Here is a 66,681-nt window from a genome sequence, read left to right on the forward strand (position 1 = left end):
CTTGCTATGAACTTGTGCACTGTGGTTGCAAAAAGGGTTGCACTGGGCACTGTAGATGTAAAAAGGCAGCCTTAAAGTGCACAGCACTGTGCACATGCTCTGGTGACTGCAGCGACTAAATCAGTGTTCTGTAGTTACAATTTGTAGGCCAACATTGTAATCCCCAAAGGTCAAGGCCCTTAGAATAAATGTAGATACTATAAGTGATTTTAAAATGTTCTTTATGGAACCTGTTCAACTGTTTACACTGCATTTAGAGTTTTGATTGTAGTTCAAGTTTTTGATTAGTTAAAGTTTATAATTTCTGACAAGTTGAAGTATATTTCTGTCATGTTCATATTCATATGGAATTGTTTCTTACAATCCAAAACACATGAGATTTTTATATAGATTTATCAAAATGTGGGATGTTTCCCAACCTTGCCTGTTCTCCATGATGTTGACCTCTCAGAATATCAGTATCAAAAATGGGTTTCTCATGTACAGAATCATAGAAATACAAATTTAGTTTACATTTCTATCACATTTAGAACCTGAGGTACACCCGTTTCTAATTTTATGCATAGAAATGCATTATGCTGGAGGTCAGTGACCTCTAGCTGACCCCAGAGATGACCTGTAAGAGTAATATTAGTATCAAAAATGGGTTTCTCATGGTCAGAAACAAGGAAATACACATTAACTTCACATTTCTATCACATTTAGATCCTAAGATACACCCGTCTAGAATTTCATGCATAGAAACTTCAAATTTCAAAGGTCAATGACCTCTACCTGACCCCTGAAGTTACACCTAAGAGGAATATCAGTATTATATGTGATTTTTTCATGTCCAGGCACATGGAAAAACACATTTAATTTACATTTACATCACATTTAGATGTTAAGATACAGCCTTTTCTAATTTCATGCATAGAAATGTGATATCATGGAGGTCAATGACCTCTAGCTGACCCCAGAGGTCAAACTGAGAATGCCTCCACGTCTCAAATTAAAGCTTATGCCTTCAAGAACAAACCCTGAAAGTTTCATGCTTTTTTCATTTTGTGCACAATTGTTATGCTTAACAGGCCCACTACTTGTGAATCTCCCATAAATATCCCACACGCTCAGTGGTAACATTACATGACCTCACCTCCCCATGTAAAACTATTCCAATCCCAATAGGGCTTTTTTTCTCCTGCCATTTTGATCTCAGTTTCCCATCTGTCTGTCTCTCTTTTTATATCTTTCTGTCTCACTCTTAGTCTTCCCTGTCTCACTCCATAGTGACAGACAGGTGTGATCCTGCAGTGTGTTTGGTGTAGTCCTGTGTGGACTCTAATAAATATGTCATCCTTATAACAGCAACAATGGCCATGTGAGCAGTCAGTGGGCTGTTGCTTGTGTGTGGGTGGTGGGGGTGGGTGGTCTTAGCAGTCTCTCCTGGTCCGCACTGTCTTGCTGTGGTATTTAACAGGAAGCGCCCATCTTCTCATCAGGTAAATATCAAAAGTATACAGTGTCTCTGCCTCCAGCCCACCTACTGTTGCTGTAGTAACAGCACGGCGTGCATCAAGTTCTTGGAAGTATTTACAGAGCACACGCTGATCAGGAGGGCGGGACTCTGGTGCTAAGCAACGGTCCGTATCACTCCTATGTTCACGAGGTATCACTCGGTTTCGACCTGTCTCACTCTTCTGTTCACTACATATCACTACATCTTGATCTGTCTCACTCCTTTGTCTATCCCATACCTTTCTGCTTCGTCCTGTCTCACACCTCTGTCCACCCTGCATCACTCCGTCTCTACCTGGCTCACTCCTCTGTCTACCCCATACCACTCTGTCTCGTCCATGCATACTCCTCTGTCCACCCCATATCACTCTGTCTCTACCTGTCTCACTCTTCTGTCCACCTGTATCGCTCCTCTGTCCACCTGTCTCACTCTGCTCATCTGCTCTGCGTCTGTAGAGGCAGTACAGTCCTCGTTCCTCGGTCCCCATCCATGCGAGTGTAACAGAGTTGCAGGTGCGCAGTGTGTTAAAGCTCTTGATGTGGAGTGTGTGTGGCAGCGCCGGCGCCCCCCGACGGTGGAACGCAGACGATGCCTGCATTTTCACACACAAACTCTCTCTCTCTGCAGCATGTGTGTTTCGAGTAGAGAGTCTGAGCTGGATCAGGTAGGATGAGAACCCCTGCAGCCACATCTGGATCAGCTGATCTCCCACTTCCTGTGATGTCAGCTCATGTCCTCGGGCCGAGACTGAAACAGAGAGTGTGTGGGTGTTGTTGCAGCTCAGCAGTGTGAGTAGGCCGTTCTTCTGCCCACCACGGGGCCGGAAACGGAAGCTCCGCCTCTGATCTGCCCCAGAGCTCAGTGTGACCCACAGCACTTGCCCCTCCCTCAGCGGGGTCACTCTGTGTGTGTATGGTTCTGCATGGGTTTGCGTTTCTGCATGTGCGTACGGTTCTGCATGTGTGCGCGCAACTGTTCCTGTATATGCTGCACTGGTGCCATTCATTCTGTCAATCACAAACACATCAAAGTAATAGAGTGTGTTTGGGAGGAGCTCAGAGACGGTACACACACTTTCCACCTCTTCACAAACACACACATGCTCGTCAGATCTGTCCAGTTTGACCACTGCTTTTTTCTTCCACTCGTCTTTCATTCCTCCTTTCCCCTCTTGTGCAGCACACATGCTCCTGTAGTTGTGTTTACGGTTTACGGTAACACAGTACTCATACGGCCGTGCATGTTTGTGTGTGTGTAGTGCTTTGATGACAGACGAACTTGGGCTCCAGGTCAGTGTCACACTGCTCATCCCGACCCCGAGCATGTGCACTCTGGGGTCTAAGGGCAACTCTGGAAACACCCCCCATGGTGCGGGTCCTTCATGGAGATAAACGTATGCATGCATGTCTTCCTGCGTTGATTTAATCCGCAGTGTGTAAACGGAGACTGGGTGAAGCACAGGACCTTCGTAGGTGTCCACAGCACTGCCTGAGTAGGTGTGAAGTGTCTTTTCACTTGCTGATTTTCTCCACCACACTTCAGGCTCGCTCTTCTTAAAGCTCCCTGAAAATCACACAGTCCTTTATAAAACTACACTCACACGCGTCATTACAACCAAACTGATGAATATTTACAGGCACATGCACTAAAGCTATCTGCTCTGTGTTCCACTTTTAACGCATCCTCCTTTTTAAGACTGCTAGTTAGCATGGTAGCTAATTACCATGCAGGCTAGTTAGAACGGCAGTTACGTATATGAAGGTTTACAGTTTCAGGGATGAGTATATGAGGTCAGGGTTAGGAAAACGCTCAACCTCAGCAGCAACAATAATTTAGTGGGAGCAATTTCACACCTAGTCAGTATGCTCATAATAATAATAATAATAATAATAATAATTTACATATTTGCGCATTCTATGCAGATTCTGATTGCTACTTGTTCTTGAAACTGGTATAGGCGGTCCTGATTGCTACTTGTTTTGGTTAAGTTAAATCCTTGAGCTTTATCTTCGCTCACACATTCTGCTCTCTGCTTAATGAAGGTTATGTTGACCAGTAATGTCTTTCTTCTTTTCATAAGACTATGATTCTGACGGGTGATGTAATGGTACATAATGTCTCTCTTCTTTCATACAGTAGTGTAGTCTAAACCAGTGATGTAATGCTTCATCACCCATTTACATTATACACAGATGACTTGGCTTCATCAATTAAATCATTATTATCCAATCACAAAGCTACAACACACTCTTGAATGTGAATATATACTCATGTTTGTCCTACAAGAAACTGAGAAACATCTCTGAGCAGTTGTGTGTGTGTCAGTGACCGTTTGCTCCCAGATTGATCCGTGAGGCAGAATCTCTTCGGTAGCAGAGGTCTACATTCCTAGATCATACTTTGTCAATTCAACCTCCTTCGGTACAGACAGATCAAAACCTAACAACATGTTCCTTCTTTAAAAATTAATGTGCAGTAAATAAACAAGCAATTTTCACTTTAAAAGCACAATGCTGTTTTTTTGGGTAATTCTTCAACTATGGTCTGGAAAATGGTTGAATATCTAACTTTATATATACACATATATAAATTGCTATGGTTTATTCCTGCACTCTGTGTAGAAACACATCCTGACAGTTACTGTAATTATATATATATATATATATATATATATATATATATATATATATATATATATATATATATATATATATTAGCATTTCATTCTAACATTAACAGCAAATCATCATTTCCATCACACCACAAAATGTGTTTTGGGGCAAAATTACTGAAATATCTTGTGTTACAAATCCATCCATTATCTGGAACCACTTATCCTCTGCAGGGTCGCGGGCAAGCTGGAGCCTATCCCAGCTGACTATGGGTGAGAGGCGGGGTACACCCTGGACAAGTTGCCAAATCATCACAGGGCTGACACATAGAGACAAACAACCATTCACACTCACATTCACACCTACAGTTAATTTAGAGTCACCAATTAACCTAACCTGCATGTCTTTGGACTGTGGGGGAAACTGGAGCACCCAGAGGAAACCCACACAGACACGGGGAGAACATGCAAACTCCGCACAGAAAGGCCCTCGTCGGCCTCTGGGCTCAAACCCAGAACCCTTTTGCTGTGAAGTGACAGTGCTAACCACTACACCACTGTGGCACTCCTGTGCTACAAATGTATTTTAATAAATCTCTCACATTTCTCAGTACAAATGTACAAATTCACTTATTTTTCAGGATTTTAAAGGTAATGCTTTTACAATGTTTACATGGAGGGAAAAATATATAAAACTGGGTCATTTTTCAGTCATTCTTTTACATTACACAAATCATGGGTTTTGGGTGGCGCAGTGGTGTAGTGGTTAGCACTGCTGCCTCACAGCACGCAGGTTCTGGGTTCAAGCCCAGTGGCCAATGGGGGCCTTTCTGTGTGGAGTTTGCATGTTCTTCCCGTGTCTGTGTGGGTTTCCTCCGGTTTCCCCCACAGTCCAAAGACATGCAAGTAAGGATAATTATTGGCTCTAAATTGACCGTGAGTGTGACTGGTTGTTTGTCTCTATGTGTCAGCCATGCGATGATCTGATGACTTATCCAGGGTGTACCCCGCCTCTCGCCCATAGTCAGGTGGGACAAGCTCCAGTTTACCTGCAATCCTGTACAGGATAAGTGGTTATGGATAATGGATGGATGGAAATCATGGGTTTTCCAATTTATATATATATATATATATATATATATATATATATATATATATATATATATATAAAATAACTGCACAATTTTTAAAATGGGGTCTTTTATTAAAAATACAATATATGAATAAATCTTACTGTATATAATGTATTTAGGGCGGCATGGTGGTGTAGTGGTGGTTAGCGCTGTCACCTCACAGCAAGAAGGTCTGGGTTCAAGCCCCACGGCCGGCGAGGGTTGGAGCATGTATTCTCCCAATTTACATAATTTGATGCCACTCTAGACTGAAATCCTACTCGTTTGGTCAGTGTGAGTTACTTTACCAGCAGTTAGCTAACTAATGTCATCAAGGACAGCAGGGGGACATGGAGGTGTTCACATATTCATCAATATTAATGAGGGTAATATTGTAGAGATGGTTGCAGGTGGGTGGCACAGTGGTGTAGTGGTTAGCGTTGTCGCCTCACAGCAAGAAGGTCTGTGTTCGACCCCCGTGGCCGGCGAGGGCCTTTCTGTGTGGAGTTTGCATGTTCTCCCTGTGTCTACGTGGGTTTCCTCCGGGTGCTCCGGTTTCCCCCATAGTCCAAAGACATGCAGGTTAGGTTAACTGGTGACTCTAAATTGACCGTAGATGTGAGTGTGAATGGTTGTCTGTGTCTATGTGTCAGCCCTGTGATGACCTGGCGACTTGTCCAGGGTGTACCCCGCCTTTCACCCGTAGTCAGCTGGGATAGGCTCCAGCTTGCCTGCGACACATTAATGTCTTATTTGTATTGGAACTTAACATTCATATTTCAGTATTAAATTCAAAATGAAGCACAAGTGGGGGCGTCGTGGATAAGGCGCCATACCATAAATCCAGGGACCCGGGTTCGATTCCGACCCGAGGTCATTTCCCGATCCCTCCCTGTCTCTCTCTCCCGCTCATTTCCTGTCTCTACACTGTCCTATCCAATAAAGGTGAAAACCCCCCAAAAAAAATCTTTAAAAAAAAATGAAGCACAAGTGAAGGTCCAGAGTTCAGCTTAGGGACAAAAGTCATAGTGTAAAAACCATACATAAAAGGCCTCTTACTATATAATAACATTAAATACTGAGCTTTTTTTTAAACCACTTTAGTGCTGTAAAAGTGTGTACTGTGACCAAAAAATAAATAAATTGTTTTTCTCGCCACAAAAATGACCATAGTTGAAGAATCACCCTTTTAGCTTTATTTATGTCCAGGAACTCTGAGAGCAAATGTTTCATTATGAAAGTGAACGATTTAAAGCAGCGGATGCAGATAAAGTGGATAAAATGATTAATGCACCACTTCATGATTTCATAATGCCGCTTCTCATGAAATTTTACTGATGCAGGATTTTAAGTGCTAAAGTGCCAAGACAATAAAAAACCAAACAGCAGCAGACTGTAAGCAGACCCTTCTAGAGCAAAAAACAACCTACTGGAAGTTAAAACATGTCTGTAAAGAATGTTATTGGGTAATTAAGAAAAGTACAACAGCCGTCTGATTATTGTGTCTGATTTCAACTTTCCTTCTCAGGCTGGTGGCTCCTTCCTCCATTACAGGATGTGATTTTCCGTAGAAGCTTTATCTCATTTAGCTGAGGAGCTGCAAGTCCTGCATGATGCACCATTTTTTTTCCAAATTTCTTTTTCTTTCTTTCTTTCTTTCTTTCTTACTCACACACACACACACACACACACACACACACACACTTACAATAACGATCCTTGGCTGGTTTGTCCTTCAGCGTGTGTGCAGTCAGACTCCACTCTACACTTCCTGAACAGGGAGAAACTGTGAGCATCAGAGCTGTCGTCTTCTTCCTCAGTGTAAAATGGAGCCTGAAATAATAACGTGAATAAAAGCATGTGAATATTTAATCAGATTCACACTTTTACTCTGAATGAACAGGAGATAAAAATCTGTGAACTGAGAGTAAAATCAATTCAACACATTAGACATCAAACTTAAATATTTAACCACAGCAGACATAAGAATGCCTGGCCAAGAGAGGTTTGTGATTCGGTCCTTTTGACTTCCGCCTTGTTTTACCATTTTTTTAATGATTCACAAATCCACACACCCAAATTGCAAAACATCTCATATATCCTGCACTGCATTCAAAACTATGTAAACATTTATCAAAATTAAACTTTGGCACCAAACGGCACAACACACACACACACACACACACACACACACACACACACACACACACACACACACACACATCATTCATATTATCACATTTCCACATTTTTGTCCAACCAACTACACACTGTTGTGCTCAATCAGAAGCACTTTCATCTTTGGTGGTCTTGTCATCATACTTCTGTATGCAGAGAATTCTGCAGAGGGAAATTGTTCAAGTTTATAGTAATATGTGCAGAAACACAAATGCTGTTGAAACAAAACCTTTTATTTTTCTCAACAACAAATCAAATCAGTCAATTAAACAAAAGCACAGTATATCCTACATTACAGCTGTAGGAATAAAAATTATGCTTGATCAAATACAGTGAGCAGAAAAGAAAACTCATCTCTCATCTCATTATCTCTAGCCACTTATCCTGTCCTACAGGGCCGCAGGCAAGCTGGAGCCTATCCCAGCTGACTACGGGCGAAAGGCGGGGTACACCCTGGACAAGCCGCCAGGTCATCACAGGGCTAGAAAAGAAAACTTGAGCGGAAAATATACAGGAAACCCCCCCCCCCCCCCCCCCCAAAAAAAAAAGAAAGAAAGAAAAATATTTAGGCTGTTTCTTGCTGCCTAGTTGGGTCTGACCACAGCACCTCAACAGTGAGGGAAGAAGCGCTGCAAGTGTTGTATCCAGCCCTGGACAGCACCCACATCAATATCATCACATGCCTGGTTAAGAGCCCTGCACACATAGGGTTGACGGTCATACACCTTCAACTGCCATGCAGAAAATAACTCTTTAATTGGATTGAGAAATAGAGAGCAGGGTGGAAGGTCCTGAACAAGAAATTGTGGGTGGTCAATAAACCAGTTTTGGACCAGGGCTGCATGATGGACGCTGATATTGTCCCGTGCTACCACATATCTGTGCTGCTCTGCATCATCCATATGGTTCACCAGTGTCACAATGTTGTGCAGTCTGTTCAAAAATGTGAGAATGTGCTCTGTGTTGTATGAACCAAGGTTGGCACAGTGGTGAAGGACACCGTTATTTGTGTTGGCAGCACACGTTGTATTGTTGCTGCCACGTTGGCCAGGAACATCTACAATGTCTCTGTGACCAGTGATGTTTCTTCCCCTTCTCCTAGTCTTTGTGAGGTTGAAGCTGATCTCACGGATGAAAATAAACTCATATGGGATCACATCAGCATCCATTTCCAGTACTCTGTGAAAACAAAGTCAGTCAATATGGTGTAGTTCAGTACACTGGGATAAAGTGCTGTACTGTATGTAGTGTGCTGTAGTCAGTCTTGTACTTACTTCCATATATTCATGTCTCAGATCTTTGATTCTTCCAGAATTCCTCTCAAAAGGCTCCCTATAAAGCTGCTTCATGTGCACTTAGTTTCATTGGAGAAAACGGGTCAAGGTGGACAAGCGGACTTGCCTGAGCTCGTTGTCTCTTATGATGTGGCTTTGAATATCACAGAGTCTTATTGCGTAATTTGCCAAAACCAAACTAATTGTTCATGCTTCTTGTACTTCACTGGACATTCAACCCCTTATCTCATTGTCTCTCAGTCCATGCCGCCTAGCTAGATTAGCTTTGTAGTTATTTTCCAGGTGGCATTATACCCAACATATGTAAAGTTTATTGCTTTTCTTTCCTTTCATATTTTCTGTATGTGCTATGAAATAAAGTATTGTACTGTATTGTATTTTAAACAAACTAAAAATATAGTCATTGGTTAATGTAGGTTAAATATTAACAAAACCCAAAAAATAAACTACTTTAGACTGACAGATAATATCCATACAAAACGTGTTTGAGCGTTCACTTGTTCATATTTGTAACTGTAGACTGTGTACAGATTTTATTTGAAAAGAAAAACAATGTCCCTGGGTGCTGACATCTCACCCTCTCCGAGGTTCAAATATTGCACTCTGAGTACAAATCGTGACGTCACCTACACGCTACATGACTTAACTGAGGCTAGTGGATCTCATGGACATGTCACTTCTAAATTGTTGTAAACAACCCTAAAGATGTCCGAGTGTCAAGCATTTGGGTGTAAAATAAGCCCGGCCATTGATCATTTTATGTGACATGCTTTTGTTTGTTTTTATTCACTAAGAAAAAGAGATATTTTTAGATGACAAGAATTGCATTGCTATGGTAACGGGATTGTTTACTAGTATCTGTGTCAGTACTGTGTATGCGTTATTTAGCCGAGTAAGATTTAAACTTCATAAAAGTGAAGTATTTTGATTTGCAGATTTTGTTGCCAGTAAAAATCACATAGTTACAGAAAATTTCTGATTAGATTTTTAGAATTATAAGCTTTTATTTGTCACATACTGTATACATTACAGCAAAGTGAAGTTCTTTCTCTATATTCAACCCATCTGAAGCAGTGAGAATGCATGCACAGAGAGAGAGAGAACAGTGGCACCTGGGGATTTTTTTTTAAGAATTAGAAGCCTTTATTTAATGGCTTTGTGTAACGAAAGCAAATGGTGTACTAGTGATCCGATTACGTCACAGGCGGATATCCGGTTTCAGTGCAAATGACTGCACCCAGGTAAGCCTATTTTTAGCAATATCATAACTTTTAAAATGGATAAATGGTTGTTATGAAGTTTTATTTTTAATTTAAACATGTGGAGGGTGGGCAGCACGGTGGTGTAGTGGTTAGCACTGTCACCTCACAGCAAGAAGGTCCTGGGTTCGAGCCCAGTGGCCAACAGAGGCCTTTCTGTGTGGAGTTTTCATGTTCTCCCTGTGTCTGTGTGGGTTTCCTCACAGTCCAAAGGCATGCAGGTTAGGCTAATTGGTAGCTCTAAATTGACCATAAGTGTGAATGGTTTATGTGTCAGCCCTGCAATGACCTGGCGACTTGTCCAGGGTGTACCCCGCCTCTTGCCCATAGTCAGCTGGGATAGGCTCCAGCTTGCCTGCAACCCTGTAGAACAGGATAAGCGGCTACAGATAATGGATGGATGTGGAGGGCACATCAGGGCGCTTGCCATGATAGACAAACGGTGTTTATTTTTGTGTTTTGTGTGACTTTAAAGATGGTTTTTCCACAGCAAATTGTGCAGGATTCTTGGACAGTTACAGAATGTATCACATGGCAACCATTCATGAAGTAAATAGGTGTCACACAACAACTGATGTACATGGTATGATTTGTGGAATCCTGACTTATGCAGAATGAATGGAATTCTGGTTATGTACCTGTGCACAAGCCTAAATGTCTGGATAACAGAGGCAACAGTAAATCTGTTCATGTTGGGCTGGACCTTTTGTTCACCTCTCTCATTGTCAACCCATGATTGATAACATGGTCAACTAACATTGCCTTGATTTAATCAGAAATCTGTGCCCTTCTTTGTCCTCATCCTCCCCCTCCAGCTCTACCCCTTCCTCTTGCTCTTCCTCCACCTTTCACTCTTTCCCTCACCCTCCCTCTCTCGACCTCTTCCTCTCGCTGCTGCTTCTACTGCTGTAAAATTGTACACATCTGTGGTCTTCATAGTTCTTACATCCTGATTGATGATTTGACATTTAAGCAATGAGGTGCTTGGCCAGGTGGCATATGCATTGGCCAATTGGTCCATGGGTGTGGCATTTTCAGTGGCAGTGTTGTGAAATGACAAACAAGTGACTTTAGTATCAGATTCCTATGTCTTGTGTAGAGATCTGTCTGCAGTGTATTGCAAAATGTATCATGTTGAATTGCAAATTGGATTCAAAGGAGAAAATCTGTTTAGAGTTTTGGAGATGTGAGCTGAGATTTTACTCTGAGTGTCAGTTTCAGTAACTGTGCCTTATGTCTCGTTTTAATGTGTTAGAAAATGAAAAAAACAACAACTGTGATTTATGTATAGTTTTCAAAACCATGTATTAGTTTAGGCACACAAAAATGTGCTTCCATCTAACAGATTCACTGAGCAGGAATGAGAATATTCACAAACTCCACTGGATTCAGGGTTCTCGTTCTGTGTAAACAGTCCTTGGATATATGCACCAAGTTGGTTTTAATTCTTCAGTGTTCTGTTGTAATAGAAATGTGGGAAAGAAAAACAATCATAGAAACAGAGAAACTGAAGAGCTACCTTGTGTGTGCAAGAAATCAGACAAAAGTAAATAATAAATAAATCAAATGAACAATGAAATTAAGATTCTGGGTGTATAATTGTGAAAAAATGTCTCCACTAATGAATCTCTATTGTTCAATTGTAGTGTGTGTGTGTGCGCGCGCGAATGCAGAGATAAGAGTGTTAATGAAGGTGAGAGGAAACAGCCTGCGTGTTCACAGATAAGGAACATTATTGATCAGATACACGGCAGTGTGTTAAAGATAAACGCTTCAGAGATTGACAATGCCATTAGTAGAACAGGAAGTGATATCACGCGTAACATAATTAGAAAAATCTCATCTCTCTCCTGCAGTGAAATGCACTAACATTCAGGCAGTATTCAGTCTTCATCACAACTTAACATATCAACATAAACGTCAGGTGACAGAGAGAGCGAGAAAGAGACAGAGAGAGGAATCTGTGTGTGTGTTTATTGAATTCTCAATAACAAACAATAAATAAAGCAAACTACAGTGACATGAAGAGTGGAATAAAGAGGAAATGTCTCTCAGGGACACGTGTCACTCAGCAGCAGCTCTTTAGTGCAGTCAGATGGCAGATGGAAGCCGAGTGGCAGATCAGCTCACACTAAAATCCTGCCTGACTGACACACAGATCAGGAATTCTACAGGAGCTGCCTTCCAGACCACTCCATGCAGAAGTGAAGGCATGAGCTGCTCATTCAACATCAGTGTTGAGAGAAGTCTGTTCTCTCTGTTCATCTTTAAATAACTCTTACGACACAGGAGCACGTGAACCCGCAAAAACTGTGGAAAAACTAAAATACTATGCATTATATTACACTACTATGATAAATAAGTAGTAAAATATGACACACTGTGCTGTATTTTTATACAAAATAATCCATGCAGCAAGATTGTCTGTCTCTGACATGAACTCCTCTTTGAGCTTTCAAAACATAAGAACCTACCCCAACTCCCTGTTACTAACCAATACCCCAATACCCTGTTTCTAACCCCAACCTCAACTCCCTGTTACTAACCCCTACCCCAACTCCCTATTACTAAACCCTACCCCAACTCCCTGTTACTAATTCCTACCCCAACTTCCTGTTACTAACCCCTACCCCAACTCCCTGTTACTAACCCCTACCCCAAACTCCGTTTCTAACCCCGACCTCAACTCCCTGTTACTAACCCCAACATCAACTCTTTGTTACTAACCCCTATCCAAACTCCCTGTTACTAATCAATACCCCAACTCCCATTACTAACCAATGTTCCAATTCCCTGTTACTAACCCCTACCCCATGTTACTAACCACAACCCCTACTACGTTATTAACCCCAACTCCCTGTTACTAACCCCTACCCCAACTCCCTGTTACTATCCCCAACATCAACTCCCTGTTACTAATTCCTACCACAACCCCTGTTACTAACCCCTACCCCAACCCCCTGTTACTAATCCATACCCCAAACTCCCTGTTTCTAACCCCAACCTCAACTCCCTGTTACTATCCTCAACATCAACTCCCTGTTACTAATTCCTACCCAACTCCCTGTTACTAACCCCTACCCCAATTCCCTGTTACTAACCCCTACCCCAAACTCAGTTTATAACCCTGACCTCAACTCCCTGTTACTAACCCCAACATCAACTCTTTGTTATTAACCCCTATCCAAACTCCCTGTTACTAACCAATACCCCAACTCCCATTACTAACCAATGTTCCAATTCCCTGTTACTAACCCCTACCCCAAGTTACTAACCCCAACCCTTACTACATGTTATTAACCCCAACTCACTGTTACTAACCCCTACCCCAACTCCCTGTTACTAACCCTGACCTCAACTCCCTGTTAGTAACCCCAACCCAAACTCCTTGTTACTAGCCACTACCCCAACTACCTGTCATTAACCCCTACCCCAACCCACAGTTACTAACCCCGACCCCATGTTACTAACCCTGACCTCAACTCCCTGTTACTAACCACAACTCCAACTCTATGCTACTAATCCCAACTCATTGCTACTAACCCCTACACCAACTCCATGTTACTAACCCCTACCCCAACTCCGTGTTACTAACCCTGACCTCAACCCCGTTACTAGCCCAACCCCAACTCCATGTTAGTAACCCTAACCCAAACTCCTTGTTACTAATGCCTACCCCAACTCAATGTTACTAATCCCAAACCAAACTCCTTGTTACTAGCCCCTACCCCAAATCCCTGTTATTAACCCCTACTCCAACTCCCTGTTACTAACTCTAACCCAGCTTACTATTGCTAACCCTAATCCTAACTCTTTACATTTTTGTGTTGCATTTTGCACAAAATGTTATGCCCTCTTCTAGCTAACTGCCTTCTTTAATGTAAATCACATTTAAATGTTTTGTGTGTGTGTGTGTGTGTGTGTGCGCGCTGTTGTTGTTGCTGTGTTACCTATGTGTGTGTCCTTTGCGCAGGTGGACAGGTGTGTTCTTGCCATCACTCAACCAGGTAGTTGTGCGCAGTGGTACCTCATTTTCAGGTGAGAGAGTGCAGAGTGTGTGTGAGACGAGCGTCACAGCCAGATACACACTCCACAACACACTCATTATTATTACATCAGTCAATCACCTGAAGGGCAGGGAAGGGGATGGGGGGAGGGGGAAGAGGGAGAGAGAAAGAGAGAGTGTTGCAGTATTAATCAGCGTACAGTATAAATGTGTTTGATTTTTGATTCTACAGGTTCTTAACGTGTTTTTAACTCTAACCTGTCTGTCTGAATTATGATTATAGGACTGCGAATTGTGCTCATCTGCTGTTTGTCGCTTGAACAATATTATTGGCTTGGTAATTTGAGCCAGATTTTAAATGGAATTTGACGTGAATTTGTTTTATAATTGTGTAGAATGCCCTGCAGGCTTTCTCTCTCAGCTCATTCACTGCCAGATTTAAATTTCTGGCGGAACTAATTTTCAATCCTAAATACTTGTATTCTTCACTATTTTTTATTTTGTATGCCTCTAAAGTGTGATGTGCTTCCTCTATATCCGGATCGTTTTTGAAAAAATAATTTTTGTTTTTGTCTTTTTGAGGCTGATAGTCAGGTCCCAGGTCTGACAGCAACGCTGCAGCAGGTCCAGGTTCTGCTCTAGATCCTGAACACTGGGGGACAGTCACAGAAGAACCATGTTATCTGCATACAGCAAGTTAAACTGATGCATTAAAGGCATCTTAAAAGTCAAAATCTCTCTCTCTCTCTCTGCCCTTCTGTCTCTCTCTCTCTCTGTCTCTCTCACACTCTCTGACTGTCTCTCTCTTTCCCTCTCTCTGTCTCTCACTCTTTCTCCATCTCTCACTTTTGAGAGAAATATTTCATCTGCAACACTAAAAAATGCATTTATGATTTCCTGAACATCAGTCAGAGCAATTTAACACTCCATCTGCTGTGTGTGGGGGGTGGGGGATGGGGGGACAGCAGTGGCGTAGTCAGGAATTAATTTCAGGGAGACAGGTTAAATTGATGTGTGTTGTGCTTGTGTCTGGTGTGTCATTTAATTATTTATGATATGATATATAGCCTCATCCAGTGGCGGCTGCTGGTTTTTAAAACAGGGGAAGCCCATTTTACGCATTCATCGTAAAACCTGTAGGCCGGATATCAAAGCATAGAAAGGTGTGCCCCATTAGCATAGTGAACTAGACAACCCTACCTAGTGGCAGAAAGTATTTTTGCTTGTACATTTCATGTTATAGTCTGGCTTGCCAGGCTAGTGCCTCATATCCTTAATCAAAAATATCAAACATCCAAATATCACTGGCTATTCAACGAAGAGCCTTGAACATCATACCCTGATATGCAACACAGAGTCTTTAACACAACACTCAGCTGTGCAACACATCCTTGAACATCTTCTGCAACACAGTCTGGATATTCATAACCAGGTAGGCTATGCAACACACAGAACCTTGAATATTATACCCAGGTATAACCTATAAGACAGAGCCCACCATTCTCTTAACATTACTGAACAATATACACACTTCAGATTCATGAACATTATATGATGCACACTATTTATACACAAATTCTGCCCTCCGCTCCTTTTCCAGAAAACGGTCTGTGACCCTGTCATACCAGCTGGTTGTGCTTTCCAGAGACTTCACCAATTTCTGTTAGCAGCTAGCACTGCAGATCCCAATAAGGCTCAAGCTAGCCTACAACCAGATTGAACTACAAATGAAATAAACGAGTGAATTCACAAATGATCAAACTGATAGAATGGATGAAAGTTAACGGAGCACAACGAGTAATATTTACATTTATTTACAGAGTAATGTACAGAGACAGCAATGAGGAGAAACGTTTATATGAAAAGAAAGTCGGACAGCACTTTGGCACACGACTACACTTTCTCGACATCCGCTGGGGACTGACTGATCATACTTCCGTGTTCCTCGCCGACGCCGAAGTACAGAGCCCGCCCTCCTCATGTCTTTCAAACACTACCTCCAATAATCCTTCATCAGCCCAGCTTCTTGTCCCTCCCACTGTCTCGTTTAGTCCCAGAGAATCCCGGCTTCCCTGGAAGTGACGATTTTGTCGATTTTAACCAATAACAACTAGCCAAAATTGGCTGTTCAGAGCCGTCTCATAGACTGCAATGGATACCCGGCTGCCAGCCATAGAGCCCATTGAAATAAGAAAGGTTACAGCCTGTGTTGCCAGATTGGGTGGTTTTAAGTGCATTTTGGTGGGTTTTGAACATATTTTGGCTGGAAAACGTCAGCAGTATCTGGCAACGCTGGTTACAGCCTGGCAGCAAAGGTGATTCTTGTAGCGAACTGCAAGTTCGTCAGACATCACTCAAATAAGTTACAGGATAGTTATGAACGTAAATACAATCTTGGGCATATATTATGTTATGCAAGTTATTGTTTTAATGAGAATTCAACGTCGTAGATGCCGCAGTTTGGGGAGAGAATTTTAGGGGAAGCTCGGCTTCCCTTGTTGTCTCTGAGAAATCGCCCCTGGCCTCATCCAATCCTGCGTTACAGAATCCTCTCATCTCATCTCATTATCTCTAGCCGCTTTATCCTTCTACAGGGTCGCAGGCAAGCTGGAGCCTATCCCAGCTGACTACGGGCGAAAGGCGGGGTACACCCTGGACAAGTCGCCAGGTCATCACAGGGCTGACACATAGACACAGACAACCATTCACACTCACATTCACACCTACGGTCAATTTAGAGTCACCAGTTAACCTAACCTGCATGTCTTTGGACTGTGGGGGAAACCGGAGCACCCGGAGGAAACCCACGCGGACACGGGGAGAACATGCAAACTCCACACAGAAAGGCCCTCGCCGGCCCCGGGGCTCGAACCCAGGACCTTCTTGCTGTGAGGCGACAGCGCTAACCACTACACCACCGTGCCGCCCGTTACAGAATCCTAAAATGAATATTTCAGAAGTTTCAATACCAGGAATATTGTGCTTTAACTAGTCTTTATGGAACGTTTTGCCATACAATCACGACAAATCAGTAGAATATAAAAACAATTTAACGTGATTTTTAAAACATATTTTCATTAAGCAGCATATTATGACTTTTCTTATACAATGAGAAAAGACACACAGAGTTTTGGGAGACAGATATATTCCTTTTGGTCTGTTACACCTCTACATGTTTTCATTAAAAAAGCTTACTATGCAATGAGAGACATATATACAGGAAGATTTAAGATGTAAACTTTCTGAGGGCATTTTTTCCTTTTTTTCTGCTGGATTTTTTTTAAAAAGTAGGGTGTATTTAATGAAGCTGAACAATATGAGCAGCATTTTTCTGTGCCCTTCGGCACATTTACACATGACGTCACAGAGTCGGGGATTCCCTAGTGGCGGCCATCTTGTGGGTCAAGCTTACCATACGGGTCACTGAGCACACATTGTAACGCGCGAGTACAAAGTCTTCAAAAGAACCCAAGCAGGCTATTTAAAGCTAGCAATGGTGCACACCTGTTGTATTCACGGCTGTCGTAATAGGTCAGATGATGACGTCAAGCGGAGCTTTTATGGAATTCCCACTGTACGGGAGCACGAAGGCGAGCAAACAAAGAAACTCCGCATACAAAGGAGAAATCTATGGCTTGCGAGAATCAACCGCAAGGATTATCAGCCTTCCAAACACAGCAAAGTCTGCTCCGATCATTTTATAAGCGGTAAGTTGTTTAAATAAACAATCAATTGTGTTTAAGTTTGTTTTTGGAAACCAAAACATCGTGTAAACAATCTCTGGAGAATGCCTAACTGGAACCGCTGAGTGTACGTTTACATTGTAATGTACACTTAATATTGCTCGTTTGTCACGTTTCTATTTGACACTTGTCACTTCACTCACGCAAGGGTCATTTTTGAAAAACATTTTAGGTCTATTCTGTATGATTTGATTTGTGTTTAATCAACTTATTACGGTTGCATAACATTCAACAGTCTATTTGATGCTAGAATATATAAAGTTGTATATATCAGACAGCCTTTAAAGTTTGATGAAGTCAGTTTCAGGCTTTGGAGCAGGCTTTGGCAGTTTCAGGCTTTGGCAGCCCTGCATAGTCACTTGAAAATGCATCTTTGTCCACTTCGTAGGGGTCAATTCCCCCAATCAAGGCCAGTTTGGCTGCATACCATTGTCGTGAGATGTCATCTAATGTATTTATATACTTCTGTTTGCTTGATTTTGCCGACATTGATCTTTATTTTAGAAAACTGACTATATAACTTCATAAATTCGTCCGAGATAACGTAGCCGGTAATGGCGATGGTCCATTTTGTTTGACCCACAAGATGGCGGCTGGAGGGCTTTCCCCGGAATGCCGTGACGTCAGTGAAAACTATGTATACCCCATTGTGTTTTTTAAACACTACTAAGTCTTATCATGTGATTGTATGTTTAAGTCTGAATATTGTTTTCCTGTTCAGATGTCATGGCAGGTTTTCTACAAAGTGAGGTAGTAAAAGCAGGGTTTATTTGAAATAGTATTGCATGATTTAGTGTAACAGGTCAATGCAGACTCAGTGGGTTCCATTAACGAAGTTCAGATATAAGTTACCTCTGCTAATTCAAGCTGGAATTGACCAATTGAGGAACATGCACATGATATACAGTAATTAGCCCGATTAATGTAGTGAAGATATATACAGTGGTGTCACTAGGGGGATGCAGGGGGTTCAGACTGCGGACACCATCAGAAAGGGTGACACCAAAAAGACCGTTGATAAAGTTTACAAATTTATGATGATTAGAATCGAGGAACTATATAATGAACCATGATTATTATTATTAGGCTGCATGATCTCTTCATTTCTCTTTGCTGTAATTGCATTGTTTAGATATCAGAGGGCGCATTAATGCACAATAGAGGAAATGCACTTGATGCCACCGTAGGTGGAAGTAACACAGCTCAAATGTCACGAAAACACTAGTGATGGGAAGTTTGGATCTTTTTACTGACTCAGGGCTTTCAATCTCACTCAGTAAAATGAACAAATCTTTTTTCAAATCATTCGTTCATTTCGTTCATTGGAATTAGTGTGCTGCTGTAGCCAATGCACATGGTTCTCAAAGACTAAGAACACCAAGGTTTGCTTCACTTGGTAAAGTATAATACACAAATTCACATTTGTTAAGCTCTTAAGCAATCTTCTGGACCATAGCCTATTGAATTATTCAGTTGAAATGACTGATTACTTCAAATAAAAATAGCACTCTGTTCATTGTATGATATTCACTTTAGCCTGTCTGGTCACTGAAGACCCGTACTATATGAACTCGTTCCATTGGAAAGGGAAATTAAACCTCCATTCAGTCATGACATTACACACAACCTAGCTGGTTATGGAAATGTTCTGGTTGACCAGCTAACATTAACAAACTCTCCTCTCATCTCTAGTAATAACATTGGTCATGTGACTGCTGTGTGAATAATGAATGAGAAACTCAGACCTGAAAGACCCGTAAATATGATTTGTGAACAAATCACTCACTATAATTATTCCTACATGTTGTTAGTCGCTCCTGAATCAGCTAAAAGTCGACACTGTGCTCCTTTATTAAAATCCTGTCTTGTAGCTTTTTAAGCAGAAACAGAAATTAAATGATTGCTTCATCTTCAGCATTGCAGCTGGTAACCAATAATGCGTGATTAAACAAACTAAAGAACACATTCATTACTGATGTTCATGAAATACTGAGCACAGTGTGTTCATTTATAATCATCTGCGCTGTGTGTGTGTGTGTGTGTGTGTGTGTGTGTGTGTGTGTGTGTGTGTGTTAAACACCCAATAAGCATCTTGAACCATCATAAAATACAGTATTTCAAGTGCCTTCAAAGCTGAAATTCTCCCCCAGCTATGCCTCTGAGACACACACACAGAGAGAGAGAGAGAGAGAGAGAGAGAGAGAGAGAGACTGGAGATGAGACATTTCCCAGCTGATGATTAAAGGATGTGAAAAACATTTGCTTTAATTCAGAGAGAATTATTCATTTGAGGATAAAAATATTTCTGTTTTATCCTCTCCCTCTTTCAGCTCTGAGCATTAAAGCTGAAGTGTCTCTAATCTAATTTAATTTCCATAACTCCACACACAACTCCATCAACCTTAAGCCCTAGTTATAAACCCTAAGCCCTAAACCATAACATCTAAATCCTAACTATAAACTATAACCCCTAAGCCTTAGCTATAAACCCTAATCCCTAGCTATAAACCATAACCCCTAAGCCCTATGTAAGCCCTAGCTATAAACCATAACACCTAAGTCCTAACTATAAACTGTAACCCCTAAGCCCTAGCGATGAACTCTAAGCCCTAACTATAAACTGTAACCCCTAAGCCCTACCTATAAACCCTAGCTATAAACTGTAACCCCTAAGCCCTAGCTATAAACCCTAAACCTTAGCTATAAACTGTAACCCCTGAGCCCTAGCTATAAACCCTAAGCCCTATGTAAGCCCTAGCTATAAACCAAAACACCTAAGTCCTAAATATAAACCCTAACCCTCAAGCCCTAGCTATAAACCCAAAACCCTAACTAAAAATCCTAACCCCTAGCTATACAACCTAACCCCTAAGCCCTAGATATAAACCCTAAGCCCTAATTTTTCTGTTTTATAAACTAAAGTACAGATCACAGTGTTATAAAAAAAGAAATGCACTAGAAATGCTCTTCACAGCCCACCTGTCTGTCTCTCTATCATGTATCTTTCCACTTATTCCTCCTATTTTTCTCTACTTTCTCTCTCTCTCTTTTTTTTTAAATAGATTAACTTCTACGTCTGCAGCTCTCAGTGCCTGGAATGCAAATCACAGTGAAATAAAAATAGAACTCCTAACCCACGGAGGTTTGATTTGATCCTATAGCTCAGAGAATGGAGGTTTGTTATGATGAGTAACTCTGAGACTTTATTCAGGTGTTGCTTTGTCAAGTTTTTTGTCCCAAAGGACGAAGATGAAACTTCAAAAAGTCCCCCAACAACACACTGAGCCATCACCACGGAAACGCCAGGGATCAGATGACGGACGCTGTGTGTTTGACTTACAGAAAACAGACTTTTACACACACACACACACACACACACACACACACACACACACACACACACACACACACACACAGCTGCTCCAGTTACAACCACAGAGAGAGAGAGAGATGTTTAAGGGTGAAGGGGAGAGAGAAAGACAGGAAAAGTGATAGTGTGGAAAGTGGATATTAGAAGAGTTTGAGAAAAAAGTGAGGAAAATATGTAGTAGAACCCCAAACCCTAAATAACAATCCTAACACATGTCTGGTTCATAAACATGCCTTTTTGATCGAGTCACAAAGGTGAACAATTCACCTGCCATAGACTGATCATTTCACTTCTCATCTCGTCGAGAAAGTTTTTCTGTCAGTGATTAGTCTGTGGATTATGATGATGTGATCAATGTGGTACGGATTCATTACAGCAAATGCACAAAACAAACAATATGTTATTTTGCATATATGAAAGACACAAATCTCCATAGAATCAGTAAATAGATCAGCATGCGTGTGTTTTTACTCAAACACCTTTTATACAGCAGTTTATAATGTGCAGATATAAATACTACCATTCCACCAACAGGAAAATGAAAGGGAGGTAGAGAGAGAGACAGAGAGAGAGAGAGAGAGAGAGAGAAAAACATGGCCAGGGACAAACAGATAGACAGGCAGAGAGAAAGACAGACAGACAGATAGAGACATAACTAAAGAGACAGTGAATGATATATAGAGAGAGAGATAGAGAGAGAGAGAGAAACAGGGAGAGAAAGAGACAGTGAGACAAAGAGAGAGAGACTGAAACAAGGTGTGAGAGAGTGAAACAGAAAGACAGTGAATGTTATAGAAAGCAACAGAGAGAAGCAAAGAGAGAGAGAGAGAGAGAGAGAGAGAGAGGTTAGTGTGAGATAAAGGGGTGGATAAATCATGCATCTCTGCTCAGTGTGTTGTCACTCCATAAATAACCCAGTTTCTCTCTCTCTCCTCCTCCTCCTCCACTGTAATATGTAATTTAATTCTCTTCTTTTTTCCTCTGCATCTGTTTAAATCTTTCCCTCATTCCTCCCTCTGACTCTCTCTCCATCATGTTGCTTACTCTGTTCACGCTTCCTCTACTTCTCTCTCTCTCTCTCTCTCTCTCTCTCTCTGAAGTGTTGGGTAACAGAAGGGTCTCACTGATCCTGAGAGGATGAATGAGCTGGAAGTAAAGAGAAAGAAAGAATAATAAAATTTAAAAAAGAAGTCAGGAAAGAGAGGGAAATATATGAATGATACTGGATAGAAACTATATCTCTATTTCTGTCTCTCTGTTTGTATTTGTCTCTCAGAATCAAACACATCTGTGATTTAGAATTGTACAGTTACAGCACACACACACACACACACACACACACACACACACACACACACTTACCTCAGATAGTACTTTAAGTGGTTTTAGAGGAAAGCCAGGATCACGAGAAAAGTGATCAAGCGTGTGCACTGCGTCTCTCCGTCAGCTTCATATATGAACTGTCTCACTCTCACTGATAAAGAAGCACATCTGTCTTTCTCTTTTCCTGTCTGTCTTCCTGCATCATCTTCTGTCTTTTTTCTCAGTCCAGATCAGAGCTCAATATGAACACATGTGTATCTGTGATCTGATCTGTGTGTGTGTGTGTGTGTGAGAGAGAGAGAGAGAGAGAGAGAGAGAGAGAGAGAGAGAGAGAGGATGTGTCAAGAGCAGGGGGAGTGAGTGAGTAAGTGCAAGTGTGTGTGTGTGTGTGTGTGTGTGTGAATAAGGGGACAGGAGGTCTCTGAGTGGGGGGAGTTGTGGCAGATTGTGTGAGAGGAAAGAAAGAGGGGGTGGTTGGGTTTGTAGATTTGTGTGTGTGTGTGTGTGTGTGTGTGTGTGTGTGTGTGTGTGTGTGTGTGTGTGGTGTTAATTACATGGATTTATTCAGAATCCCTAATGCTTACATTAATAGATGAATCTAGCTCATGGTATTAATTCTTCTCTTAGTAACAAAACGGATTTTGTAAAATGTGTGGTTAACAAAAAACAGACTTTCATTAAATCTAAAATCAAGAGCTTCAGCAGATAATTGATGAAACATATTAACACATTAACTGTTACTATATGATCACAATGCAGATGAAAAATAAGTCATAGTGATTTCATGGAACGATTAAAATAAAATTGCATTTATCATTTAATTCCACAAAACCCCAATTACCATGGAAAACACAATGAAAAAAAAAAACACCACCACAGAAAATGTGGACTAAAAACTAATTTGTTCCTTTTTTAGTATCATTTATCATTTTATTGTCTTTGTTTCACCTCAGCGTTATTTTATCATGTAAGGGTTTAATCAGTGGTGCTTAATCCTGAGCACTCTGTGTGAGAGAGAGAGAGAGAGAGAGAGAGAGAGAAATAGGACATGATGTGGACCACCAACATCCAGCCAATCAGGATAAGTAAGTGGCTCTACTCACCTGTCAATCATACTCAAAGTTCACAAAGCCTTCCAATTCAGGTTTTGGAGGTGTGGCTTTAAATGCATTCCAGAAAGGAGGGTTGGAGCATGTATTCTCTCAATTTACATAATTTGATGCCATTCTGAGACTGAAATCCTACTCGTTTGGTCAGTGTGAGTTACTTTACCAGCAGTTAGCTAACTAATGTCATCAAGGATAGCAGGGGGATATGGAGGTGTTCACATATTCATCAATATTAATGAGGGTAATATTGTAGAGATGGTTGCAGGCGGGCAGCACGGTGGTGTAGTGGTTAGCGTTGTCGCCTCACAGCAAGAAGGTCCGGGTTCGAGCCCCGTGGCCAGCGAGGGCCTTTCTGTGTGGAGTTTGCATGTTCTCCCCGTGTCCGCGTGGGTTTCCTCCAGATGCTCCGGTTTCCCCCACAGTCCAAAGACATGCAGGTTAGGTTAACTGGTGACTCTAAATTGACCGTACTGTAGGTGTGAAGGTGAGTGTGAATGGTTGTCTGTGTCTATGTGTCAGCCCTGTGATGACCTGGCAACTTGTCCAGGGTGTACCCTGCCTTTCGCCCGTAGTCAGCTGGGATAGGCTCCAGCTTGCCTGCGACCCTGTAGAACAGGATAAAGCAGCTAGAGATAATGAGATGAGATTAATGAGGGTAATATTGTAGAGATGGTTGCAGGCGGGCAGCACGGTGGTGTAGTGGTTAGCGTTGTCGCCTCACAGCAAGAAGGTCCGGGTTCGAGCCCCGTGGCCAGCGAGGGCCTTTCTGTGTGGAGTTTGCATGTTCTCCCCGTGTCCGCGGGGGTTTCCTCCGGGTGCTCCGGTTTCCCCCACAGTCCAAAGACATGCAGGTTAGGTTAACTGGTGACTCTAAATTGACCGTACTGTAGGTGTGAGTGTGAATGGTTGTCTGTGTCTATGTGTCAGTCCTGTGATGACCTGGCGACTTGTCCAGGGTGTACCCTGCCTTTCGCCCATAGTCAGCTGGGATAGGCTCCAGCTTGCCTGCGACCCTGTAGAACAGGATAAAGCACCTAGAGATAATGAGATGAGATTAATGAGGGTAATATTGTAGAGGTGGTTGCAGGCGGGCAGCACGGTGGTGTAGTGGTTAGCGTTGTAGCCTCACAGCAAGAAGGTCTGGGCTCGAGCCCCGTGGCCGGCGAGGGCCTTTCTGTGCGGAGTTTGCATGTTCTTCCCGTGTCTGCGTGGGTTTCCTCCGGGTGCTCTGGTTTCCCCCACAGTCCAAAGACATGCAGGTTAGGTTAACTGGTGACTCTAAATTGAGTGTGAATGGTTGTCTGTTGCCCCTTTTCCACCAAAGCAGTTCCAGGGCTGGTTCAGGGCCAGTGCTTAGTTTGGAACCGGGTTTTCTGTTTCCACTGACAAAGAACTGGCTCTGGGGCCAGAAAAAACAGTTCCAGGCTAGCACCAACTCTTTGCTGGGCCAGAGGAAAGAACCGCTTACATCAGCGGGGGGGGGGCGGAGTTGTTAAGACCAGCAACAATAGCAAGACCGTGAAAAGTCGCCATTTTTAAGCGACGAGAAGCAGCAGCTGTACAAACGCGAAGTCATCCATTATTGTTGTTGTTGTTGCTGCTTCTTCTTCTCCGTGTTGTTGTTGCTTCGATGTTCGCGCCAAGGTTTATGCAAACACAGCGACGTAACTGACGTATACAGTGACGTAACTGACGTATACAGTGACATAATGATGTGGCTCCCCTTAGCACCCCGAGCTATGGAAAAGCAAACTGGTTCTCAGCTGGCTCGCAAGTTGAACGAGTTGTGAACCAGCACCAGCACTGGCCCCGAACCAGCCCTGGAACTGATTTGGTGGAAAAGGGGTATGTGTCTATGTGTCAGCTCTGTGATGACCTGGCAACTTGTCCAGGGTGTACCCCGCCTTTCGCCCGTAGTCAGCTGGGATAGGCTCCAGCTTGCCTGCGACCCTGTAGAACAGGATAAAGCGACTAGAGATAATGAGATGGTTGCAGGCCATGTTATTTGGCAGTAGAGTGTTTAACACTGCAGGATGCCACAGTTTTACCACAACACAACATGTGGAGTTTGTTAAACATTATGGCCTCATACTCTGTGTTTCAGTCACACACACAGATACTCTATCATCACTGAATTTGTCCTGTCACTCAGAAAACATCTCAATGCACTGTTTCTGTACACTTCTAAATAAAATCCTCTGATGGCTGTAATCTTCAAGATTTAAGATTCTTTATTGCCACGTGTAACCAATGGCGGATTTAGGTAATGGCGACATGGGCAGCCAACCAAAGGTAGCGTCTCGGTAGGGGTGGCAGGAGGTGTCTGTACAAAAATCAGAACGGTGACATTTATGCCATAAAAGCTAAAACCATCACTGTGTATAAAAAGTAGAATGGAATGCTGACTTCTTACTCACTCCCACAGTATCACTTAAGTAGAAGTACAGATACTTGTGTAAAAAATACTCTGGTAAAAGTAGACGTACTGAATCAACTTCTTTACTCAAGTAAAAGTACAAAAGTACAGGCTCTGAAATGTACTCAGAGTAAAAAAGTCAAAAGTAGCCCTTTCAAGGGCATCTCTACTGGCTGTTTCTGTACAAAACTTACTTAACCTCACATAATATTACTGCTTGTATAATATATTATTATACATACAGGACACTTTTTTGTTAGAATAAAAACATGTATTCTATTCCCTTCTAGCGGGTTTCATTCATTTGGTTTGATAGCATGCAATACTGTTAGCATAGCACTTATCCTACGTGTATTACGTCACTCTACCCAATGGAGAATGAGTGTTGAATATGGTTTATGATATTGCATAGTTGTCAAGACAACATGATGTCACACGTCAGAGATGTAAAACTTCTGCGCTGGCGAATGACTGTGACAATTTGTAAACAAACATGGCCGTCAGGTTTGCTTCATTAAATATGGAAGATTTTAAGAGAATTTTGAAAGAGAAAGACGCATCGAACACCCGAAAGGAATGTGTATGGATAATAATAATAATATTGGCTGGCTTTTTTTCATGGTATATCATCTCATCTCATTATCTCTAGCCGCTTTATCCTGTCCTACAGGGTCGCAGGCAAGCTGGAGCCTATCCCAGCTGACTATGGGCGAAAGGTGGGGTACACCCTGGACAAGTCGCCAGGTCATCACAGGGCTGACACATAGACACAGACAACCATTCACACTCACATTCACACCTACGGTCAATTTAGAGTCACCAGTTAACCTAACCTGCATGTCTTTGGACTGTGGGGGAAACCGGAGCACCCGGAGGAAACCCACGCGGACACGGGGAGAACATGCAAACTCCGCACAGAAAGGCCCTCGCCGGCCACGGGGCTTGAACCCGGACCTTCTTGCTGTGAGGCGACAGCGCTAACCACTACACCACCGTGCCGCCCGCCAATATAATATAATATAATATAATATAATATAATATAATATAATATAATATAATATAATATAATATAATATATCTCATCTCATCATCTCTAGCCGCTTTATCCTGTTCTACAGGGTCGCAGGCAAGCTGGAGCCTATCCCAGCTGACTATGGGCGAAAGGTGGGGTACACCCTGGACAAGTCGCCAGGTCATCACAGGGCTGACACATAGACACAGACAACCATTCACACTCACATTCACACCTACGGTCAATTTAGAGTCACCAGTTAACCTAACCTGCATGTCTTTGGACTGTGGGGGAAACCGGAGCACCCGGAGGAAACCCACGCGGACACGGGGAGAACATGCAAACTCTGCACAGAAAGGCCCTCGCCAGCCATGGGGCTCGAACCTGGACCTTCTTGCTGTGAGGCGACAGCGCTAACCACTACACCACCGTGCCACCAATATCTCATCTCATCTCATCTCATTATCTCTAGACGCTTTATCCTTCTACAGGGTCGCAGGCAAGCTGGAGCCTATCCCAGCTGACTACGGGCGAAAGGCGGGGTACACCCTGGACAAGTCGCCAGGTCATCACAGGGCTGACACATAGACACAGACAACCATTCACACTCACATTCACACCTACGGTCAATTTAGAGTCACCAGTTAACCTAACCTGCATGTCTTTGGACTGTGGGGGAAACCGGAGCACCCGGAGGAAACCCACGCGGACACGGGGAGAACATGCAAACTCCACACAGAAAGGCCCTCGCCGGACCCAGGGTTCGAACCCAGGACCTTCTTGCTGTGAGGCGACAGCGCTAACCACTACACCACCGTGCCACCAATATAATATAATATAATATAATATAATATAATAAGGGTGTCAATGTGTGTGCACAGAAGGAGGCAAACCCACGCTTTCTTAAATTAATTATTAAATATATAGAGGATGTAACACGGTTGTGTGAAGATATGAAGTTTATCTTCGAGTGGTGAATGTACATATCACGAGTGAGTGAAGCGAACGAGTGATAATATTTTTCAACACGAGAAGATAAACTTCATATCTTCGTGCCACTGTGTAATGTTCTTTATATTATATGGACACATCCACAAAAAATATGCAATTTAATCAAAAGAATTTTAATTTTGAACCGGTTCACCTTTTTGACAGCGCACATCTAGTCGGCGGGAAAACACTGGGAGTGACATCATCAGAGTGAAATATCATCAGGAAATATGTCACTCAGATCCATGACGTATTTCATACGAAAAATCTGAGTTTTTTGACATGAGAAAATAAACTTTATATCTTTAAGCGGACATGTGATTTTCTTTTTATTATACATACACATTTACAAACAAAAAGTACCTAGATTTATCAAAACAATTCATCGATTTCCTCACAAGTGACATATAGAGATTTGTGTCGCAGTTGTAGTTCTCGATGTCCCAGAAAAATTCAAGTGGAGTATTTCTCAGTAAAACACTCGTGTCCATATTATATTACCATATATAATTTGCTCCACTTCAAATATTTTAATTGCCAAGCACTTTGTGACAAATAAATAATCCACTTGCATGTACAGTTGATACTGATTAGCTATGTACCGGTACAGCGTACATGTACAACCCAACTGTATATAACAGCAATTTATAGCTATCTTTACCTTACTAGGCTCCTTATATGCTTGCTAATAATTTATTTGAAGAGTTTGAAGAACATCTATCACATACAGCTAAAGCATTAGATATTTAAACTGAATAGTTTGGTATGTTTACACAAAAATGTTTAAAATTTCAAAGAAAACCTGTTCACCTCAGTTTGCCAAATTTGATCACAGCTCATGTATTGATTCAGAGTCAGAGTTGCCAAATTGGGTTGTTTTAATCAGTGTTTTCTGTTCTATATCCCCTTTAACATAGTCTGTTCAAGGTGGAACAATTTGCATCTTTATTCCACCTCACATTCTGTATAAAATGCCCGAATGCGGAATATGGGGTCTGTGTTGTTCCGTCTCTGAACCAGAACAATTGGTAGAAACAGAGCCGGAATCGATGTCTGTGTAAAAGGGACAATCAACATGGTGGAACAGGGGTTGTTACATTTTTCAGCTTGACATTCTTCTTTCCGAAACCAGCACAAATTCAAATGTCTCCGTCTATGGTGTCTAAGGTCTGAGCACCTTTCTGCCTCAAATCACTTCCTACTTCTCTTCACTTTCTCCTCAACATGTTTCTGATTGCACCAACATGTTGCTTGCACGAGTCTCTCCACTCATCTCTTCCCCATTCTCTCTCTCTCTCTCTCTCTCTCTCTCTCCCCATTTGCGAGCAGTTTTCTGTGACACTTTTTTTTTCTTGAAAAGCTGGCTCAGCTAAAGGACACAAACCTTTTATATATATTGAGGCTGTTACTTCCCTGAAACATGAATTATTTAATGGAAGTGATTACGTGTTGTATATGCTCAGCAATTTTGCTGGTGTTTGACGAGTGGTATCAATGTGCACAGCTAGCAAACGCACCTCAACACTCAGTTCACCAGCTGTTGTTTTGAAAGCAACGCCGGTATGCTCGGGGTATGCATATCTCTGACACCTAGATACATCACCCTAGACACCGACACTCTGTTTTGACACATCACTCCTCTGGTTGCAGAACGCTGACTCGCAGTGTTAAAACGCACACTGGTGCGGCTTCATGCCGGATTTATTTGGTTCAGTGTAAATCACTAAAGCCAGAATATTGAGGTGTCTTCTTTATGCCAATATTAAAGGAATATCTGTATAAAAAGGGGCGGCATGGTGGTGTAGTGGTTAGCACTGTTGGCTCACAGTAAGAAGGTTCTGGGTTCGAGCCCAGTGGCCGATAGGGACCTTTCTGTGTGGAGTTTGCGTGTTCTTTCCGTATCTGTGTGGATTTCCTCCGGGTGCTCTGGTTTCCCTCACAGTCCAAAGACATGCAGGTTATGCCACACTCACAACCCGCCGTAAGTGTTTTGGACACGCACGGGTCGCAGGGTTTGGTAGCTTGCAGCTGTGCCGCAGGGTTGTGGTGAACCTGGGGGAAAGTTTGGGGGAGGAGTACGGGCAAACTACTTGTCAAATACAGGTTTCATGCCTGACTTCCTCGAGATGTGGAAAAATTGCGCCGTTAGCCCGTGGAAAGCACATGTCTGACACACGTGATCAGTGAGTGTGGAGTGCGTGTGACTTGCATTTTACCAGTTTCCTGTGCTAGGAGTACGGGCCACACTTGTGAAGCATGTGTGACGCACGTGATTAGTACGTGACAATCACTCATGACTTACGTGTCACGCAAGCCAGGAGTGGGTATAAAACCAGCATGTCTGAAGCATTCTGCATCTGTCTTTCGGCTGAAGAACAATATTGCTTCGTGCTGCTCCTCAGCTTCTATCATCTGCCTATAAGGGTCCAACCCCCTCAGTCGTTGCGGTGGTATGGCGACAGCCATCTTCTTCCATTCTACAATGCTACACGTTACATGATCGGTTCCTTGGTTCCTCCCCAATATATATACCCAGAGTCTTGCCCCTCGTGTCGTGTGCGCTGCTTGCACGCCACACATAGAGGTAGAAAGTGAGATGTACTTCTGTCTTGGGGGCTGCACAAATAGCAAGTGTGGAGTACTTGTGAAGTACTTCTGAGACACGTCACTCATACAATGATTATGCGTCACTCGTGCATCTTACTGTCATCGCAAAGCCCCTACTAGCCGTGCTGCTGTACAAAAGGAGTACAGGTCCTGTACATAGTGTATGTGTTCTTGATTTTTCGCAAGACCCGTAGAATTTGCATGTGCAGGACAAAAAGTCTCCACGGCCAGTCTGTGACCTTCTACGGTGTTGAACACACGCAAGTGTCGTGCAAGTCTCAAGCACGGTTTTGCCAAATTTTTTACCATAGACCGCCTTTAGTAGCATGTACGGCAGGTTGTGAGTGAGCCTTTAGGTTAATTGATGGCTCTAAATTGACCATAGGTGTGAATGATTGTTTGTCTCTATGTGTCAGCCCTGCGACGAGCTGGCGACTTATCCAGGGTGTACCCCGCCTCTCACCCATAGTCAGCTGGGATAGGCTCCAGCTCACCTGCGACCCTGCACAGGAAAAACAGCTATGGATAATGGATGGATGGATGGATGGATGGATGGATGGATGGATGTGTAAAAAGGGCTTATGTGTTATTGTCCCATCCATTTAAGGTTGAAATCAGTCTTTATTTTGGGAAGGCAGGCAATGATGCAAAATAAAAATAATGGATAATTCCTCTCAAATGCATTAAAACTTAAGTAATGAGCATAAATTGAAAATGTAAGGAGTAGAAAGTATAGATATTTGTGTAAAAGTAAAAAGTTGTCTTAAAAATAAAGTATAGATACCTGAAAACTCTACTTAAGTACAGTAATGAAGTATTTGTACTTTGTTACTTCCCACCTCTGATAATAATAGCATAGCAAAAATGTGATGATGAAAAGGTATAATGATAAATGATAAGTAACCAGAATAATGCACTACTGTGAGAATGTCTGTATGCTATGTAGATGAGATCCCAGTGCAATTATAAGTCCAGTAATTGAGCAATTAACAGTTCAGTAGGTACACTGCCTGTGAGTAAAAACTGTTCTTGAACCTGCTTGTCCTGGTACAAATGCTGTGGTACCAGCGAACTGGACCACAAGGGGGAGAACAGTCGGTGCCCAGGGTGATTGTGGTCCTGTATGATGGAGCTGACCTTGTTCTGACACCTGGTCCGAAAGATCTTCTCAATGGATGGATGGACGTACGCACCCAATGATCTTTTCTGCCTTCCTCACAACTGTCTGGATGGATTTCCTGTCTCGTACAGTGGTATTGCCAGACCACACAGTAATACCACCCATCAGAACACTCTATGGTACCACGATAAAAGTTCACAATCCATCATGTGATTATGGCACATTTCCTAGGGCACTGTAGGGGTAAAGCGGTTGGTGTGCCTTCTTGAGCATGACTTATGGATCCACACTAGGTTGGCAGAGATCTGTAGTTCCAGGAAATGGAAGCAGTTGATGATTTCCACCGACGTCCTGTCTAGGTCGATTGACAGTGGGTCCTTCGTGATTTCTGAAGTCCATGATGAGCTCCTTAGTCTTGCTGATGTTCAATGCAAGGTTGTTGTCTTTTCATCACTATGTCAGCTGGGCTACCTCATTTCTCTACTCTGTCTTGTTGTCATTGTCTATCAGGCCAATAATTGTGGTGTTGTCTGCAAACCTGATGATCCAGTTGTTGCTGTGTATGGCTGTACAGTCACATGAGAGTACAGCCATGGGCTGAGGTCCTCTTGTTGACAACAAGAATGGATGAGGAGTTGTTGTTCCAATTCCACATGGGGTGCCTAGGCTTAGGTCCCTTAGTGTCAGGACCAGCTTAAAGGGAACGATGGTATTTTGCAACTACAGCTCTGTATTCAATACCATCGTTCCCTCCAAGCTGACTTGAATCTAAACTGGCTGTTGTGGCACTTTCTTAAGTTTTTAAACTGTCAGTTTGATGGAGCAGGGAATCCAGCTGATGCGTAGTTGAATATAACTTACCTAATATATTTATTGTGAACAAGAAATAGTGGGGGCGGCACGGTGGTGTAGTGGTTAGCGCTGTCGCCTCACAGCAAGAAGGTCCTGGGTTCGAGCCCCGGGGCCGGCGAGGGCCTTTCTGTGTGGAGTTTGCATGTTCTCCCCGTGTCCGCGTGGGTTTCCTCCGGGTGCTCCGGTTTCCCCCACAGTCCAAAGACATGCAGGTTAGGTTAACTGGTGACTCTAAATTGACCGTAGGTGTGAATGTGAGTGTGAATGGTTGTCTGTGTCTATGTGTCAGCCCTGTGATGACCTGGCGACTTGTCCAGGGTGTACCCCGCCTTTCGCCCATAGTCAGTTGGGATAGGCTCCAGCTTGCCTGCGACCCTGTAGAAGGATAAAGCGGCTAGAGATAATGAGATGAGATGAGATGAAGAAATAGTGGCAAAAGAGGTTGCATCCAATAATACTCACGGTTATTTCTACAATATTTCCATGTTTGCACATTTCCACATTCTAAAAACTATTTCCCTTCCTACTTCATCCTTACCTTCCCTACTTACCACTCTGTGACCCTACCCGTGTCCACCCCTTCCTCTGTTCACTTCCTGTAAATAAAATTAGTAAACAGTAAACGTTAGTCAGCAATATAAATCATATGATATAAGAATAATTATAAATATTATAAGAGCATTCATATTAACAAATCATTCAAGTACAGTCTTTTTCTACATTCAATTTTAACACAATGTCTAAAGCACAAAAAAACAAGGGCAAACAACACTGGCATTCTGAACTTCATTAATATTTTACTTTTAAATTGAATATGATGATTCCAGTAAAAATCTAATCTTTATACCAGACGGCAGCAGGACAGACTATTTGTCCTTTTGTTTCTACCAGTAATGTACATGCTTACAGTACATCAACATCAACAGTGCCGTGTTGAGCTGTGTAGTGAATGAGCCGTGTAATAAAGGTTTATCACGTGGCATTTGAATGTGACACCCCCCCCCCAAAAAAAAAGGTTATCAGCATCTGACACACACACACACAGAGTATACAACACACTCCTGCAACAGCACACCTGGGGGGGGGGGGGGGGGGAAGAGAGAGAGAGAGAGAGTGTCCTCTATAGGTCAAGTAGTTTTCTCTGTAATATTGAAAGCAGACTCCTCCTCTCAGTGCAGTGTTATCTCTCCATCTTTCCTCACACCCTCTCTATCCTGCTGTTCAGAGAGAGGCCATCTGCACTGTGTGTGTGTGTGTGTGTGTGTCCATGTGCAGTATGTTACCACTGGGCTAAAACTCCACTCCAGTGCACATTGCCCATTTAGGTTTGTAAACAAAACACACACTGTATATTTTACAGTAATATTTGTATGTTAATAATGTAATTGTAGCACTTCAAGAATGTTGGGACACTGAAGGATGGAGACAGGTGGGGTACTTTGACATTTTTATTTTTACTTTTCAATTTTCTCCTATTTTATTAGTAGATTGTCTCACTGAGACAAACGAACACACACACAAACACACTCGCACAAACAGCTCTGTGCTGGAGCTCGATTTTCTCCTCCTCTCAGCTCTTTCTCTCCTCCTTTAAAGTGAATGTATTGCCTTATTGTAATGCTTTAAAATGAATATACATCATTAGTAATGACCAAAATGAATTAATAAAGCAGGGGGAAAATAATAAAATAACAAATAATTTATATTATCAAGCACAAACCTATCGATAAATCATGGTGTCCGGATCCCAGAAAAAGGCAGCCTTGCCCCAGGGCTAATCTCGCATGACGTCACATGTGGAACCCCAGTTATCTGGGTCATTTCTGTTCATCTGACTCTATGCTTGTTTCCTCACTGAAATTGGATATTGTTGATGGAATCTTACAAAAATAACGATGGGAAAGTGCTGCGTTGTGTTTGGATGCTCAAATTCATATATAACCCCGAATCCAAAAAAGTTGGGACAAAGAACAAATTGTAAATAAAAACTGAATGCAATAATTTACAAATCTCAAAAACTGATATTGTATTCACAATAGAACATAGACAACATATCAAATGTCGAAAGTGAGACATTTTGAAATTTCATGCCAAATATTGACTCATTTGAAATTTCATGACAGCAACACATCTCAAAAAAGTTGGGACAGGGGCAATAAGAGGCTGGAAAAGTTAAAGGTACAAAAAAGGAACAGCTGGAGGACCAAATTGCAACTCATTAGGTCAATTGGCAATAGGTCATTAACATGACTGGGTATAAAAAGAGCATCTTGGAGTGGCAGCGGCTCTCAGAAGTAAAGATGGGAAGAGGATCACCAATCCAGGGGCACAGATAGGATTTTTGAACTGGGGGGGACTGAGCTGTCAGCAAATGATTCCATTTTGTGTGTGTATATATATATATATATATATATATATATATATATATATATATACACACACACTACTGTTCAAAAGTTTGGGGTCACTTTGAAATGTCCTTATTTTTGAAAGAAAAGCACTGTTCTTTTCAATGAAGATCACTTTAAACTAATCAGAAATCCACTCTATACATTGCTAATGTGGTAAATGACTATTCTAGCTGCAAATGTCTGGTTTTTGGTGCAATATCTCCATAGGTGTATAGAGGCCCATTTCCAGCAACTCTCACTCCAGTGTTCTAATGGTACAATGTGTTTGCTCATTGCCTCAGAAGGCTAATGGATGATTAGAAAACCCTTGTACAATCATGTTAGCACAGCTGAAAACAGTTGAGCTCTTTAGAGAAGCTATAAAACTGACCTTCCTTTGAGCAGATTGAGTTTCTGGAGCATCACATTTGTGGGGTCGATTAAATGCTCAAAATGGCCAGAAAAATGTCTTGACTATATTTTCTATTCATTTTACAACTTATGGTGGTAAATAAAAGTGTGACTTTTCATGGAAAACACAAAATTGTCTGGGTGACCCCAAACTTTTGAACGGTAGTGTGAATACATGTTATTTCACCTCCCTCACTGCCATCACCAGGAACTACCTGCAGGCCAGGACAATGATAACATTTTAACATAGCCTATGGAAATCCAAAGTTTACACATTATCATCACGCACAGAAATTGCAAAACTAGTTTTAAAACCGCTAAGTTCCAACTGTTAAAGATAGCGAGAGGCTGGGCTACGTGTGTGTGTGTAAAGTGTAAACCAGTGCATCCTGACTTTCTAACTATGCCTGTGTGTTGCGTGAGCGGCAGTCAGTCAACAACTCTACGCAAAGTTTCCTTATGAAACACTATGCTCGCTGAAATTATGGCAGGGAACGCCAGATTAAACATTAAAACTGCCTTCTGAGCACTGTATCTACAGGCTACCACCGAAAGAAGAAGGCTACCAGAAAGGCATCTTTACTCCGTACGATTTTACTTTCACTACGACATTACTTTGAACAGAGTATCAAAAAATTGCAAGGTGATATGATAAAGTAAGTCACAGTTTACTTACAGTCGTTTTTTTTTTTTTGAAAAAACGATGCAATCGTTTTCTGCCTTTTGGCACCCTTCATCATGCCGTGTTGGGGTCCTGAACTAGAAGGCGCTGTCCCTGATATGCCTGTCAAACTTGTTATGGGTAACCATAGCAACCAAGCTCGAGCTCGCAACCTGTGCAGTCTGCGCAGTTGCAGCTATGTATACACTGCTGTGCACCTCAATAAACCGAATGGTAATTAGTCTTTTGATTTTTCCGTGAGGTTTGCCTTATGCAAAGAAAGACAGCATAGACGTTTTTTCCTCCCTATAAGTGGGGGGGACCGAACGAGGTGAATTTAAATCTGGGTGGGACGAATGCCCCCCCGTCCCCCCCTCTATCTATGCAGGTCAAATGGGGTGAGGCCTCCTATAGTTATTTTTTTGTTTCCAACGGGGTCAGACAAGGTGGTATTCTCTCTCCTTTTCTTTTTAATTTTTATATGGACGAGCTGTCTATGAAGTTAAAAGACTGTAAGACTGGATGTATGATTGGGGATAAGGTTGTCAATCATTTATTATATGCTGATGACTTAGTTGTGTTGTCTCCTTATAGTGCTGGTCTGCAGCAACTGCTTAGAGTCTGTTCAGATTATGGCATAGAGTATGACATCAAATACAACCCAAAAAAGAGTGTTATAATGATTGCTAGGGCTAAGGAGGATAAAAAGTTACATTTTCCTTCTTTTTTTCTAAATGATAGTGAGCTGACAGTTGTTACGAAAACAAAATATTTGGGACATCTACTAAGGAATGATTTAAGTGATGATGATGATATCCAGCGCCAGTGCTACAAATTGTATGCTCAAGCGAATATGCTGGCACGAAAGTTCTATATGTGTACATATGAAGTCAAAACATGTCTTTTTAGAACTTATTGTACATCACTGTATACAGCTCAGCTTTGGTATAATTATAGCAAAGCAAAGATAAATAAGATTAAGGTGGCTTATAATGATGCACTGAGAATATTGCTTAAAGCCCCGAGGTGGGAAAGTGCAAGTGCTTTGTTTGTAAATGCTAAGGTTCCTACATTTCAGGCTCTGATGAGGAAACTTATGCACAAATTTATGTGTAGGTTATATGAATCTAGAAATGTTATCATCATGAGTTTGTGTAATATAAAGGAGAGTGATATTTTATATATTTCTGACATGTGGAAACATTGGAAAAGCCAACTTTATGTTGGCCTATCTTAAATGTTTTTTTTTTTTTTTTTTTGTAAGTGTGTATTTTTATATGTATTATTTGGACCTTTGAGTCTGTAACAATAAAAGTGTATATCTGCGCCCGTGCACCAATCCCCCTAATTCTGCGCCGACAAATAGTGGCGCAATATCAGAAAGTTCGACAGTGTAAAATTGCAAAGAGTTTGAACAGATCATAATCTACAGTGCATAATATCATCAAAAGATTCAGAGAATCTGGAAGAATCTCTGTGCGTAAGGGTCAAGGCCGGAAAACCATTCTGGGTGCCCGTGATCTTCGGGCCCTTAGACGGCACTGCATCACATACAGGCATGCTTCTGTATTGGAAATCACAAAATGGGCTCAGGAATATTTCCAGAGAACATTATCTGTGAACACAATTCACCGTGCCATCCGCCGTTGCCAGCTAAAACTCTATAGTTCAAAGAAGAAGCCGTATCTAAACATGATCCAGAAGCACAGACGTCTTCTCTGGGCCAAGGCTCGTTTAAAATGGACTGTGGCAAAGTGGAAAACTGTTCTATGGTCAGACGAATCAAAATTTGAAGTTCTTTATGGAAATCAGGGATGCCGTGTCATTCGGACTAAAGAGGAGAAGGACGACCCAAGTTGTTGTCAGCGCTCAGTTCAGAAGCCTGCATCTCTGATGGTATGGGGTTGCGTTAGTGCGTGTGGCATGGGCAGCTTACACATCTGGAAAGACCCCATCAATGCTGAAAGGTATATCCAGGTTCTAGAGCAACATATGCTCCCATCCAGACGACGTCTCTTTCAGGGAAGACCTTGCATTTTCCAACATGACAATGCCAAACCACATACTGCATCAATTACAGCATCATGGCTGCGTAGAAGAAGGGTCCGGGTACTGAACTGGCCAGCCTGCAGTCCAGATCTTTCACCCATAGAAAACATTTAGCACATCATAAAACAGAAGATACGACAAAAAAGACCTAAGACAGTTGAGCAACTATAATCCTACATTAGACAAGAATGGGTTAACATTCCTATCCCTAAACTTGAGCAACTTGTCTCCTCAGTCCCCAGACGTTTGCAGACTGTTGTAAAGAGAAAAGGGGATGTCTCACAGTGGTAAACATGGCCTTGTCCCAACTTTTTTGAGATGTGTTGTTGTCATGAAATTTAAAATCACCTAATTTTTCTCTTTAAATGATACATTTTCTCAGTTTAAACATTTGATATGTCATCTATATTCTATTCTGAATAAAATATGGAATTTTGAAACTTCCACATCATTGCATTCCATTTTTATTTACAATTTGTACTTTGTCCCAACTTTTTTGGAATTGGGGTTGTAAAACAGGACATTTGGTTCACGAATTTCCAAGAAAAAACACAAATCTAAAGTGACGGGGGATGAAGTTTGTGCAAAGGAAGCGGGCAGATTTTGTGTCGCCACTGGAGAAGAGTCAAGTGAGAAATTGTGAGCAGCATTTCAACAAGAACTGCTATGAAGGACAGGTGTTCTTGATGGAACAGATGACAGGCCAGAAGAGAAAAAAAACTTTTGAAGCCAGGAAGTGTGCCAACTATCCAGACATCTACATGTGCCAGTGCAGTGTCTAATCCCAGTGCCAAATGATCTGAGACCACCAGCCCAGGACAGCTTACGCCCCCTGTCAAGAAGAGGAGAGCTGTGGACTAATCAATGACAACCCGTGTAAAGATGCATCTTTTTTATTGTTATCAGTTAACCACCAGCTAGTGATCTACAACCCCGATTCCAAAAAAGTTGGGACAAAGTACAAATTGTAAATAAAAACAGAATGCAATAATTTACAAATCTCAAAAACTGATATTGTATTCACAATAGAACATAGACAACATATCAAATGTCGAAAGTGAGACATTTTAAAATTTCATGCCAAATATTGGCTCATTTGAGATTTCATGACAGCAACACATCTCAAAAAAGTTGGGACAGGAGCAATAAGAGGCTGGAAAAGTTAAAGGTACAAAAAAGGAACAGCTGGAGGACCAAATTGCAACTTATTAGGTCAATTGGCAATAGGCCATTAACATGACTGGGTATAAAAAGAGCATCTTGGAGTGGCAGCGGCTCTCAGAAGTAAAGATGGGAAGAAGATCACCAATCCCCCTAATTCTGCGCCGACAAATAGTGGAGCAATATCAGAAAGGAGTTCGACAGTGTAAAATTGCAAAGAGTTTGAACAGATCATCACCTACAGTGCATAATATCATCAAAAGATTCAGAGAATCTCGAAGAATCTCTGTGTGTAAGGGTCAAGGCCGGAAAACCATACTGGGTGCCCGTGATCTTCGGGCCCTTAGACGGCACTGCATCACATACAGGCATGCTTCTGTATTGGAAATCATAAAATGGGCTCAGGAATATTTCCAGTGAACATTATCTGTGAACACAATTCACCGTGCCATCCGGCGTTGCCAGCTAAAACTCTATAGTTCAAAGAAGAAGCCGTATCTAAACACGATCCAGAAGTGCAGACGTCTTCTCTGGGCCAAGGCTCATTTAAAATGGACTGTGGCAAAGTGGAAAACTGTTCTGTGGTCAGACGAGTCAAAATTTGAAGTTCTTTATGGAAATCAGGGACGCCGTGTCATTCGGACTAAAGAGGAGAAGGACGACCCGAGTTGTTGTCAGCGCTCAGTTCAGAAGCCTGCATCTCTGATGGTATGGGGTGGCATTAGTGCGTGTGGCATGGGCAGCTTACACATCTGGAAAGACCCCATCAATGCTGAAAGGTATATCCAGGTTCTAGAGCAACATATGCTCCCATCCAGACGACGTCTCTTTCAGGGAAGACCTTGCATTTTCCAACATGACAATGCCAAACCACATACTGCATCAATTACAGCATCATGGCTGCGTAGAAGAAGGGTCCGGGTACTGAACTGGCCAGCCTGCAGTCCAGATCTTTCACCCATAGAAAACATTTGGTGCATCATAAAACGGAAGACACGACAAAAAAGACCTAAGACAGTTGAGCAACTAGAATCCTACATTAGACAAGAATGGGTTAACATTCCTATCCCTAACTTGGGCAACTTGTCTCCTCAGTCCCCAGACATTTACAGACTGCTGTAAAGAGAAAAGGGGATGTCTCACAGTGGTAAACATGGCCTTGTCCCAACTTTTTTGAGATGTGTTGTTGTCATGAAATTTAAAATCACCTAATTTTTCTCTTTAAATGATACATTTTCTCAGTTTAAACATTTGATACGTCATCTATGTTCTATTCTGAATAAAATATGGAATTTTGAAACTTCCACATCATTGCATTCCGTTTTTATTTACAATTTGTACTTTGTCCCAACTTTTTTGGAATCGGGGTTGTAGATTGATTAGAATATATTTACATTGATATTAGAGTCAAGGCATGAAATGATGGACACTAATATTTCCATATTTCTCTCTCTCATCTCATTATCTCTAGCCGCTTTATCCTGTTCTACAGGGTCGCAGGCAAGCTGGAGCCCATCCCAGCTGACTACGGGCAAAAGGCGGGGTACACCCTGGACAAGTCGCCAGGTCATCACATTTTTTTAAATAAAATTATCTCATCTCATCTCATTATCTGTAGCCGCTTTATCCTGTTCTACAGGGTCGCAGGTAAGCTGGAGCCTATCCCAGCTGACTACGGGCAAAAGGCGGGGTACACCCTGGACAAGTCGCCAGGTCATCACATTTTTTTTTTATAAAATTATAATTATGATATTTATTAGTATATGATTTATACAAATCTAATTAAATTTTCCAGCTGTTGCACCATGCCACTGCATCTACCCAGATGTTTACCAGTGTTTACTGCACATAGATCTACACATGACTAGGCCTACTAACAATAAATCTGATTCATCAAGTGTTCATCACCGAACGACTACATGGGAATTAGTGGAGCAAAAAGGAAATCCATTTATTTAATAAATGACATTTGATTTGACATTTGGACAGTTTGTTGATTCCCCTATTATCGCCTACTTCACATTTTCTTTCAATAATTACACTGAATAAGTGTATGTTTTAAAGATTATATTTCTGCATTTATTGAGGTGCATGTAAATATTTTCCCTATATTTTGCAGCGGCCAGCTTAGAATAAAAATCCACAAACCAATCTGTATTTCCAATTCTCTCTGGCTAGTGGTGCGCTATCGGCGGTGAGTGGGACTGTCGTGAACTGACATCTGTTTCTCATCTTGGGGGCTCGAAAAGATAACCATTTACTCCGGAATATTCTTGATAATCATCTGCCCCTTCATCCGACAAATAAGAATCCCAATCACTATCAGAATTCTCTCCAAAACCTGATTTTGATATGTCCACAGCTGCCCTCACTGACAGACATATATAACACCCAGGAAACAGCCTGTTTATGCTACTGCCTTCTGGAAGGCGCTATAGGTTAATACAGGCCCGCACCTCCAGACTCATGAACAGCTTTTATCCAAGTGCCATAAAACAACTCAACTCTTAGTTGAAATATGTGCAATATTCTGTGTAATATTTTCTGGACTGTGCAATACACTTGCTCATCTATTTATTAATTTGTTGTTTTATGTTGATGTTTGCTGTATGTCATGTGTGCCATTTTATATTACACTTATTTTATATTAGCCTTTTTTATTTAAAATGTGTGCTGTTTTATATTTTTATATACATTTTATTTTTATATTTTTAAAAATATTTTTTATATTACACTTATTTTATATTAGACTTTTATTTTTATATTGGATGTACCACTTGAGTTGCACTGAAATTTCATTTTACAGCTGTGCAGTGACAATAAAGGCATTCAATTCAATTCAAAATTCAATTCCATATTGAGACTGGTCTAACCACTGCTGTGCACATGAACGGAATTGATACCTGGAATGTTACATGTGTGACATCACGCACCCCTTCAGGATCTTCCGGATCAGTCTCGGCAGATTCTGTGAAAATTGGCTGATCTTATTGATTTTCCACTAATTTATGGCCTTTTGGATCAGCTATGGTTCGAAAACACATGGTCAATCAACATAACGATTGTTGCTTTGTACAAGGAAAAAAGTGGGGTTTGGGGACATTAAATTCACTTTAAGCCCTCGGTCATCACTGAAACGTAACACACACACACACACATTTAATCAAACTCAGGTGTGATTGCTTTGCCACTCACCTCCCTTGGCTGCGCTCACCAGTCACAAACTGATGCTCGACCACTCCCCTGCCTCCACATACACCCACTGCCCATCTCAGGCCGGGGAGCCGTCCGGCCTGCAGCCAAGTCTCCCGTCAGGAGAAGAAATCTGCCACAGTCATCTTTACCCCTGGCCTGTGGACCACCTTGAACAAACAAAACCCAAAAATAAACGTCGTTTGCCAATCACGGCATGCCCTGATGTGCCCCACCTCATGTTTAAATTAAAAATGAAATTTTATAATAACAATTTGTCCATTTTGAAAATTATGATATTCTTAAAAATAGGCTTACATGGATGCAGTCATTTGTACTGAAACCGCCTGTGACGTAATTGGTTCACAAGTACACCATTTGCCTTCGTTACACAAAAAAAACCCCAGGCACCACTATTCTCTCTCTCTCTCTGTTCACTGCTTCAGATGGGTTAAATACAGAGAAAGAACTTCACTGTGCTGGAATGTATATGTGACAAACAAAGGCGCCTAATTCTAAAAATCTAATCAGAAGTTTTCTGTAACCATGTGATTTTTACTGCCAACAAAATATGCAAATCAACAGACTTTGCTTTTATGAAGTTTAAATCTCACTTGGCTAGATAACGCTTACACAGTACTGACACAGATACTAGTAAACAATCCCGTTACCAGAGCAATGTGATTCTTGTCATCTAAAAAGATTGCTTTTCTCAGTGAACAAAAACAAACAAAAGCATGTCACATAAAAATACGACCCGACATGTGACCCCATAGCAACCTGGGGTGGATCAAAAAAAAAAGTTTTAGTATTGCAGATACCGAGATATGCCCAGTGTTTTTTATTTCATTAACAAGGTTTAAAAAATAAACAAAATAAATTATGTGGGATTGAGCTGAAGAGTTTATGGTATAAATTTAGATTTAATAGTAGGTCCTAGCTTAGGTTTCTTGACTTGTGACACGAATGCAGTGAAATGCAAGCTGGGCGAGTTCTGTTGGAATTTAACAGGGCGCAGGAACTTCGTGCATCGACATAATAGCATACTGTATTCCCAGGATGGACTGTAGACTACATGTAAAGGGTGTGCGCCATCCTTTTATGTTTATGGTGACATTAACATGCATGTGCACAAGCCAAAATGATAAGATGCTGCAGCAGACTTACTGCGTACACACACGTGTCGGCTGTCCGGCTACTGATTGTATTCATTAATAGGGTATCCCTGTACTTACTATACCCTGTGTATGTACATGGGACACGTGCCTTTATGGGGTGAACCTCACTTTGGTTTTTACGACAGCGGCTGGATAGGTCTGTGAGAGATGTTGATTTTTGCAACAGCTCTGAAGAAAATCTGCTTGAAATCCCCTGAGTCTTGGGAACTAAGACTTATTATAGGACTTGTTCACATGCAGCTCACACAATCGTTGTATCGTTATCTCAGTCTGTTTGACTCAGGAGCTCAGATTGTAGATACTGACTTTGTATTATAGACATGCAACTCTTGCAGTCTTTGTTTATAGTTATCTCAGTATTAAGCTCTGTCTTAAGTGGCCACTTACATTCCCTCAGTTTCCCTGGGTATATTCACTGTCTTATATGTACATTCAATGTCCTGAGCAGGAGCTCAGACTGCAGTTGCTAAAATAGTAATAATTTATTGATATAAGGTGTTTTGTGGTCAGTGTACTACACTGTCATGTGGTAATGCATTATATGACAATGCAACTTTCATAAATATGACCATATATCAGTTGTAATTATGTTCTATGCATATACCTGCAACTCTGACAATATCAAGTCAAGTTTATTTGTATAGCGCTTTTAATAATAAACATTGTCGCAAAGCAGCTTTACAGAGTTTGAACGACTTAAAATATGAGCTAATTATATCCCTAATCTATCCCCAATGAGCACGCCTGCAGCGACGGTGGCAAGGAAAAACTCCCTCAGATGACATGAGGAAGAAACCTTGAGAACCAGACTCAAAAGGGAACCCATCCTCATTTGGGCAACAACAGACAACATGACTATAACATTAACAGTCCTAACATAAAGTCAGCTTCGTTGATGCTATAAACCCCCCACCAACGGAAACCTGAATGCAAAACCGTTCACGACAACTGCAGTCCCAAAGTCAGCAAGTCAACTGCAGTCCTAAAGTCAGTAAGTCAACTGCAGTCCTAAAGTCAGCAAGTCAACTGCAGTCCCCAGCCACAAAAGCACCACTGCAAGAGTCCAGAGTGTCCTCCAGCGCGACCCCCAACTGTCCACATGGGGCCGCCCTCCACAGGAGCAATGCGATGAGACTCCAACCAGACACAGGGCACCAGGATGGATCAGGCAAGTCCGAGGAGCAGAAGAGGTCAGCATCTTGATCCCAGGACCAACATGTAACTCAGAGGGACAGATTGGGGGGGGGGGGGGGGGGGGAGAAGAGAGAGAAAACACAGGTTGTTAGGTATGCCCAATGTCACCTGAATAAGTAGGAACAGTATACATATTGCACTGAGTACAAGCAGGGACTTCGGCAACTAACTATGACAGCATAACTAAAAGGGGAGAGCCAGAAGGTAACACAGGCATGAGGGAGTCCCGGGACATAAAGCAGCAGCCACTACACCGTCAACAAACTCGAGTGAGCAAGCGAGTGGGGGACTGACAACAATATCATTTTCAGTGACTAATAAAACGGTTTTGAAAGTTCCTACGTTTAAAAGATATTTTCGATATGGTAATTTTCTTTAAGAGATTTCATTTACAACATACCTCTGACAGCTCAAAATGCATCTCCGGGCATCCCCTGGCCTTACTGGGCTGACGGTCCCCTTCCCATTTTCCTGGGTCCGCCCCTGGAACATTTCTGGCAATAGCCTTTCCAGTATTTTGATTGGTAGAGCTGAGAAACAACTTTTTAGCAGAGCACTAGAATCTTTGCCTCAACTAAAGTCATTCATTCAGCTTTGACGGATCGCTTCATCCGCTCCTAGACAAGTGAACCATAGTCTTTTTTTGTAGGCCTAAGTGACATTGTCATTTAGCCTTTAAATGTGTAAGCTACATTTTGTGATGTTGTATATGACATAACATTGCTTGTCACACTGTATTGAGATGTAGCGGTTGACCTAACAAACCGTAGCCTACTGCGGCCAATGCTAGCAGGAGAAAGCTCAGTGCAGCGCCAGTCAGTCAACTGAAGTTGTTGCTAGATGTAGCGTTGCTGTAACAGAAATCCAGCTGAGGTAAATTTGTAACAGTTCAACAGCATAAGCTAACTTACACACAAATTGGTGTGTTACTCCACAGAGTAGCTGGCTATGTAAAGCTGTAGGCTTATGGTAATGTTACCAAAGTGTTAATAATCTGTATAATTTGTTGTGATGTGTAGTAGACTACACATTTTGATTAAGGCTACTGAAAGAACATTCCAGGGTATGCAGTGCCCATTTTGTAAGTGGTTGGTCAGACTTTGTGAACCCTGAAGACATCGATTATGCACCTTCAGTATTTACTTACAAAGAAAACTGTCACCCCATTGCAGCAAAAGAGATCTGAAGGAGCAACTGGACGAAATATATTGAAGGTAAGCTCCTACTGTCGCTGTTTAAAAACATTTCAGAGGACACAATTAAATCGTAGAGCTGATAATCGACGTGGGTACTCTTCATTGTTGTTTCTTTTCATGTATACAGGTAATGAGGTATTAGCCATGTAGCGTACAGTGTATTAATATTAGGACAACATACATGACATACAAGCTGTAGATACTAGTATCGTATTATCTTCACGCTCTTTATTATTGGTTGGAACAAACTAGTAGGCCTGTTTAATAAACTTGGCAACAGTGTGGACTGCTGAACATTGGCATTTCTATTTACAGTGGTGCTTGAAAGTTTGTGAACCCTTTAGAATTTTCTATATTTCTGCATAAATATGACCTAAAACATCATCAGATTTTCACACAAGTCCTAAAAGTAGATAAAGAGAACCCAGTTAAACAAATGAGACAAAAATAGTATACTTGGTCATTTATTTATTGAGGAAAATGATCTAATATTACATATCTGTGAGTGGCAAAAGTATGTGAACCTCTGGGATTAGCAGCTAATTTGAAGGTGAAATTAGAGTCAGGTGTTTTCAATCAATGGGATGACAATCAGGTGTGAATGGGCACCCTGTTTTACTGAAAGAACAGGGATCTATCAAACTCTGATCTTCACAACACAAGTTTGTGGAAGTGGCATGAACAAAGGAGATTTCTGAGGACCTCAGGAAAAACGTTGTTGATGCTCATCAGGCTGGAAAAGGTTACAAAACCATCTCTAAAGAGTTTGGACTCCACCAATCCACAGTCAGACAGATTGTGTACAAATGGAGGAAATTCAAGACCATTGTTACCCTCCCCAGGAGTGGTCAACCAACAAAGATCACTCCAAGAGCAAGGCGTATAATAGTCATCGAGGTCACAAAGGACCCCAGGGTAACTTCTAAGCAACTGAAGGCCTCTCTCACATTGGCTAATGTTAATGTTCATGAGTCCACCATATCAGGAGAGCACTGAACAACAATGGTGTGCATGGCAGGGTTGCAAGGAGAAGGCCACTGCTCTCCAAAAAGAACATTGCTGCTCGTCTGCAGTTTGCTAAGGATCACGTGGACAAGCCAGAAGCCTATTGGAAAAATGTTTTGTGGATAGATGAGACCAAAATAGAACTTTTTGGTTTAAATGAGAAGCATTATGTTTGGAGAAAGGAAAACACTGGATTCCAGCATAAAAACCTTATCCCATCTGTGAAACATGGTGGTGGTAGTATCATGGTTTGGGCCTGCTTTGCTGCATCTGGGCCAGGACGGCTTGCCATCATTGATGGAATAATGAATTCTGAATTAGACCAGCAAATTCTAAAGGAAAATGTCAGGACATCTGTCCATGAACTGAATCTCAAGAGAAGGTGGGTCATGCAGCAAGACAATGACCCTAAGCACACAAGTCATTCTACCAAAGAATGGTTAAAGAAGAATAAAGTTAATGTTTTGGAATGGCCAAGTCAAAGTCCTGACCTTAATCCAATCGAAATGTTGTGGAAGGACCTGAAGCGGGTAGTTCATGTGAGGAAACCCACCAACATCCCAGAGTTGAAGCTGTTCTGTACGGAGGAATGGGCTAAAATTCCTCCAAGCCAGTGTGCAGGACTGATCAACAGTTACTGCAAATGTTTAGTTGCAGTTATTGCTGCACAAGGGGGTCACACCAGATACTGAAAGCAAAGGTTCACATACTTTTGCCACTCACAGATATGTAATATTTGATCATTTTCCTCAATAAATAAATGACCAAGTATAACATTTTTGTCTCATTTGTTTAACTGGGTTATCTTCATCTACTTTTAGGACTTGTGTGAAAATCTGACGATGTTTTAGGTCATATTTATGCATAAATATAGAAAATTCTAAAGGGTTCACAAACTTTCAAGCACCACTGTACATCTTATGGTAACCCCATACAGGGCATTAGACTGTCATTTATTTTGCATGTTTGACATAAAATAATATTTGTCTATGTTTACAATTCCGAGACAAAACAGGACAAACACCAAGGGGGATGAATACTTTTGCAAGACACTGTGCCTCCGCCAGTATTGAACAATCACCAAATTGTACACACTCATAGGTCATATACCACCCCCATCCAGATAAGTCAGATTATTTTTTCCATCAAGATCTATACAACCCTTTCTCGAAATGTGGAAGAAAATAGTAAAAAAAAAAAAATATATATATATATATATATATATATATATATATATATATATATATATCCTGGATCTGCCCTTTTATTTGGACCCAAGATTTAGTGGGTTCTTTCTGGGCCTATGCCTTATCCTTCCACAAAGTTTTATTAAAATTGATTCAGCAGTTCTTGTGTAAACCTGATAACACAGAAAAAAGAAAAAAACAACAGACAGGTGAAAATATAACCTTCTGCCATTGGCGAAGGTAATAAACACGTATACCTGAATTTTTCAAGCTGTATCATTCTAACTCTATGGTGATTGGCTGCAGATCATTAATTTATAAATTACTGGATTTCATGACCAGTGGAAAACCTAAAATGTCTGTATTTTGGTAACATGTAAAGGTCAAATTCTGTATCTTGTTGTATTTTGGCGATCTCTCGGATGAGTATGAGGTTTGGTTTTCTCTGCCCGCTCCCAGATGCATGTTTTCTGAATTAACGACTCTTCTAGCTTCAATGATTTCCTCAGTCAGCTGTGCTTTCTTTGGTTTCCATGGTTTCAATCCTAAATCTTTACAAGTTTTATCAATTTCACTCAATTTCACAAGTGTGTGATGAATAAAGTTGTGCTCTGTGCAATTTGAGGCACAGTATCGCTTGTATTTCGCTGACAGGTGTTTGTTTACATGTTGAAGTAGCCATGTTGTTTTCCTTCTGCCATACAAGCTGGCCAGCGCGCATGCGTGGCACACAGGGGTGTCACTAGGAATTAAGCTTTAATGGGGCACTGCCCCCCCCCCCCCCCCCCCCCACACACACACACACAAAATGTCCCCCCCCCCCCCCCCCCCCCCCGCACAATGCACCTTAACGTTCCTGATATACATCTACTGGTAAAGTTAAAAAGGGAGAGTCTGTTCAAGAATGCATTAAGATGTTTATTTAAACATACTCTATTGTCTTTCATATGCAGTAAACCTGCCAAACATTTCATGGAACAGCTAAACAGCTGAATAACCTAACTAATTTTGTTATGTATTTGATTCAAGTTTTCTATTATGCAACCTCTACTCTCACGATTCACGAACTTAGCTGGTTAGTTATGACTGACTAGCACATAGCCTACAACCTTAATCTTACCTCTCTCACCCTCCTCCTCACCTGTCACTGTTTCCCTGCCCCGTCTCTGCTTCGTGAGAAGAATTGTCTGATATCCATCTGGAAAAGTAATTTAATATAGTTTAATTCCATGTAGTTTAATGAGTTTGTTAGAATATGGATTGCTTAGTTTTGTTGCGCTACCTTAACTCATCCAGAGCCCGTTCTCTGACTCATCCAAAGAGTAGACTCATCTCTCCAGTAGGCTAAATGGACTCATGGCACGCCGCACGCACGCTATGTTTACAGTGAGAATCTCCCAGACCAATCAGAAAATTAGTTAGAAAGAAGAGGCGATAGAAGTTTGAAACACACTCTGTCCTACAACTTACAGTAGATAAATGATCTGCCAAAGAAACTAGTTTGTTACGAAAATCTTTCAACATTTTCTTACTGGGGCACAGCTGATTTTTACTGGGGCACGTGTCCCAGTAAACAAGGCCTAGTGACACCCCTGGTGGCACAGTTCTCACGTTTTCTCGGCCTTAGATTGAAAGGGTCTATTGGGATGACGATGAAACAGGGAAACATTTGTACAGTATTCAAAGACAGGTTGATACTGGAAGGATAGAGGGCAGGAGTCGGAGAGAGGAAAACATCCCTCGTTTAAGAATTGGACATACAGCAGGGGCGTCGTGGCTCAGGTGGATGGGGTGCCATGCCATGGATCTGGGGACCCGGGTTCGATTCCGACCCGGGGTCATATCCCTCCCTGTCTCTCTCCTGCTCATTTCCTGTCCTACACTGTCCTATCCAATAAAGGTGAAAAGAATAGGACATACAGGGTTTAACTATTCTCTCAGCATAATGGGTAAACATCCCACTGGGAAATGTACACACTGTAGCCATCCAGAAAGTGTAGGACATGCACTACTCCACTGCAAGTAGTATGAACATGAGAGAAATCAGCTTTTTCAATCATTAAGAATGGTAAATCATTATCATTTTACATTACCTGGTTTGCTAGGAAAAGCATTAAGTCAGATAAAGGCGCATTACCGCCACCCACTGGGCTGGAGTGTGGAACAGGAGCTATTGGAGGTGGGGAAAAAAAGCCTATATTCTTTTAGCCATTCCTGTTTCTTTTACTGTATTTACAGTAAAAGAAACCGAAATGGCTAAAAAAAGCCTATATTCTTTTAGCCATTTCTGTTTCTTTTACTGTATTTACAGTAAAAGAAACCGAAATGGCTAAAAGAATATAGGCTTTTTTTCCCACCTCCAATAGCTCCTGTTCCGCACTCCAGCCCAGTGGGTGGCGGTAATGCGCCTTTAAGTTGGTCTGCCAACCGCCAGAAAACCCTAAAGAAGAAGAACTGCAGGTTTGTTTATGTGGCCATGTTGCTGCTTTGTGTTTAAAGCTCATAGGCAAAGGTTTTCAATTTATGCACATTTGAAACTTTATATGTTAAAAAAACCCTCTGTAATTTTCTTCTGGTCCCAAGAAGTATTGTTAATAAGTAATAATTAAAATAAGTTAGCGCGGATCGCGGCGAATTTCTGCTCGGCGATTTCCGTGACCACTCGGCGCGTGACGTCATTCAAGCCAAACAAACCGGCTTGAGTGCAGACGCGCGTTCAGGAATTTCCAAAGAAAAACCATGCCTTATTGCTGTGCAGTGAACTGTAACAACGGGACCGGGTCAGGAAGAAGTTTTTACCTTTTTCCGAGAGAGGAGAAGAGGCAGAGAGAGTGGGTTGTGCGCGTGAAGCGAGAGGGTTGGCAGCCGGGTAAATACGCCGCTCTGTGCTCCGATCACTTCGACGACGATTCATTTTTGAAGAATCCCCATCTGTTGGAGAGTTTAGGAGTCAGTGTCGGACAGAGAAGGCTCAAACCTGACGCTGTTCCGACAAAATTTGAATGCAAAATCAAGCAGTCAAAGGAGAAACAGACCAGCAACGCTCAAGCAAAAAGGAGAAGATTGGAGGTAAACATTTTTACTTTTGCTTGCAATTGACAAGTCAAGAATCCTGAGGGATCCTGTACAATCATTGTGGAAATGAGACAAAGGGATATTTCCTCGCTTAGAGTCAGCTATAAATAGTATAATGCTTGTATTACTATTAACAAGATATTATATTAGTAATATAAATGAATCCATGTTATATTATAGGGATTATGTGTGTGTGCCCATGTGATTTAATTATTCTTCAAAAGGGCTCTTATTTAGTATTACGACCAAAGTAAGAATTTATCATAACTACCAGGATAAATCGTTTGGGCGCGAGTCTTGTTGAGGTCCGGGGTCACCGCAATCAGAGTTGGCCGAGTTGCTGTCCGATTCCGAGGCCGCACGGTCAAACCAGTGAGCCACGTTCACCGATTGCTTCGCAACAGCCATAGGTTCATACATATATGGTTTCACCTCTCAATATTTAATTTGGAGAGTTTCTACTTCAAAATCGCTATCACTTTCAGACATTTTACACAACCTCTTACGACCAAAGTCCGTACACGTGTGCTCAGTTCGCAAGTAAACACAGAGCTGCTCCCGGTCTGTTTGCCTTGAATGACGTCACGACGACGGTCCCCTGGCGGTGAAAGTGCGCATAAGTGAGATGTAAACAAACCTTCGGAACTTGCGCAAACCAGTATATTTTAACCGTTTTATTCAATTTAAGGGTGCAAATTGGACACCAGGAAGATTGAATTCACTTTTTGGGTCGTTCTTCTAGACAGTGAAGTTGATATTCTATGTTCCACCTCCGACCCTTGCCTATGACCTTTAATTCGGTAAACATCTACAGATAAGGGCGGCATGGTGGTGTAGTGGTTAGCGCTGTCGCCTCACAGCAAGAAGGTCCGGGTTCGAGCCCCGTGGCCGGCGAGGGCCTTTCTGTGCGGAGTTTGCATGTTCTCCCCGTGTCCGCGTGGGTTTCCTCCGGGTGCTCCGGTTTCCCCCACAGTCCAAAGACATGCAGGTTAGGTTAACTGGTGACTCTAAATTGACCGTAGGTGTGAATGTGAGTGTGAATGGTTGTCTGTGTCTATTGGCCCTTTTCCACTACCCTTTTTCAGCTCACTTCAGCTCGCTTCAGCTCACTTCAGCCCGACACGGCTCGCGTTTCGACTACCTCAGAGCAGCACGACTCAGCTCGCTTCAGCCCTGTTTAGCACCCAAAACTCGCACGGTTTTGGAGTAGGGCTGAAGCGAGCCAAACCGAGCCGAGTGAGGCTGGGGGCGTGAGCAGACACTCCCCTGTGCACTGATTGGTGAGGAGGAGTGTCCTCACGTGCCCACACGCCCCGCGAGCACGCTGGGATCTGTAAACACCGTAAACCCGGAAGAAGAATAATTACGAATTACGAGAATTTCTGAAGCCTTATGCGCCTCGCCTCATCTATACGCTCTTGCCAGTATCTGTTGGCGTTGTCGGTGACAACAAGCCACAGCACCAAGACCAGCAACACTAACGACTCCATGTCCTCCATGTTTATTGTTTACTATCCGGGTCGTGAGACTACTGCTTAAAAGGTCACTGATGTCACTGTTTGCGCCGCCTAACGACATCACATGACGTCCACCCACTTTCGCTAACTCCACCCAAAGTGTCCACCCACTTCCAGCCAGCACGGTTCAGCGCGGTTGTAGTCGAAATGCAACTCCAACAGCCCCACTCAGCTCGACTCAGCCCATCTCAGCACGGCACGGCTCAGCCCAACTCAGCCGCGTTGGTAGTGGAAAAGCGGCATATGTGTCAGCCCTGTGATGACCTGGCAACTTGTCCAGGGTGTACCCCGCCTTTCACCCGTAGTCAGCTGAGATAGGCTCCAGCTTGCCTGCGACCCTGTAGAAGGATAAAGCGGCTAGAGATAATGAGATGAGATCTACAGATAAACTTGTAGAAGTGACATCTAAAAGAACAATGCCAGAGAGCTGTAGTGCTTTTTGATGTGATAGCGGAGAGGAGCCCCATAGGCATAGAGTGTGGATACACATACCTGCCAACCTTGAAAAAATTTTATGAGTACAATTTCATGAGTACCCCCCCCCCCCCCCCCGTCAACCTCACCCCAACCTGGCGCGCATGCGCCCCCACAGACCACAACCAGCAGACCAAAAACACACTTTCAATCCAGTTTTATTGATTGACCTTGGGAACATAGTCCAGTTTTGTAAAACATTCCTATTGATAGACTTTGGGAAACTGTTATTGATGGCTCTTGGGAACTTCCTTCCGTTTTGAAAAGCACAACAAAACATTAAATACATGTCCAAATGAAATTAAATTAAACCAGAGCCACTCTTTCAAAATAAGCAACAGCACATTAAATTAATACAGTATGTAAAAAAGGCACTTTCAACACAAAACATGGTATGCACAAATTTCCCATGCAATAGGTTTAGACTTTTGCATTTTTTAACATGTTGGAAGTATATTGCAGTATACAGTAAAAATCTTGCATTATACAGTACACTGCAGTATTTTGTAGTATGCCTTTTTCATGTGCAAACTATTGCATTTGCATTCGAAATATTGCATTTACTGCAGTAAAAAAGCATTTGATACTGCAGTACCATGCAGGTTTTTTCATAAGAGGGATGACCAATTTTCGACTTCACATCATCTGCAAACATTCTAGGCTACCATTGACAGAAGTTACCGACTGCCCTTAAGATATACAACACGCTACGTTTTGTTGAGCACATCAGTAAAGTGGTACTTATCATAGTGATTCAATGTGAGCGCGAGAGGAATTGTAATCAGGTTTCGTTGGTTACCGCATCGAATATGCAACCTCGAGTGATGGCTTCGAAGTTAAATGAAGAACTAGCCTGTACTGTTGGTGTTGTAAATGCACAAAATAACGGCTAGGAAGCTCTTGAGTACACGTGAAACACAACCGTTTCTGTTACAAATATAAAAACGACGTCTCTAACTGACGTTTCAATCCCCGACTCACTCTAGCCACCTGGCTGCACTCAAGTCAGAGACACAAAGGAGGAAGGGGAGGGGGTGAAGAGGGCAGAGCCACACGCTCTGGAAGAGGGGCAGGGGGATTGGGCAAAGCGTTCCATTCTGGCTTTGAGTTTTCTCACAGATCAGCGGTATCAACTTCAGTGAAAACTTGACTGAAATGCGAGTTCGGACGATATGCGTACTTTTTAATGTGAAAACGTACAGTCGTACAATGAGGTAAAAATTCGTAGCGGCTACGCAAGATGCGTACAGGTTGGCAGGTATGGATACATAAAGAAACTAATCGAGTTGTTTTCTGCTGGTTTCGGTCCTGTGCGTGCCTGCCTGCCACCACAGGAAACCCAACAACTAGTGAAGTAGAGTAGTAGTTGGGACAGTATAGTAGTGAGTAACTTGTTGCTGTGTGTCGCATACTCGCGTACCTGCCATCACATGCAACCCAATCATGGTGGGAAAATCTCCATGCACAACGCGCCTGAATTTTTATTTTAAATTTTTTTGTAGATTCTCGATTAAAAAAATCTGACTCCTCCTTCTTCATTCTACTTTTTGGATAAAAGTCGATAAAATGTATACTACTTTTTCTTTTTTTAAATCATAACGTAAATTGTGTGTGTTGTAAATGAAAAAATGGGTGATAACGAAAAAGAAAACCAACCGAAGAATTGCAAGAAGTTGATAGAAGAGCAAAAAGAAAGAGAAGGCAATGGGAGACGGTCCAGTGCAGCTTGTCAGAGAAGGATAGAAAGAGCAAGAGAGGCAAAGGAGGATAAACTCGAGTTTATCAGAGGAAAAAAGAGAATGCAAGCGAGAAAAAGAGAGAGGAAGAAGAAGAAACATGTCAGAAGAGGAGAGGAAGAGAAGGCGAGACAAAAAAAAGAAAGACGAAGGAACATGTCAGAAGAGGAGAGGGAGAGAAGGCAAGAAAAAGAGAAGGAAAGATGGAGAAACATGTCAGAGGAAGAAAGGGAGAGAAGGCGAGTAACAAAAAGAGAGTGAGAAAGAAGGAGAAACCAATGTGACGTGGTGAGTGCAACAAACTGTTGTCTACTCAAGCAAACAGCTGCTGATAATTTTGTACAGGAAGACCATGGACCACAAAAAAGGAGAAAAGAAACCTGTACGACAACAGGCGAACAACTGCAGAGAGAAAGACTTTCTTCAGCATCAGGTAAGAATAATTAATATAATGTAGATGCCCTTTTCATTATTAAAACATCACAATAAGCTTAGTTAAAAACGTCTGACAGTAGATGAAAGTGAGCGCAATCACTCAACTGGCTTTATCCTGACTTTGAAAAATCTAGGTTTTTATATGTGGGTTTTTACTGTATTGTAGTTGAAATTATTTTTAAGTAGAATTTTCTTAATACACTGTTTTTTTATGACTGAACAGGCAATCAAACACATACTGCAGACTTAGATTTGACAGTAGATGGGAGTGAGGGCAATCACACTCAACTAAGTTTGCCCCGGTCATCACAAGGTATATAAAAAAAAAAATGATGATGGTTTCTTGAGATGGTGATGCATGATGTTGATCAGATGATGATGATGATGAACTAACTTTATCCCAATCATCACAAGGTGTAAAAAATGATTTTGATGTTAGTGATTAGGGATCGACCGATATGTTTTTTTCAGGGCCGATACCGATTATTCTGGAATTGGGATGCCGATAACCGATATGTGCAACCGATAAATGTAAACATTATAATTCACATGAAATTAAACATAGCACACACTGACACAGACCTTCATATCCATGAAATGTATGTTTAATTGTAAAATTGAACATGAAATTTTGTGCAGGGAGATGCCAGCAGCATTTGTACAATAAAGTCAAACATTGGTTAGAATAAAATGAGAAATAAAATAAATATTCACCAGTAAAAAAATAAATCACTCCCTACTATATTACAGCTCACCATTTTCAGTGGAAAATAAATGAAAATACACTCTGGATTCTTTTACACTAAGAACTAAGTAAGACTTACCAACTTCAAATAGTTTTTAAATAACAAATCAAGTGTAGGGAGCTGCCTGCAGCATTTTTTAAAAAGTAAAATCAAACATAAAGTAGGCTATCACTCCCTATTATGTAACAACTTAACAAGTAACCATCTACATTCTAATGCTTTTAATGCCCAAGCCTAATATTCCCAATTTAGGAGGATTATATTGTAGTGAAGGAAGCACAGTTGCTCTGCATGTTGTCCACTGAGGCGGTTTCTGTTTTTTGTATAAATTGCCACGGCTCTGCTCCTTTAAGAGTATATCGCTTTCCGAATCAGAAGCACTAGCGAGGAGAATCACTTGCACAAGAATTATAAATACTAGTGGAGTAAATTACAGCGCAATGTGAAGTAGCATAAGAACATTTAAGTCAAGAGTTTAATTGATGTATTTCGTTCATTAGCGTTTATCCAAGCAAGTGTGCATCCACGACACAATTAATTACTGAGCCCACAACAAGCGTCCTGACAAACTCCCTACAGTATTACACAGCCTATTAGCACCATATCACACCTGGCTTGTTTAAATGTTCAAATAGCGCTTTATAAAGTTACCTAACACATACAAGTGCAATGCGCTTTTTGAGCACGAGTCACGTCATGAAGTTTACTCATCACCATAACAAATAACCAGTAGGCTTGCGCTAGCCAACAGAACACAAACACTACGTTTTATTTCGTCTTCCCTTGACCACCTCTCTGTATGGCTGTCATTCTACTGTTCGAGTAGAACTACTGACACATTCACAACGTTTCCAGACGGGGATTTAAAAATGACTGCAGCCTACGTTATGCTGGGGACTGCTTACTATGGACAACATTACATGTAGTTTCAGCGAGACTAGTTGGTTGTAGGCTAATTCAAGTGCTTCCTTCCGTAAGCTAAGTTTGCCTGGCTACACAGATGCAAATGGACAATTTTAACGAGTAGTAGATGAAGAATGTAAACAGAACTGAGGAAGCCTTTTGGACGAGAGGTGAAACGTTTTCAAGAATCTTCAAGCAAGTCCAGTTGCCCTTTTCTACCACCCACAGTTTACTATGACCTGGATGATTGAGAATCTTCACAGACAATGTAAACATATAATGATGTTGTGCTTTTGCAACTTGTGTGTTTGTGACTTATTGCGGCAAAAGCAGCGTGTCCTTACCTTGAAGTGGGATCTGCTTCTGCCTGAGTGCCCATACGGCTGCCTTGAAACAGTTCACAGCGTTTAGCTACACGTGTCGATTGGCTGTATCCCTTGTGCCGCTTCTGCCCGAGTGCCCGTACGGCCACCTTGAAACAGTTCACAGCATTTAGCTTAACGTGTTGATTGGCTATATCTCTTGTGCCAAACAAATCAGATGTTGTGGTGGGCGGGACCATGTTCTTGAACTCAGAGAGGCGAGTGCAGGAAAGGACGTGCAGTGACAGTCGTGTTAGGAACGAAATGTCTGCAAAAAGGCATGTTATCGGCATATCGGTGGAAATTATGGCGATACCGATAATCCTAAAAATGCAGAATATCGGCCCGATATATCGGCCAGGCCAAGTATTGGTCGACCCCTATTAGTGATGGTGATAATGTTGTTTATGATAATGATCTGATGTTTGATTATGGTGATGACGGTGCTGATGATTGATAATTATGAAGGCGATGATGAATACGTAAATAAAGTTAGTTATTTCATTTTCTTTTTGATTATGTAGTAATGAACAATATATTGTAGTGGCAATTATTTTTTGTGTACATTACCTAATACACGGTTATTTGGTGACCTGAACAGGCAATCAATTATATACTGCAGACTTAGATTTGACAATAGATGGGAGTGAGGGCAATCACAGTCAACTAACTTTATCCCAATCATCACAAGGTATAAAAAATGTTGATGATTGTGATGGGTGTACTGTATGCTTATTTACATATATGATTTTCCTTCAGCTAATCAGCAACCAGTTACTTTCTCTTTTAGATGAAACGAAGCCCAAAGATTCCATCCTGAAGAAATTGTCTAAAAATACAGCCAGATGGCCGATCACTGGAGTTAATTCTGTCTCAACATACTGTATTACATGCATTATTCATTTTGATAATTGTGTAATAAGGACCTGAGGCCTTCGTGCAAAACGTGCACACTTCTTAAAAAAAAAATTCTATTACGAACAAACTATAACTCTAGAAAACTCTTTAATGGTCTTTCTAGTTTCATAACACAATTTCTTAATATTAGTATGTTGATGATGCCGATGCTGAGTGTTTTTAAATATTTCCTCAACTGCACTTTTTTTTAACAAAACCTCTATCGTCTTTTCAAAGTCGAAGCTCTAATCCTCCGAGCTACAGTACATGCGCTGCATTCGAACGAGGAGTACGTTCCTGGGAGTTTTTAATCCCGCTGGGTTTTTATCCCGGGTTTTCGTACCGGGCAGCGTATTCATTATTATATTTTGTTTTCAATATGATATCATTTTTCCAATCTGTTTTTTTTTTTTGTATTCTTGTCTCAGCAATGGTGAAATCGAATTTGTAAATAAAATCACTGCCCTGACTCTACTCATCAGGCCAGAGCGATTTTCTTTCTGTGTATGTTTTGTACAACATAAGGAAGCAGGATAGTAACTATAATGGTAAAGAAATAAAACAAAAGAGGCTGGCTATGATATAAGAAAATTCTACTACCCAGAAACAGATGGGAGCTCCGCTTTCAGGCAGTGCCTAAATCTATATATTATCCCCCGCTGGCCGAAAGGCCCGAAGGGGGATTATGTCGTGGCGATGTCTGTCCATCCATCTGTCCCAGAAAGGGTGCTCACCTTCTGAAATCAACTCCTCTCACAATTTTTGGAGGAATTTCACCAAACTTGGCAGGATTCTTTGTTATATGTCAGTAATGCGCATATTGCAATTTCGTTAAATTGGGTCACATTTTACCAGAGTTACAGCCCTTGATTAACAAAATTATAATTTGACAATTTCATTAGTGGGTTTTCCTTTTGAAATCAACTCCTCTCACAATGTTTGGAGGAATTTCACGAAACTTGGCAAAAAGCATTGTTATATGTCAGTACTACGCATATTGTTATTTTGTTAAATTTGGTTGCATTTTACCAGAGTTGTGGCCCTTTGATTAACAACCTTGTACTTTCACAATTTCATGAAGGTGTGCTTGCCTTCTGACATCAACTCCTCTCACAATTTTTGGATGAATTTCTCAAAGCTTGGCAAAAGGCTTTGTTATATGATGGTAATACGCAGATTGCGATTTCATTTCGTTTGTGAAAATTTTCCCAGAGTTTTGAGCCTTGATTAAATAACTTGTACTTTGACAATTTCATGAGGGTGTACGTTCTTCTGAAATCAACTCCTCTCACAATTTGTGGAGGAATTTCACCAAACTTGGCTTTGTTATATGACAGTTATACACATATTGCAATTTCATTTAAGTTGCGCAAATTTTACCAGAGTTATGCCCTCGATTATTAACAAACTTGTACTATGGCAGCTTCATCAAGGTGCGCTTGCTTTCTGAAATCAACTTCACTCACAATTTTTATCCCCCGCTGGCCGAAAAGCCCGAAGGGGGATTATGTTGTGGTGATGTCCGTTCCGGAAAGGGTACTCGCCTTCTGAAATCAACTTCTCTCACAATTTTTAGAGGAATTTCACAAAACCTGACAGGATTCTTTCTTATATGTTGGTAATACGCATTGCAATTTTGTTCAATTCAGTTGAATTTTACCAGAGTTATGGCATGGTTGCCTGCGGGGGATATTGTGCTCTCTGAACACTCTTGTTCTCAGTGTATCTTTCTCTTTTGTGTATTTCTTCTTCCTTTCTATTTAGGACAGTTGCTGAAACAGGATTATTTTATCATGTTATTTGCCATTTTTACTTCATTCTCACACTCATGTCTTAAGTGTTTATTGGTCACATATGTAATTCATATCACACATGAATCGATTCTGATAGAGTTCAGTAACTTATAGATTATTCCTCAGTGCTCTCAGTAATATCTCACATCTCATTCTCTTTAATACACATTGGCTTTTTTTTCTATTGAATTGTTATTTTGATCTTATTTTTGTTTGATATAGTTATAAATAAATATTACCTGATGTTATTTAGGTTTTCTTGAAATTTGCCAAATTTTTAATGTTTTGGAAATATTAATTTGTATGGAAATATTTTCTAATAAATGGAGGATTAGAATTTATTTTATTATGCAGTAAATTGTAATTAATTTAGGACTTGTCTAATTTTATTATTACATTACATCATAAAATGCCAACTATATTCAGTATTAAAAGGAACCTGAGTGGTACTTTTTGTCTCTGTGTCAGTAGATAGATATGTCATAGTAACACAGATCAGAAAACTCTAATAAGTGGGAAATCCCATTTCTCAGAAAATCCCCTCAGCTATGGCGTCGTATTTGTAACTATCCAGAACTCGGTACGTACGTCATTTTCTTCGCTACATTAAAGACAGCGTGTGTATAGATGGCAACATGAGTTTCAAATACAGCCAGAATTTGCAGAAATTTGGTCATTTGATCCACCTAAACATTTATTATATTGTGTCCAAATATAAACACAAAAGTCATCCGTCTTTTATTATTAGTTAGACGGAGCGCGTTACGCTGTCAAGGACTGGTTACGCCAGGATACTGAAGTTCACATTCAGTAAGAATAAAAAGAATAGTTTTAGAACAAGCTTCGTAGCATCTTTAGTGCTTTTAAGAACAGCATCATTAAGAACAGCATCATTAAGAACTTTTATCATTTGTAATTCTTCCTCACTTCAATTTGGCTGCCATTTTGCCGAGTCATTTGAGGTGATTATTGAGAAATGGTTTGAATCTCTCAACCAATCAGCGCACACGATTTTCTATAATCACCTCTGTATTTATACTAATTGCTATTAAGTATATTCATGATAATAAATGGACTCTGCGTAAATGAAACTGAGCTGTTCATGCTTTTAGCAAACAATGAAAATATTACTTTTTATAGCTCTACATTGTTTGCATCTAATTTTTCCCAGCATGCTTGAAACTACTATAATAATCAGTTTAATGAAAATAATAACCTGTAAATGAACTAATTAATATTTTGTTGTGATTTACAGGGAAGAAAAGTGATCACCTCGTGTCACCTGATTATGGGCCGAGCATTTTCACACACACAAAGTCGTCTGCAAAACGACAAAACACAAAAGCATTGCAGAAGTCTGAAAAGCGACAAAACCTGAAGAAAAGGAAACGTGGAAGTAGAAAACAAGTTACAGCAGAATGTGCAGTGCTTGGCCTTCGAGACACTGATGTAACCACTCCTTTTGAATGCTCCACGGATTCCACTGAATCATCTCCTGAAGTTGCAGATCTTGAAGATGAAGGAAGTGCAGAAGCTTTAGATGAAAATGAAACATTGTCCTTTGAGCTTGAATGCAGAATCCTGAGGAAGGAAAATCGTACTTTGAAGGAACAACTGAAAAAATACTCTCTTTGTCAGGAGTCTTTTTCAGAGGACAATGACAAAGTGGAACAATTTACAGGTCTTCCAACATATGGGATTATGATGGTGGCGTTCCAGTTTATACGGCCTTATTTAAATTTAAACAGGAAGTTTTCATCTTTCCAGCAGTTCCTGCTGACATGTATGCATCTTCGACTGAACTTAAACTTACAGTTTTTAGCCTACTTATTTTCCATTTCTTTGGAAACTGCATCCAGAGTATTTAGTAACACATGTGATGTTATGTTCTGTCGCCTCGTTCCGGCGCTGGTGATCTGGCCAGATAGGAAACATTTACGGCAAAGTCTGCCAGTTTCATTTCAACAAAACTTTGAGAAATGTTGCTGTATAATTGACTGTTTTGAAATATTTCAGGAAAAACCGAGTGATGTGGAAACACCGAGAAAAACCTGTTTGCAGAATAAAAGCCACAACTCTTCAAAATATCTGATCGGTATTGCCCCACAAGGCGCGGTTTGTTTCGTTTCTCAGGGGTGGGATGGTCACTGCAGCGACAAACACATAACAGAACATTGCGGATTTCTGGATGAACTTTTGCCAGGGGATCTGATCCTAGCAGACAGAGGGTTTGATGGAGGTGACGCTGTTGGATTGCCTTCTGCAAATGTAAACATTTCTGCGTTTACTCGGGGAACATCCCAAATGAGCGCGTTGGATGTGGAGGGCACAAGGGTGCTCGCGTCAGCCAGAATCCATGTTGAGAGGATTATTGGAATGGTTCGTCAGAAATACACAATACTGAGCAATACTGTGCCCATGTCTCTTGTACATTCAAAAGATAATGGAATAACATCTTTGGACAAAATAGTACATATCTGCTGTGCACTGACGAACCTGTCTGACCGCATGATTCTTTTTGAGTGAAAAAAATAAAGTGAATTTTGTCCTTATTTGAAACCCTCATTTTATTTATACATGATGTCTGAGCAGCTACTTTTATAGAAAGTATTTTTATTTGTATAATACTTATGGCAAAGACAGCTTAAAATTCTTTTCACAATTTTAGATACATGTGATTTTTTTTTTTTATCATGTCAGACACAGTTAATGTACATATTTGAGAAGGATTTGATGGAAATTCTTTACCATATTGCAAATGACAAAATTCAGTGTAGTTTATTGTAAATATTATATAGTGATATATAAAAGTTTATAACATTGCTGTATGCTTTATAGTTTGAATTATAATTTTGACATGGAATTCTTTGCAAAAACTGCTTAAATTATTGAATCCCTGCAGGCTTGAACATGTTAAATTGTAACAGGTGTAAAGAAATGATATGCTAGTCAACGGTATATTTTTAATGAAATGTGTTTGCAAATTAAAACATTTATTTCTAGTGAGAAGCACAATGCGTATGTATAAAAGCTTTCACCTAATTTTACATTTCTTGAAATAAATAAATATAAAGTCACTTGTTGGTCTTGCATCGAAGCTTTTTGTAATCTGGATGATGCCAGTTGGATTTTGGGATTCTTTTCAGACCCAAACAAGACATGCAAGCTCTTCTGATTTTACACATACCTGACTCACTGTTCAATATTACACCACTGTCAGCATTTCTGCAGTAACACCACGTATTTTCAGGGTCTGTACTGGCTGGATTTCTTTGTGTCAAAGTATTTTCCTAACAATTCTTGTGAAACATAATTTATGTAAAATTCTCTGACTTTCACAACCTGTGTATGAAAAAAATCTACATCTTTCTGAACTTTTTTGCACAAACAAACTGTTTTCTTGCCAGAGGATGAAATCACAATTTTGAAAATTTTAATATATTTATGTGTGACTGAATCTGAAAATAATAAGCATGGTCTTTCTTTAGGAAAAAAATTGCCATCATCTTTTCCAAAACAAAATGTTACTTTCTAGACACATCTATATTTTTGTCCTTTAAACAAAAGGGGCATTTTATTTCAACGGTAACCCTTTCCACAGTATGTGCATTCAACTATGCCATCTGGTGAAGTGCCCAAGTACAGCTATTCTTTTAACAGAAACAGACCACATTCCTGTACAGTAAAATCTGTGGTATTTCCTTCAGTGTTTTGCATACTTCTCTCTGGCTGTTTCTTCATGGCTACATCCCCATCTATGACAAAACTGACATTAATTTCTCCTCTACACCAATCATTCATAACATTATGACCTCTGTTGTCATTGGCTGTCCATCACTAGTGATGATGATGCTTCATTAGGATGTGCAGAAACCGCAGATGGGCCGCGAGGCCCGCACCAGAGCAACAGAGCCGTCCACAGCAATGGTATGAGTGGCCTGCTTGAACTGCTATGGAATGTCTGGTTTCGTGAGCTCTCGTATACTCCCTTTGACGCTTGTCTTCAATTGCGGACACTGAGCTTCTAACTATGCTTTGCCATGTTGCTCTATCCGAGGCATCCCTTTCCCACGTCTGATCGGTCACTCCGGCATTCTTTTTGTTCCTCTTCAAAAAGTCTTTGTACCTCAGTTTCTGTCCTCCTTGTCCTCTGTTTCCTAGGCTCGGTTCTCTGTAGAAAACGGCTTTGGGTAGTCGCGTTTCAGGCATGCGCCAGATGTGTCCAGCCTAACAAAGTTGGGAGGCTGTGATAAGGGCTTCCACACTTACTGTTTTGGCTCACCTGAGGACTTCTGCATCAGGGAACATATCCTGCCATCTTATTTTGAGGATTTGACGCAGCTGTCGGAGTTGTAGCTTGATCAGTTTCTTGAAGTGTTTACGGTAGAGCATCATGCATTCGGTGGTGTAAAGCAGAGATGGTAAGACTGCAGCGTTGTATACTTTCAACTTGGTGGTTCTCTTGATGTCATGGTGAGACCATAGTTGCTTTTGTAATGCACCAAAGGCTTTGGTGGCAGCTTGAATCCGGCGGTCTACCGCCAAGTCTGTGTTGTTAACTACACTGCCTAAGTAGATGAAACTCTCAGAATTACTAAGAAGTGTTCCATTGACCAAAACAACGTTGTTTGACGTTGTCTGTGGCTCAGGTGATGGTTGGTACAGGAGTTCTGTTTATGTGTTATTGATTCTCAATCCAAAGAGGGTTGCAGCTGTGGCAAAGCGAGCAACGATTTCCTGCATGTCGTCCAAATCCGTTGCAACAAATGCAGAGTCGTCTGCGTACAGCAGTTCTCGCATGCAAATTTGCCGAGTTTTGGTTGAGGACTTGAGTCTGGCAAGATTGAAGAGTTTGCCTTCTGATCGAGTCCTGATGTAGACTCCTTTATCTAGGTTAGTGCCCATAGTCTCTAGGACTGCTGTAAGGTAGAGTATAAACAATGTTGGGGCAAGAACACATCCCTGTTTAACACCACGATTGACAGGAAAAGCTTCACTAATGTATCCTCCGATTGAAACCTTCCCAGACATGTTCTCATGGAAGAGTTGAATGAGCCATATCAGTCTTTACGGGCATCTATACACTTGTAGTACCTTCCTAAGCATCTCTCGGTCAATGGTGTCAAAGGCCTTTGAGAAGTCTACAAAGACCACATACAGAGGTTGATGTTGCTCAATGGCTTTTTCTTGGGGTTGTCTCAGGGTAAAGATCATATCTGAGGTAGATCTGCCACCCCTGAAATTGCACTGACTTTCTGGAAGTACATCTGAGATATTTTAAATTTGGTTTCGAACTATCTTGGCCAGAATCTTGCATGTAGTGGAAAGAAGAGATATACCACAGTGGTTTCCACATTCGCTCCTTTCTTGTTTCTTTTTTGTAGATGGTCACAATTAGTGCATCTTTGAAGTCTTGGGGAAGACGCATGTTCTCCCAACATGCATTGTACGGTTTTAAGAGTGCAGCTGTTAGGCTGGGGCCATCTCGCTTCAACATGTCAGCTGAGATGCCATGGGGGCCAGGTGCTTTTCCATATCTAGTATCCTTGAGTGTTTTCTCAAGCTCATCTGATGTGATGGGTACACACAGATCTTCTCTTGTTGGTCTCCTCTCAAGCCAAAGACATGCCTCAGGAGCAGCTGACCCTTGCTGGTTTAGGAGATTGAAGAAATGCTCCTTCCACCTTCTTTTTATGTCTTCCAGATTCATGTGGAGTATACTTCCATCAGCACTTTTCCCTGGTGCCACTACATTGCTTGTTGGTCCATAGAGAGTCCTCAGTCTGGTGAATAATCCATGGTAGTCCTTCCTGTCTTCCAGTTCCTGTAGTTCCTCAGCTTTCTTGCACCACCATCTGTTTCATGGCTCTGATTTCTTGTTGCACTTTCGCTTTAATATCTTTGAAAGCTTTCATGCTTCTATCTGAGTTCTCTTTTAAATGTAGGTTATAAATTTTGTGTTTTTCTTCTAACAAAGCTTGGATAGAATCAGTCTATTCTTGAAACCAGTCTGGTGTACTTTTCTTCTGCTGTCCAAGTATATCACTTGCAGTAGTATCTTTCAACTGCTGCCACATGTCCTCAACATTTTCTGTGTCTTCGTGATCAGGGGCATTTTCCTGTAGAGCAGTTGTAATAGCTATTTTGAATTTGCGCTGTGTCTCATAATTCTTCAACTTGTCTATGTCTATTTTCTTATTTGTTGTGGAGGCTGCTGTCTTGCGTCTAAGAAATACAAGTCTGAGTCTCAGCTTTGATTGAACCATATAGTGGTCTGTTGAGCATTCAGCTCTTCGCACTACCTTTGTTGACAGAATCTCTTTCATGTTGGATCTGCGAGTCACGATATAATCAAGGAGATGTAAGTGTTTAGACCTTGGGTGGCACCAAAATCTAATTTTTGACTGGTTGGCAAAAGTAGGTATTAATAATGCATAGTTCGTGTTGAGTACAAAAGTTGAGCGTAAGTTCACCATTGGCATTCCTATTGCCCTTGCCAAATTTCCCAATAGTACCTTCGTATGTTACGTGATCAGTACCTACTCTTGCATTGAAATCTCCCAGGAGCAGAAGCTTCTCTACTTGAGGTACCCTGTCTACCACATCAGCTAATTTGTG

The 66,681-nt window shown here is 41.4% G+C and overlaps 2 protein-coding genes across 4 annotated transcripts; one reads left to right on the forward strand and one right to left on the reverse strand.

The window, feature by feature from the left end:
- Nucleotides 1–1,080: 1,080 nt before the first annotated feature.
- On the reverse strand, nt 1,081–22,650 carry ndnfl (neuron-derived neurotrophic factor, like). 2 transcript variants are annotated; one of them, XM_060932981.1, is made up of 5 exons: nt 22,435–22,650; nt 22,117–22,218; nt 13,904–14,080; nt 6,930–7,054; nt 1,081–3,061 (listed from the first exon to the last, which is right to left on the reverse strand). In XM_060932981.1, the coding sequence occupies exons 3-5, from the start codon at nt 14,056–14,058 to the stop codon at nt 1,413–1,415; spliced, it is 1,929 nt and encodes a 642-aa protein (XP_060788964.1). In that variant the 5' UTR covers nt 14,059–14,080; nt 22,117–22,218; nt 22,435–22,650; the 3' UTR covers nt 1,081–1,412. The 2 variants fall into 2 exon arrangements, with proteins under 2 accessions (XP_060788964.1, XP_060788965.1); XM_060932982.1 differs by lacking the exon at nt 22,117–22,218.
- Nucleotides 22,651–50,577: 27,927 nt separating this feature from the next.
- On the forward strand, nt 50,578–62,717 carry LOC132894263 (uncharacterized). Of its 2 annotated transcripts, XM_060933862.1 has the most exons (4): nt 50,578–51,194; nt 55,273–55,360; nt 55,586–55,675; nt 61,319–62,717. In XM_060933862.1, exons 1-4 carry the CDS (start codon nt 50,865–50,867, stop codon nt 62,587–62,589), a joined length of 1,779 nt encoding a protein of 592 aa, XP_060789845.1. In that variant the 5' UTR covers nt 50,578–50,864; the 3' UTR covers nt 62,590–62,717. The 2 variants fall into 2 exon arrangements, with proteins under 2 accessions (XP_060789845.1, XP_060789846.1); XM_060933863.1 differs by lacking the exon at nt 55,586–55,675 and having other exon boundaries at nt 61,319–62,716.
- The last annotated feature ends 3,964 nt before the right edge of the window (nt 62,718–66,681 follow it).

Source organism: Neoarius graeffei, chromosome 11 (genome assembly GCF_027579695.1).
Source record: "Neoarius graeffei isolate fNeoGra1 chromosome 11, fNeoGra1.pri, whole genome shotgun sequence".
In the NCBI taxonomy this organism is placed as follows: Eukaryota; Metazoa; Chordata; class Actinopteri; order Siluriformes; family Ariidae; genus Neoarius; species Neoarius graeffei.

Coding starts and splice junctions, on each gene's coding strand:
- LOC132894263 (XM_060933862.1), top strand. CDS start 50,865: ATGCCTTATTGCTGTGCAGTGAACTGTAACAACGGGACCGGGTCAGGA. Junction 51,195..55,272: donor CAAAAAGGAGAAGATTGGAG/GTAAACATTTTT, acceptor AATTTTGTACAG/GAAGACCATGGACCACAAAA. Junction 55,361..55,585: donor AAGACTTTCTTCAGCATCAG/GTAAGAATAATT, acceptor ATGACTGAACAG/GCAATCAAACACATACTGCA.
- ndnfl (XM_060932982.1), bottom strand. CDS start 14,058: ATGAGTGTGTTGTGGAGTGTGTATCTGGCTGTGACGCTCGTCTCACAC. Junction 7,055..13,903: donor CGCAAAGGACACACACATAG/GTAACACAGCAA, acceptor TTATTATTTCAG/GCTCCATTTTACACTGAGGA. Junction 3,062..6,929: donor ACCAGCCAAGGATCGTTATT/GTAAGTGTGTGT, acceptor TGTGATTTTCAG/GGAGCTTTAAGAAGAGCGAG.